The sequence below is a fragment of the Anthonomus grandis genome, chromosome 4, assembly GCF_022605725.1.
Source record: "Anthonomus grandis grandis chromosome 4, icAntGran1.3, whole genome shotgun sequence".
Classification (NCBI taxonomy): domain Eukaryota; kingdom Metazoa; phylum Arthropoda; class Insecta; order Coleoptera; family Curculionidae; genus Anthonomus; species Anthonomus grandis.
Window position 1 is genome coordinate 34,516,181 of NC_065549.1, and position 60,948 is coordinate 34,577,128.

Sequence of the window (60,948 nt, forward strand, 5' to 3'; positions counted from 1 at the left end):
CTTGTCTATAATCTGCATCCTGGTAATGCTGAATCTAGATTGGAGATCTACAATTGGTTTATAAATATGAACTCAGGACAATAATTTTGAAAAAAAAATAATTTGGTCAGACGAGGCACATTACAGTTCAAATTGTTAATAGACACAATACGCGGTTTTAAAGTCAAGAAAATACCCACATGATTTTTCCTAGAGAGCGTCAAGGTATGTTCAGATTTTCTCTCTCCTGCTTTATTTTTAACCAAAAAATAGTTAATAAGATTTATGAATAAACTCTAATGGGTACCTACAGATTCTATAAGAAAAGACTATTAACCACTGGTTTAACTGAACGATATATTCTTCCAGCCGGATAGGGCTGAAGTTCACAATGCTACAAAAGTGGCAAAATGAACATTTTTCTAGGAGATGTATTGGAAAAGATGGATCTGTTCGATGGCCACCACGATCACCGAATCTGCCGGTTTTGTATTTTTTTGCGGAGGTGTTTAAAGAATACGCTTTATTCAAGGTAATATGCCAACAGGTAACAATTAAAAATTGCAACGAAAAATACTTTTGCAAAATTAAAGATACAGTTATTTATTTTAAAAAATGCTATTAAAAAAATATTTAAACTAGAGGACATAATGGTCTGCATTTCAAACAATACTTTTGTTTTATATTACGTTACTATAAAATTATTTAAGTTTTGTCTATATTATATTTTTATAGTTTTTTGTTATCATTTTAATAATTTTACTGAACGAGTGTTAGCTATTGGGCTTTTGTGGTTAAGAGAATTCTGTATTAAATATTTTCCAAAATCAAATACCTAAGTAATGTCAGAATGTTAATCATTTTTTTGCGTTACCTTGGTTATTCACAGCTTTTTACTATTATCAATATAAATTATGCAAAAAAATTATTATTATATTATTAAATATTATTAATAATATTATTATAAAAATTATAAGAAACTTTTATAAAATACTTTTATAAGAAAATTTAGGTACGCCATTGGAGTCTACGGAAAAAAATCTACAAATATTAGTTTTTACATTTTTAAAATGTCTGACAATAACAGAGTTACAGAGGATCACTGAAAACTCACTCTCTTTTCATATCCACCCTGTAGCACAAAAACTAAGAAAGTTATGGCAAATTTGATTAGTGCATCTTTAACCCTCTAATGCGGGCAGGTGGCCTTAAGGCGGACTTCATTCAAATTCCATTTAAAACCAAAATATGTCTTTTATTAACTCTACTGCATATGCTTTCCTTTCGGTAAATTCTACTCAATATTCTAATGTATATTTGATTGCCTGCTTTTTGCATCGACGTAAACAACGCCTGGTTCAAATAATTTTCATTTGAAATCGGGTCAAAAGGCGAGTTCGTACGTGATTGTTATTTTGGTGGAAAGTTTTAAATTGTTTTCAAACGGATTTTGGTGTTAAGAAAATTATCGGTAAGTTATTTGTACCTTATTGCTTTAAGAAATTTATGTTAGTTGTTGCTAAAATTAAATAGGACCACCAAGAGCCCCTCTACAAGCGTACCCGCCTACAGGCGGACATATGCAATGCCTAATATAAATTTTCCTACAAATTGGAAAATAAACGTTATTACTTATAATAGATTTTGCGATATTTTCAATTTTGGTTACTGCCGAAGATGAGTTAAAACTCGATCTTAATGAAACATCTTTTGAAGTTGTAGACAACTTTGAAGAAATAGAGCCAGAGCAACCAGCCCAATCATCTGATAATTCGTCAATAAGTGAACCAAGCACGAAACCAAGTACTAGTTTTGATATACCTAAACCACCCACTGAAGAAGATGAACCTCTTGCTAGTGCTAGTAGTTCAAAGCATAAACAATGCGCAACTTATAAGCGTTCTAATCGTGTCCGACCGCCTGAACCTGCTAAAGAAGAAGATGGGCCAGAAGTTCCTACCACAGGAACGTTTTCGGGAGATATTACTGGCATAACTAACAATTCGCCGGAATTCAAATCTATTATTTGGAGGAAAAAAAATCTTCAATTACACATAAATGAAGTCGTATTTCGGGGAGAAAAATAACTTCCAGCTGCTTTGAAGGATCTAAACACTCCCTTTGATTGCGTTCGGTACTTTTTGAATGACGATTTTTTTCAGCATCTGACCGAACAGACTAATTTATATGCACGCCAAAAAAATATTTCCACGAGGTTCACTACAGATGCAACTGAACTACAGATGCAACTGAACCACAATATATTGGAATACTTATATATATGTCGGTTTATCGTTATCCAAATGTAAGATCATATTGGGGAAGACATTCTTTTGAAGGGATTCGTCAGACGATGCCGGTGTTGCGATTTGAGGAGATTCGACGGTATCTTCATTTCAACGATAACTTAACGATGCCTGGCAAAGGTAGACCAGAATATGACAGTTTGTATAAGGTTCGGCCCTTCATAACACATTTTAACAATGTATTTTTATCCGTACCAATGCTTCCAAGACTTTGCGTGGATGAACAAATGTGCGCAACAAAAATGACTGGAAGCCCTCTTAGGCAATATCTACCTAATAAACCGCATAAGTGGGGTTTTAAATTTTTTCCCCTTTGTGATTCTTCAGGCTTTTCGTATGCTTTTGAAATATATACTGGTGCAGGAGATAATATAATTTCTCCAAACTCTCCAAATCTAGGGACATCCTCTAATGTGGTGGTCCGTTTATCACAGCATATTCCAAATTTTGTAAACCACATCGTTTATTTTAATAATTTTTTACACGTCTCTGGGCCTAGTTGTTTATCTCCGAAGTAGAGATATTTACTCATTAGGCACTGTGCGCCAAAATTGTGTACCCAATCGTAAGTTATCAAGTGATGCTGAAATAGCAAAAAAAAAAGTGGAAAGAGGTTATTCGGAAGAATATGTAGGAAATGCATTTGGTATTGATATAACCTCTGTTTTGTGGCATGAAACTAAGACTGTTCGACTTATATCTTCTTACGCTGGGACAAAAAATTTTGCCTCTACGTACGTAAATGAAGTTCTAAAGTCAGCTCGCTGGGATAGAAAAGAGAAAAGATACTACGAAATTGATTGTCCAAAAATTATCACAGAATACAATAGACACATGAGAGGTGTGGATTTAATGGATGGACTAATAGGGAGATATCACATTCGGATGAAAACTCGCAAATGGTCCAACCGCATCTTGTATCATCTTATAGACGTCGCGATCATAAATTCACTACCAGTACTAGTACCACCGCATTCACTCTGAAAAAGAAAAAATCGAGTTACCAGTTTTTAGGTCGATTGTGGCTGAATCGATTTGCAATTATGGACAAATCGGACGTAAAAGAAGCGTTGGTCGACCATCCTCTTCGTCCCCCAGATAAAACCAAAAACAAAACCCATACCTGTGCCAAAAAAGCGAGCATACCTTCCAACAGAAGACGTTCGATTCGATCAAGTAGGACATTGGTGCATATTCCGTGATCGATCAGGTAAAAAATAGTGTAAATTTCCAAAATGTACGTCAAAAACTCAAGCATTTTGTCTAAAATGTAATTTAAGTTTATGTAACTCTCCAACCAAATCCTGTTTCTTTGATTTATAATAAATAAAAGCATTTTTCTATATTATTTCATAACACAATATAGCGGTAATGCACCGGTCCGCCTTAAGGCGTCCCGTTTTTATCGGACAGCTAGAGGATGAAAGAGACGTCTAAGTAAGTTTATAATATTAGATTTATGTTTTAACTAACAACATTATATAAAAAATAATTTCTTTAACGCAGAAATAAATTTATGCATTAGAAGGTTAATCTCGCTAAAAAATAGCACAGTGTCGCGAAAACCGCAACTTTCTATCCCTTTCCATAAGCGACAAACCCCATAAAACCTACGAAAATGGGACACCCTGTACATTAATTTGATTGTACTCAGAGACCTACAAAATCAGTTGGCATTCTCATAGATACCATGTGGATTATTTTATTTTAATATTTAAAATTAATATTTTAACCCTCGATTCTTCTGTGGTCAGATACTTTTAATTCTTAAGCATATTAATGGACTAATTGGCTGACCCTATTTACTAAGCCGTATTTGCATTTGACATTCCGTACCTTTTGGCGTTTTAACTTTTATTATATTATTATAAATGCTTGTTAGTATTGTTTATAAATACCTATTTTTTTATTCTGTACTATTTTTTAAAAAATAAACTTGTACAATTGGTGTTATTCCAAAAATAAATAAATACTGCGAAATCAAAGAAAACGCACTAAATATAATATTTAACAACTGATACAACATTTATAAAAACTTTTTTTCAGCAGAAAGGTATAGTCTTTTTCTAGGCATATTATGCCTTTTATTGCTAATTTATTAAGCATCTTATTACAGTAATAATAACTTAGCTAACCAAATCTTACCTAGGTAATTATCAATTTAAAATAAAACTGACATTACTAATTAACTATCCAAGCATAGCATAACTTATCACGGCGACATATGCAATGCATGCCTATGTATTTTATTATCACATTAGCAATAAATCATTTAAAAATTATACGATTTCTCGACATCCATCTGGTAAAATAGCCCCTAATAGAGCTACCCTATTATAGGTGGTAAGCCTCCCTATTTAATTACCGTGATAGCATGTGCATAAATGATCGTCTTCCATGCATAACTGAAAGGGGGATAAAATATCTGTATCTATAAGATTATTATTCCCACCAATATGCATTAGTTTTCAATACGTAGTGTACAAGTAGAAATTAAAAACTACAGTGTGGATTAATCAAAAATTATAATGGCTCGGATAGTCGGTAATCAGACTTTATATAACCACCACAATAAATATTTTAAGAAATTACTCGAAAGTGGTTTCTGTTTTGGTTTAGATTTGATCAAGTTAAAAATTTTTTTCCTGTGTAAAAAATATTTAAAACATAATTTTTTCTTTTTTGGCGTTAAATTCTTAAGTTTTCTAAGAAAGTGTTTTTCTAATTTTTATTGCGAATAATATATTTTCCGCTTTTTACTGTTTCCATTTCCTTCCATCTAGTAGAACTAAAATTCACCAACCCCACAAGTCCCCGTCGATGGCTGTCCGTCCTTCCTCACCCTGACTAGCGATCTTAATCTCCCCCATCTTAATCTCATGCCTTCACAATCTAATTTTATAGGTATCCACGTGAAAATTATTTTTAGCCTAGCTTATAATTCTTCAGTGACCTATAAGAACTCCAGTTAGGTCCCCTATCGTTCTACTATGTCAAGTCAGCAGCCAACATACTTTAGTGTTTGGTGCAGTTCCTTTGACTGTCGGCACTCGCTGTTCCTTATTTAATTTTCTATTATCTTTTCTAGTCATAGTTTTGCCACTTAAATGACAAATATATCTTTTACTCAGTCTGAGCTAAATTTCCTGCGGTTAGGAACGTATGGTCTGATTTAGGTGAGAACGCTCAGACTTTACGGGTTGTTTGACAGTTCTTTAGTTTTGTGAATGATATCCATAAAATCTAGGCGATTATAATATTAAAAAAATTATTTGATGCAAATTATATTTGCATTTACGTCTGTCAGAATTTAGATAGTAAATGCCACTTTTATAACAGTTGTTGAATAAAAAAAGACATATTGTTTTTATTTAAAGAACTCTGAAGTAGGTGGCTTTTTCTTTTTTATTTTATTAGAAGTTCAACGGATAGACAAATCAAGAAAGATCTTCGTCTAAAAGCTCTAAGTGTGAAAGAGATGCTGGGATGCATTTTCAGTTTATTCGCCCCTTCAGAGCAGCAATCCACTTATAGTTTTAATAAATTTCATGCCATTCCTAATGAGAGTTTAATTATTTCTAATTACAGCTTTGTTAGAAGAGACATAGATGTCGTATAGTCGTAAAGTCGGGGTGGTATTGTATACACGACTTAAATATAAAATGTAAAAAACTAACTTTTAAAAAAGCGAACTTGGGTTAATATTAAAGTTTAGGGAAAAACAACAAATTTTAGTTCATTGTATCGCTCACCTAATATTGACATAAATAAATGGTTAGACGATCTAAAAAACACAATAATAAACGGGTTAGGGAGGACAGGAATCCTTTTTTCCACGAATCAAAATGCCAATCTTTTAGTCAAGAGTAATGTTACATTTATACATAAGCTTTATACCAACTTGCAATCATATTTTTTTGATGCTTTAATATAGATATTTGTAGATCAGGTAGTCCACCCTGTAAGTACCTTTTTTGTTATTTATAATATTAATAATAATAATAATAATTATTATTATTATATATTATTATTATTATTATTATTATTTATTATTATTATATATAATAATTAATATAATATATAATAATATATTATTATATATATTATTAATATAATATATAATAATATATTATTATATATTATATTAATTATTATTATTATTATTATTATTATAAAATTTGCTTAATTTTCTTAAAACCTTATCTTTATATTATTTCAATAGATTGATTTTTTTTCCTTAAAAAACAATATATAAATTAAAAAAAAATTATTTTAAAGTCTATCTAATCTACTTAATTCCACTTTCGTTTTCAACTTAAATGTTAAAATTCTATATTTGTACTATACATATATATAATATATATGAAAATCTGGAGTCAATAATTTAAGGCACGACATCAGTGACATTTTCCATCGCATAACTTATTATTTAATAGTAACAGGGACTGAAACTGGACACAAAGAACACCTGCAACTATCAAATTATTTATAGCTAGGTTTTTTAGGATGTAACTATGCATATTCTCCCCTACCCCCTCCACTTATTTGTGAAACATTAAAAAGAATTAAAAAAAAAAACAGAATTTTGGATGGGCATTATTTAAAACAAAGTTAAAGCAATAAAAGTTGCAATTATTTAAAGCAATAAAAGTTGATAACCTCAATAATCCACCTCGGTCGTCGTATATATCTGGGAAGTTCATAATTTTACTGCAGGGAAAGTTTAGGGTACATAAATTTACTGAATACTACTTAGACCGAAAAGTGATTTCTTCGAAACCATGAGAAAAAGGACTGAAATATATCCTACATACCTACCTCCACCATATTTGTTTTAGTGATCAATACGTATTATTTCTAAATAGTAAAGTACCAAGATAAAGTTGGTAATACCACTACTAGAGTTATACCAATCCTCATAACTCGTGGGGACTCGGTTTGAACAATATTTAACAGCAAAGTTTTACCTAGGTAAGTTGGGATACTAAAATTGTTGAGTTTATACACATCTTTTATGTGACGAAGATTTTTAAATATTTAGGCAATAATTTTGCTAGTCATTGGATTGATCTTCGGGCTCTACGTGGACAGCGCTATTTCCAAACCTTATTTTTTATATAAAATATTCAAAACAAAAGATGTATAAGACCGATTTTGTATTTATTTTAGGATCCTTAATGACCTTATTATTATTTATAAATAATATCTATTATCTTAGTGTTTATGCAAGGCTGATTCAATTTGTCTTCCCTAAACACCAAAGAAATAAAGTTCTTAATTAAAAAATTAAAAAAGCCCTTTCTTCAATAGCTTATCCGATAATAAGAATCAATCGATTTTTTAATGCGTTTTTTTATAAATAAATTATACTACTATACTTTAAAATTGGAATTCAAAGTTCGAATTCGGGCCAAAACGCAGCCTGCAAAGCGATACGGAGCGTGACGTCACTTGTTAGTTAACCGATATTACTGCTGGGGACATCATGATGATCAAGCATGAATGCTTGATAATGACACTAATATCACAATTAACGTATTTTATTTAAAACAACTTTAAATTATTTGTTGTTTAAGTTTTGCAATGGATATGCAATCAAATAAGATATATCTAAGCATTATTGATGCATAATACTACAACGTACTAGTTTCTAAAGATCCGAAAAAAAAGAGAGTTTGAAATAATTCGGCGAAAGCCAAAGTAATATTTTTATCTGCGAGGATCACTTCGATTGAGTGATTAAAAATCTGTTAGAAAAGATTAGATAGAGTTAGATATTTAGTAAGCAAATATTTAAATATTTATAAGGACGCTTTGAAAAGACTACGTATGTAGATAATTTAACATATTTTCCTAAACTTTAATTTCATAAAACGTAAAGGCTAAATAAATAAATAAATAGTAGAGAAGTAAAAAATTAATAATAAAATACATTAACGCTTTAATATTATTAAAAATATAAATAAAATTAATAAATACAACATGAAATATGTATCAAAATTAGTTTATAAAAGTTTAAAACAATATTACAAGTTAAATAACGAAATAATAGAATAGATTTGAGATAAGAAATGCTTGAAGTTTTTTTCCCAACTATATAAAGGATGGTTCTTTGGGACCTGCATGGGTAAATATAAATAAAAAATTTATATAAAAAAACGGAACGTCTTAAATTAACTTTTGACGTCATCCAATCAGAGGATGTTCTTGGTCGCATTATTAGCCGTCCGGTTAGAATATATAGAATATTATACCTTTTTTATATTTCATAAAGAACAAATACATATTATAATATTTGTATAATTATTTGACGCATTTCATGCCACTTTTTATTTCAATCAGGATATTCTTGACCCCGCCTATAAAATTGAATTTTAAAAGTGACTTACATGCTTTCTATGTATGTATATTCTCTATGAATTTAAAAGAATGAATGATAAATTTAGGATTATTTGTTTCTTATTGTATTTATTTATCCTAGGCTGATTCCATCTCAAACCCTCATTCACGTGGTAAAGGCATTTTTCCGTTTACCAGTAAATTCCAAAAAGCACCTTTCATCTCATCCAACTATAACGACGATTCGTCTAAAAACATAACCCCATTTAATTATTTGTTAGCTTAGGTAATAGAATTCCTCTAGTATTTTTTGCCAGGTCAATTACATGCCAGTGAATTTGTGCCACTAATTTATAACCAATCGCACTACTGCAAATCATTTACGATAATGACATCTAGACCGATCTGTCGCTACTACCACTCTGAAAGGTTCGCATAATATAAATATTAATTTTAAAGTGAAGTTAACTGTAGGCTAACCTAATTTGACATAGTATTTCCCGCCATCTAAGAAACGACAATAAAATGTAAACAAAACACAAAGGAGACCAATGTTCTCTCCTTTTTAAATACTGTTCGTCCTGTTTAGTGTTCTGTATAGTCTTAAGTGTGTCTAAATGTTATGTATAATTCTAATAATATCAAATGTGTTCCCACTATAGTAAACTTCTGGGCTAAACTGACAAGTGAGTACATTCCATTCGATCACCTTTAACTATAATGTTTTTTACGCATATAACACCCAACTCATTTCAGTTAGCCACTGATGATGGCTCATACGCCGAAAGCGCTCTGCTAAGCTTTCACTCTGCTCTGAATACATCTGGTTTGATTAATTTGTAGTGAATGTTAAGGCCAATTAAATATTAGAATATTAAGGTTTAAATAATATAGGATTCCAATAAGATAACGCCCTATTGCATACTACAGCGGTTACATTACCGTTCCTTCAATTCGCCAAAATTAACTTAACCAAACCGCAATTCATATGTATTTGTTTAAATGAGGCAGCAACAAGTTATTGAATTCGGCTTAGAACAAATTGCTGATTTTTTTCTTGGAGAGAAAACCCAAGACTTCTTCTGAAAAGTTTCTTACATTAAGACTTGGCACCTACTGGAAATGTTTCTGGTATAAAAGTCATTTAAACTAGAAATAAATATGTGAAATACTTAAGGCAGATTTAATTGTGGTTCAATAAGGGGCACCATAATTGGAAAAAAAAACTCTCTTACCGTCATTCTATATTATTAGGCATATAAATGAGCAAAGAGATTATGTTTAAACTGCCGTATCTCATCGCACTGTTGCATAAATGTAACATGAATAAAAGCTTTACATACTTCTTGCTAAAATCTTCTCTTAATAGACTTAATTTTTATGAAATTAATTCCTTTAAAAAAAAACACGTTTTTCTTGTTTTTTTTAATATCAATCAAAAAAATTATTTTTTCGGATTTTCGTGAATTCTTCATTTTATGGATTTAAGTAGGTATTTTTATGATTATGTTTTTTATTCCCTCGAAGGGTTTTTACCCTTAAGTGTATAAAACCCGGCAAGATGCCTCGGCCCTATATAACCTTTGTTTCATAAATTATTTCAAATCATAAAAGTCATCATAAAAGAAAAAATTGGGATGCCTCCTAAGAATATTATCGGCAATTAAGAAATTATGCAACAACTGCTATTACAAATAAAAAAAGGTCTGTCTCCAGAATAGTTTTGTTACCAAAGACTTTAAGAAAACTAACAAAGATATTTCTAAACAGCTTCCTAACGTAAAAGTTATTAATGACTATTTTGTTAAGTCAGTAATTCATCTTACACCCAACTTTAATACTTCTTAAGTACCATAAAAAGCCTGGTGTTACTGATTTTGAGTTTCAGCTGGCAACTATTGATAACATACGCGCTGCACTTCTGTCAATTAAATCCGAGGCTATTGGAACAGATGAGATAGGCTTGTCGATGTTATTAAGATGTTGCCCAACTATTTTGCCATATATAACACATATTATTAATTAAGGTGGCTTGTAAGGAAAACTTAAGTGATCTACGGCCTATCAGCATCCTGCCGACCCTATCGAAGGTTTTTGAGAGGGTCTTGGAGGGACAAATAAATATGCATGTACAGAAAAACAATCTACTCCCTGCCTTTTAGTCTAGGTTTAGAAAGGATCAAAGTTGCGAAACTGCCCTGTTAAAGGTAACCGATGATATTCTTGAAGCATCCAACCGCGGAAAACGTACTGCTTTGGTCCTCCTGGACTATTCGAAGGCCTTCGACAGGATAAACCACGAGTTGCTGCTGGCGATCTTGTCATATCTTGGTTTCAGTAGCAGTGCCTGTGGGCTTATTGGTAATTATCTGACTGGTAGATGGCAGTCGGTCAAGGTAAATGGTACCCAGTTCGAATACTTAAATATTGAACATGGTGTACCACAGGCATCTATTTTGGGTCCCCTATTCTTTTATCTGTATACATCCCAACTTCAAAGCTTAAGTTTGTACATCAGTATACAGACGATACAAAAATTTATATTTTATTCAAACCTGAAGACATAGCTGAAGCAAATAATAAAATAAATACTGATGTCCAATTACGATTTAACACTTCTCTAAACCATTGTCCGGAATTAAATTCAAAAAAATTTCGAGCCTTACTGTTCGGTCCGGAAACTATTAGAAAGAGATTCTCGTATCTCCTTAACATGCAGATAAATACCGAAATTTTATTATGCCGTGATATCTACAAAAATTTGGGTTTATTGATTGATACCGATCTTAGATTCCCTGAGCCTCAAACTTATTTACAGCCAAAGACATCTTCTAAATAACAAAATAAAAAGGATCCTTTGCGATTTGCTGGTCGTTTCGCATTTTGATTTTTGTTGTTAAGTTTACGAGGCCAGGTTTGGTAAAGATGGAAAAAAGGCGGATACAATTAATACAAAATTGTTGTGTTCATTTAATTGGTGGAATAAGAAAATATGATAGAGGAGTAAATGCAAAACGGAGAGAGATCTGCTGGATGAATATATGTGAAAGAAGGTTACTTCATAGTTTGGTTCTGTATCACAAAATAATATTCAAGAAACTTCCTTTATATTTGTATCAAAAAGTCCTATTTAGATATGACACACATAACTTAGATCTAAGGCACAAAAATATTATTTTCCCACCTATACACCGGACTACTCTATTCGAACGCTCATTTTCTTATCAGATTTCTAAATATTATAACGAAGCCGAACTTAAATTAAGAGAATAATTCAATCAATAATATAATAAACTTACTTGCGTTTTTGTTGTGTTTCCATTTGATTTATCACCAAATCCATAGTTCGACAGCCGATTTTTGAATGTATGTACTATTGATTACGGTTTAAGTACTATTGATCACGGTATTACGGTTTGTAAAAATTTGGATTACATTTATTTGTAATAATTTTTTACAATAAAGTCTTTATTATTATTACTATTATTATTATTATTTTCTACCCTCTCCCCAATTTAAACAATTGTGGGATCGGTGTTATGGAATTAAGACTTAACATTTTTAATTTTACAAGCCCTCAAAACCTAATTTAAAGCTATTTATTTACGATTTAGATGCAAAACTATATTTTCATAAAATAAATGACTACCTACTCTGTCCTTTATATTTTCGGTATTTTAAAATTGATATTTAAATAAACTTCAGCACCAGTTTTTCCATTAAAATTTAGAAGACTATAGTTACTTCCTATGGTTTAATATGGTTAAGCATTTTTTGTTGGAAATAGATAAAAAAAAACTATTTCAGACGATCGATTTATACTTTTTGCTCGACGATCTCTATGAGATATTCTTCAGGACTCCAAAGATACACGAAAACACAAATAAAATTATGCATCAGCTTAGTTACAAAGGTTAAATTTTCGTACATAGTAAAAGTAAAAAATATTGCTCAATTAAAAGTGGATTTTCTTTAGTTGAGTATTTTGCATGAATATAATTCATTTGAAGAATTTGATCATTAAGGTGTAAATGACAACTAAAAACAAAAAAATAAATCCCTAAAATAAAGGTGCAGGACTAGTGAATAGGAAATGTAGAGAAAAATTGCTATTTTTTGAAGAAGCTACATCCTGGGCAATGTTTTTTAAAACAGTATGATAGTCACATCGCTCAGTGTGCATCAGTGCAGCTTATGATCGAGAGTGAACTTCAAAGATTTTACTTCATGAGTTATATCACTCTGATGATATCTCACATCCTGGAGTATTCCTCAAATTTATGTCCCTGTTTGTTTACATTATAAGAAATTGTCATATCATTAACGAATAGAGTAAGCCGAGCAGTTACTTCATATTTAAAATTAAGAAGGCTAGTCAATACAGTATAAAGTTTTGATGCGGTCTAAAACTAAGACAGAGCCATATTGTTCATTATGGAAAGCATCAACGATATCACCAATAAAATGATATTTAAATCTCTATTTAAGAGAATATTCAAGTGGAGCTATTCGAATGCCCAAAATCATACAAGCACGTTTTCACAAGAATTATTTGTACATGGCTGCGCTACGAATATTTACTCTATTTACGTAACCTTCAATTAATATCTCTTAATTATTAAATTTAATAAAAACTATTCCTAATTTAAGAGATAATTTAAAGTCTTTTGATTATAACCAGTAAATCAGACAATAGTGCTCAGAAGGGAAATAACACCGAATATTTTCTTTAGCATTTTTCTTTATGTCCATAACACTATATGCCAAACTCGATTATTAAAAATTAAAAAAAAATATTGCTCCACGCTGGTACTTCTGTATTAAATATGGCTAAAAACAAGGGGCAGTGTGCGGTTAATATTAATAATAATAAAAATAATAATAATACTCTAAACATAGAAGAAGAAGGCGGAGTTCGCTTTTGTAATTCTTAATTGTCACTAAAGTGTACTGTGAGTCACTAAAGTGTCTCAACATGTACTGTGAATTAACATAAGAAACTACTACGTATTACTAGACCGGACAAAAGGATATGTTCTGTTAATAGAGAAAAAAAAGATATTAAAAAAACAAAATTGAAGAAATGACAGCAACGAAAGATCCAGTTATTATCAGAATAAAATTCATATAAGAGTCTATTCTATAATTGTGAATATTATTATTGTAATAAAGAAAAAATAAATATGCAAAAGAGGTTTGGCGCTGTGTAATTTATATTATTGAAAAAAAATATTTTAAATTCGTTACCAAACCGAGATTTTGGTCGTCGACAAAGGTTCATGAGTATTCTGTTATATAAGGATATCATCTGATAAGAAAATGACCACCCTAAAAGTGCATTTCCATGTGTTGGTGCGATCAGACTTCCTTTTAACCTAATAACAAGAATATGCAAATTAGCTTTAAATGTAATTTTTCAAAATAAATAAGTATGGTTTTTATTAACTATAATTAACTATAGCTAATACATAGCTGATGCTTTCTTATCCCATAAATAAACCTAAGACAACAATTTTGTATTCTCTGGATATGTTGAGCTAGATTTCTTGTAAGTCAAGGACTATAAACAACATCGGCATAGTCACAGGTTGAAAGGACTAGAGAGCTAGATAGTACCTACCTTTTTAAGATTTAAGTTTATTAAAAATTTTGAATTATATATTTATTTTAGTTAAATAATTAGAATGTTTTTTTTTGTGTATTCGTTAACATGCTTGTCGAACTTTAGTCCACTATCTAGCCGAACAACAACGTTTTTTCCTGTATCCCGGAAAGAAACAGATTTACCTACAATGAAGCGCTCTCCTACAATCTCAATCCTTAAGCAAAATAGCAATGCCTTTACCCGGATTTAGCTTAAAACCATGATCTCTAGACACTTCGGAAATCAGCTTTAGATCGTTGGTAATCAGCGTGGATTCGACTTTTGTATTTTTTATTATGAGCTTATAATTTGAGCTTACATTTAAACTCTATAATTTACAAAGGAAGTTAGATGCGAATAAACAAAACCGGCTCTAAAACTGATCTAAGAGAGACACCTTTACTTAGATTTACATATTGTGATATTGTTTTGTTAAGTTTTAAAGCTTTTTTAATAAGTTACTGTTCAAGAACATATACACATTCGGACCTAACCCGCGAAAATTCAATTTTTTTTCCAGAATGTTGTGATTGTGATCGAACGTGTCGAAAGCTTTTGAGAAATCGAGCACAACCAAGCTAAAACTAGATTGTACCTGATGAAGAATACTATAGTATCTAAGTGATCTAAAAGCTGCCTCCTTACCGCATATTCTAAAATTTTATATAAAGTAGGCAAATTACTAATAGACTTCATCAGTTGTACAGTGTCATTGACTGTGAGTAAATCATAAGAATTTCTTACGCTGAATACGTGTTTTTTTGCTTGAGTTTCCTGATAAAATACGAATAGGTCTTACATCTCTATACTGACATAGCTTAGTAAGTTTGGGTAAAGGAATGGCAGATTAAGCTTCAGGAAAAAGTGGCTTTTTAAGTAAAACAACGCTCTAAATTATTGATGATTCACAACTTATGTCATTTTCTTTGCCTAATATAGAGCTATTTTAACAAATACTTATGATTATGCGACAACTCATAATCTTAAAAGTTAATTAGTGAAATTGCTCACTTATATTATTTGTAACAAAAAAAAAATCAAATAAATCAGCAGTTTCTTAATATAGTACCAGGGGCAAAAAATAATGGTATTATTTTTTGATTCTCAGCTTTCTGGTGAATTGCACATAAAAAAATTTGGATAGGGCTATTTGCGAGTAAATTACATTTATTCTCTAAAAAAACGCCGATTATCTAAAAGTAGATATTTTAACACATTAATTGTATCTTTATTTGATTATGGAGATATTGCTTATAACAGCTCTGTTACGGCGGCAAATTCTAAGTCGATACAAAAAATTTAGTTCTTGTTTACGCCTTTCATTTAGATGGTACGGTAACTCTTGTATAGAATAGTGAATAGAGAATTTGTAAATGTGTTAAGTAACCCACCTGATGATGGCAAGAACACTTGCCGAAATGCATCACTCCTGAAATTAGAGGATTAGCATTTTATTTGTGGAGAAAAGACTTCCCCTACTAACTTTTCAATATTATATTGACTCCACTTCAGAATGGACTTCTTCCTTAATGTAAATATCAAATATTTGTATCGTCTTATAGAATTTTAAGCACTAAAAATCCACTTTATCTAAAAACACTCATTGCTCCTGGTTAACATTCTTACTTTACTAAAAATAAAGACCCATTTGTTATTCAACAGCATACTATGACATCTATGACATTTATGTGAAAATCGATTTGCGCATGACTAAATCTCTAACCTCATGATTGATTTTAAATTGTTTGTGTATATTTTAGGTTAAGGGAAAATTTTTAATTTTTTCTAAAAACTTTATTTGAAAATACCTACTGACTTGTTTATTGTTTTTTTAATAAAATATGCTGTTAGAGAAAGATGTGACGCTTTTTGCATCATTATTGGCATCATCAACCCTATTGTTAGATTGGGTGGGGACTTTTTTAAAAGGAAAACCCAAAGAAGGTTTGCTGTAAGGCCTATGAATAGAGACCTTAATAGGTGCAGTATATACAAACGTATCGTAAAGTTTTCCCTAAGGTACGACAGAGAGCAATTTTTTAAATACAGCCGAATGATGCCACCAAGTTAAACTCCACTTGTAACAGACTCAAGAAACCCCATTTTACCAGGTCAGCATACAACCAATCGTTTTATTGGTTTGGATTTTATTGGTAAAATAAAATAATAATGTGGTCCCAATAATTATTTTATTTTATTTTACTGCATGAACCCGTAAAAAGAAAATAGAAGTTATTTTATTTCTTAATTTATGTTATTTTATTTTATTTCTTTGCATAAGCCCATCATGAAAAAGTTTTTATATTTGTTCTTACTCAAATATAGAACCAGTTGCCCGATGCTGTTTTTCAGTTATTTAGTTATTTTTCTGCTCATCTATCTAAATAGCATCATATCAAATTTAATTTTGCATTTGTATGAAACTTGCGTCTCTGTCAATCTACAGTATTATATTTTAATGAGCACAAGTCAAAACCATCTTGTTCCTAATTGGAATATACTAAAACATCATCTTTTTTACTTCTCTTTGAGATTTTTAGACTTTAAGGTTATCAGGTCATTTCTCACCGATTTATCCATATTGGTTTTTTATAATCGTAAAATGTTCCCTATTTGTCTAAGTATCATTTTGTATTCTCTTTTTTTACTCTATAATGTATGTTTCTTCTTGTTTAAACAAAAAACTTTTGATTTTATTTATTATTTGATTTTTAGTTGAAGTCATGTGAAGAAAGAATTTCTTTTTTTTAATAGAAAAGAAAATATCAAACCTGTCAAGTATAATTGAAATTTGTTATCAAGGGATAACGAAATTCTTACTTTATTTTAATTTGAAGCATGACTATTTTTCATGATTGCTTTCTTATCTAGTCCAATAGTTACAAATTACAAGTGCATACTAATATGATATATTATTAAAAGACAAAATTGTATTTTTTTGCGATAACGGCACACGTGTGACATTTCTAGTTCGCTCTATACATCTATATTAAGATAGAACTAAAATTAATAAAAAAAATTAATTAAACTTAAAATTGCATGTTTTATAATTAACAATATAAAGCATCATTTGTAAAACTCGTTAATGACTTTTATAGTACGAGGGAGTTATTATGAAATTCCAGTTAGCTGAAGCGTCCATAAATTGACGTAATAAACGGAAGTATTTATTAATTGACAAAGCATATCTGCCCACGATCGAGGTGAAAATGTTTGACAAAATATCCTCTGTTTAATAGACTAAGAGAGCATAGATTTACTCATTCTTTTGAAAATGGCAACATGCAAGTCGTTAATAATTTAAATCACGCTAATGTATCAAGCATTTAAAGAAATCAAAGTTCAGTTCGAACAAAATTTTATTAGATTCCTTGCTGGAATAAATAAACATAGTTAATAGCAGAAATTATTCACAATCAAGCTTTAAAAGCAATTTTTTCAAACTAAAACATAATTTTGTGCTGTTATGCAATTAACCTGTGGGTGGCTATTAATTTTATAATATTTCACCAGATATAGAGTGGCTGAATATAAATCTAATATAAAACTTAATTGAAAATATCCTGGGCTGTTTTGACATTGTTTCAACCTATTGTAACTAGATATAAGCAAACTTTTTACCATTTGTTAAAGATGAAGCCTGCCGCAATTTAAATTTCCAATGAGACCTAACCTATATTAGCATTTTATTTAATAGCGAGGATGAGATTCCAAGAGGCCAATCATTCTCACTTTTAGCATTATGAATAACAGGTGTTTGTTGAGGGAAAAGACCTTAGCTTAAGCAACAGAAATGTGTCATTTATAAGTAGGGTTCATTTTCTATAATTTTTATTAAAAGAAAAAATATTTACATAAATTAAAAATATTATTGTCTTAAAAACATATGAGAGAGGGGGGCACGCAGCCATGGGAGACACAATTAAAGCTTAAGGTGGACAAAAAAACAGCAATAAATTGATAAATTGAAGATTGTTGAGAGTCATGTATATCAGAGATTGTATTTACTTAGACTTCTATTTCTTCTTCTCCTAAAACTAAAAGGACTTCTACAAAACACTTGTTATCTTCTAAACATTAACCAACATCATTGACATAGTGCAGTCGACTATTCTAATATAACAAGTAATAAAGAAATAGGTCTATTATTAGATGCGTTAAAACAAATAGATAACTTTATACGTATATGCCTATTTTATATACAAAATATAATATCAACTTAAGCGTGACTATAATCTCATCCTTCTACTCCAAATATATATAGCTTGATGTTATAAAGTGATTAACAAATACTGATTTAATTTTTGATTCCAATGCAGGAAGATAAAAGAGAAATTAGTTTATTATATATGGTTTTGGCTAAATATTAGGGAATCCTATTTTTATCTTAAAAGCTAAAGAACTATTATTTATTAACTACAGGAGAGGATAAGCTGCGCAACTGTTCCAATACTGAGTGAAGAAAATTTTTGTGAGTTGTAAGTGAAGGACGGAAGGGTTTTTTTTAAATCTCTCCTGTGTATTTTGGCATTTTCGAATTCTCCGGAAAATTGTATATTGTTTAATTGTAACATATTTTATGTATAATGTCCTATACTGATCTTCAACTGTTTTTAACCGAGATTCAGAAAATCGAAATAATAATTATGCTTGGCTGTGGTCTAAAACACGAATAATATTCAAAAATAAATACCCAAACAGAGAACCTGTAAGTTACTCTACAATTAGTAAAATTAAGGCTAAGTGGATAGAGACTGAAACTGTTAAAGATCTTGGTAGACCAGGAGGGACTGACGTTCCTAATAATAAAAAACTGGATATCATGATTTTATTATACGAAAATCCGAACCTCCTAAGTACTCAGGTTGCATTTATTAATTCGCTTGATTGAGCAACTGTAATAAAATTAATAAAAAAGGAAAAGTGGCACCCTTATAAAATTCAAGTATTCAACTGATAAAATTCAACTAATATTAACCCTAGACTAGTGAAACAAACAATATCAAACGAAGCAATTTTTTGTTTGAATGGACACAATATAGGGATAATTTTAGGGACTAGTTATTTGAAAATCCACACTGATATAAAAAAATTAATTGTCAGAATTATAAAAAAGTGGACTTATTCGAAGGAACTTGAGTGTTATCACGACTTTTTAGTAGTTAGACTTGAATCTAGTCAAGCTTGATAGCGTTGATTGAATAATAGGATTCTATTCCTATTATTGATTCCTATTATTCAATCAACGGTTATAGTTTTAATAGAATGGGGCGCCTACCCACTTTACTGCGATTGTTAGAAGATTCCTAGATAATGTTTTCCCAAACCGGTGGATGGACACCCGTGGATAAATAAAGTGGCCACCTAGGCTACCTGATGTTAATCCATTGGACTAGTTTCTTTGGGATTATCTCCATAATGAAGTATAATAATATAAGTAATATGCGCTTGATATTATATTCGTAATATAAACAGGGAACATATCTTCAGGCACAGATGAAAATACACAGCAAGAATTTATCGATCATGTGAGGTTTTCGATTAAATAAATTTTAAAAATGTGGAATGCAATTTATCAAATTATGTTGCAATAAAGTGTTATAATTTTTATTTAAACCTAAATATTTTGTAAGCAATTAAAGATGGGCATAGGGCATTATACAGACAATATGTCCAGAATTATCCGAATGATCCAAAAATGCAGTTCTGTCACACCTTTTAGCGAAATCTCGTATATTTACATTTGATATTAAAACATGTCCAATCCAAAAATAAAATCGACGTGATCAAGAATTTAGATTTTTTTTTCTTTTTATTGAATTTATCGATTACTAAATCACAACCCTGTATATTGAATTACATTATTTGTAACTGAAGGTTTTAGGAATTCATAAGCACCCCGGAGTATAATGTGCTAGAAAAATTTGTCTAATGAGCCTAAAAATTGTAATATCATTACTAAGGGCCGGTATTTTACAAAATATAAATATTATTCGAAAATGAACTTTCACTTTAAACATCAAGTTACCCTTAGCAATAACATGTCAGTTTTATAAACGTTTCATTTGTTCTTCTTCGTCTTTGAGACGTTATTAAAGCCATATACTACTGTCAGAAGATGAATTTTTCGTGTTTTTATTTTTGCTTAGCTTGGCCGTAGATATACTTCTAGAAAGAAAGCCTCTACAAGCTAAAGTACTATGAAAAATGGCGATATTTTATATGACATAATTATCAGATGCTTGACAGTTCGGTACTCTCGAGAAGATAATTTCGTTTTTTATGCCGTCTATATGTCGAGGAAGGAGGTTTAAGCTCAGTTTTTAGTTATATTAAAAATTATTGACAGAATATATGTTATAAACCAGGATTTTTTTTATAAAGTTAACTTTAACTGATACCTCATCCACCCGATGAAGTTAACTGTGACACATGACATTATTCCATAAGTTAACTTTAAGTTGTCTGTCAAAATAACTTAAAGTTAACTTAATATTAAAGCTAATCACTTTATAAAATTACTTACGATTTGGTCATGTTCATTGGTTAGTAATGCTACTTTAAAAATAATTTATTTTCCGAAAAGAAGGGTGGAAGTGGAAGGAACAAGGTAGCACCTTCTAACGTGTAGCTTTGGCTTCTTCAAGGGACGGCAACCAAAAAAACAAAGGGAAATAAGAGGGAAAAAAGGTATCACGAACAGGAGTGAGCAACCAATGCAACTATGCAACTAACAAATAAACTATGCAACCACACGAGTTAAAATATATCATAAAAAAGAAAAAGTTATTTACTTACAATATCAGAGTCAGAAATTATAGTTTAATTTTAAGAACATTCTTTTTCGACTAAAATAACTTCGTTCATCTGAAGTGAGCTATAGTTTGTTAATGGCTACTTTTAATAATGTAAATAAACCCTTAGCAAGTCAAGTCCGCTATAACAAAATATTAAGAAAAGTAATAATTACTAACATTGGTACGTTTATATTAACAATAAAAACATAAAGCAAAAAAATTTGCAAGGATGGTTTAAAGGGAACGAAAATTTTAACAAATTTGATAAATAAGCAAATGAAACAAAAATCTCTTTGCCTAAAAAGGCTTATTATGAGGGCATTGAGGATGAGGGAAAAAATTAATTAAACCAAAGACTTGTTATTGTTATGTATATGTTTTTTATTGCTTTTTCTACGTCATAACAGTTAGCACTTTAAGGAATGCAAAGAGGCCAGTATCCAATGGGTACACCATCATGAACCGTTATTATTATCTACTCTCAATTAAAGTATTAAAATGAATTTATTTAGTATAAGATTTTCTTATTACAATTGAATGTTATTGTTTTTTGAGTCTCTAGGTCAGCCCAGTCAGTACCATAAGGGATGACAAAGAGGCCACTACATATTCTACTAAATTATTTATTTGAAAAAATAAAATTTCATGTATACAAGAAAAAAATTCACTCTACACATCCGTCGAGTCATCAAGATATCTTATAGGTGCACCATGCATTAATTTTTATTATTGCTTATTTTTTTGCTTATTTATTAAATTGGAAAAGACAAATTGCACGCATAATTTAAATGGACATGGTGCACGATAACTTTTTTATTAGAAAACTTTATCACAACCATAAGAATATGTGATTTTATTGGTTAAAAAAGGTTTTAATAATATACACAAAATTAATTATGTACACTTTAATGATATAAAAATCATGATGATATGAAAGTCATATGAGGCGTTCAAAATCAAATCCCCAAGTAATTTGTTACAAAATTAGGAAAAACGATATATGTTTATATCACTGGCTACATGCTCACTCTCCTTTATTAGAATTTAATTAAAGCACTCGTATTATAAGATTTTTAATTCACTTTCAGTTAATAATCAAATAGTTTCACTTTAAATCTGGATAAAATCATTTTTTAAATGTCTGTTAAAAAAGCGATTTTTCCAGCAAACAAAATTTAATTGCTGTCAGTCTGTGTTTTAAGTTATTAGCAGAAAATTATGATTGATGTTTTAACCTTTATATTAGTTTTACGTTTTTTTATTGCAAAATAGAACTATAACATTTTACTATATATTTCAACTAAACTCTAGGTTCTTTACTTTCATCAAAGTTTTCTTCTCAAAAGTCACTTGAATCTTTACTACTATGATTTTAAACTACTTTTTCACTAACTGTGTTAGTAACAATTTTCTATAGAAGGATAGTCTCTTACTTTTTAATCTATTTCTCATCAAAATGTTTTGTTAAAATATTATTTTGGTTAAATGCATTTAATACGATTTTTCCAAAAAGTAAATACGGTTAGTTTTGATATGAAGAATCCACTTTTACCTGAGAGCACTTTATGATTAAGTAGAATACTCAATTCATGAAAGATTAAGAATTAAGTTGGTACCCTCGACTGTGACTAAGTGGTTTGTTTTAGTTAACACTTGACTATATTTTCCCTATTAAGTCCGCCCTTCCGAGAAGTTCTATCAGTGGATTGGAAATTGATTTTTTTATATAACTTCTAAGGTTAAGCTGGTTTCTTTAAAATTTCTATGGTCTTTTTTAGTAGCAGACTTTACTAATCTATCTGCCTTTTAATTCCCTTTAAGATGGTGTGTGCCGGTTACCTTGCACACTTTTTAATAGTGTGATTTTCTTCTTGAAATGTGTGTGTTTGCCAAGTGGATTGCTACTTCTACTCTTGGTTTACGCCAATAAATGTCAGTCCCTTGTCTCAGTTACTCTTGAAGGCGTTAGTATACAGACGAGTATGTTCTTATATTTTCCATTCAGGTAAGATTTGTTTTTAAATAATTTACTATTTACTTTGAGAAAAATTGAGAAGGAAACTGATAGTAAGCAGTCCAATTATTATCCAGTATGTCAAAGTACAAAAAAAGTATATCCAATAGACCCTGTAGGGGTCTTTTGGCATAATATAAAAAGGTATTTCAAAAAAGGTTTATTAGGGGTTGTTTTAAGACAAATCGCTTCCCATTTTTAATAAAACAATTTACTATAGTTTAAGATTTGCATAAAGGACATTTCAAGAAAACCCTTTTTATTTGAAAACTCTTAAGCTTTAATTTGTTACTCGAACCTGTTAGGGTTAAACAAGAATTAACAAACCATTTATCTTAAATAACCTCATCAAGTCTTCCTTAATAACTTAATAGAAATTGTCTACACTCCTATTAAAGTTTCGTGCTGTATATCAATTCAATTGCGACTTCAATGACGGTGATTAGCCGGCGAAGAGAAGAGGTTAATTACTAAGAAATTTGAATTATAACAGTATTTAGTGATTTGTAACTAAATTAATTCGAGCTGCCGTGCTTTATCAGAAGGTTCTTGCATGGCCCTGATTTAGGCCTTTATATCCGTGGTAATTTAATAATAGTCACTTGAATAACATTAGAAAAGGAACGAATTTTAAAGAGAATAATATTGAAATATTTAAAGTTATATAGCTTACTATAGTATTATATTAAACATGTCGTAGACTGTCTTGTGGTATTTTCAAATAGTAAATAGGGAATTTTGTCGTTTTACAAAATTGCGTACCTATTACAGATATCTTACCTGTATATTCATGGGGTTAAAATAAGGTGTTTTTTTACTATGAGCAAGAAAGGGCATAGTCCTAAAAGCCATTATGAATTGGATACAAAATTATTAGTTTTTTGGCTTTGATGATACGTCAATATTTAAAAACTATTTCTGTTGCATTTTCACTAATTTGTCCTATTCTATTTCTGCCTATGTTCTGCCCTAATTTAAACTCGGATTTTTTTTGGTTTCCTTTTTACCCCAGTGGAAAACATGTGATCCGGAAATCTCGCTGACCATTTATTCCAATTTTATAATTTTTATATTTATTTGATAGGAGGATTCATTCATATCCTATTAAATAACTGGGAAACTATATTTAAATGTTATTGGTTTTTAGCGAAATAAGAGCGATCATTATACTATGAAACCAAATAGATTTAACCATCATATTGGACTGACTTAGATTGGAATATAGTTCTGCTCATATAGGAATTAACTTATTCTAAAGAAATTGCAAGATATATGTTGATCTTCTGTCAAATTTTCATCGAAAATAAGCGTTCAATAATAACGTTATTTAGCAAATCTGCTTACTAAGTTAATTTCTGTTAATTTTGTAAAATGCTTTTTCTATTCCAATGGAGTATTTACTTGATACCTAAAGAGCTACACTATTTACAGTTTTAGCCAATCTGTTCAAATACAATATAATTGTATTATTAATAAAGGGAATCTTCCTATGAAAAAATAGCTTCAAGTTAAACATTAACACCGATCAGGATTATATTAGTTTAACTTGTTATCTTATTTTGTATAGGTGATATTTTTTTCTAGTTAACATACGCAAAACTGGTCGTTATGTTACGGCATTAATTTACTGTTTAGAATTTTGATTTAAAAAAGTATTTACCTGCTATACCCACCTATTTTTTAAAAGACATTAATAAAATATAACATATACTACATATCACATCACAAACCAAAGCTTGTACCCAGAGTTCTCAGTCTAACGCGTAAACCTTCTGTAGAGCCTTTTCCTTGTATTAATTTAAAAGGCGTTTATAGATAGGTCCTGTATTAATTTATTTACACATGTTGCGATATTATAAAAAAAAACCTAAGTTTAAAAATTACTTTAGGATACCGTGGGATGTTTAAAGAATTTTGATGTCTTATATTGACTCCTTTAATGATCCTGCACTTGACTCTGTCCACTAAGTATGAAGGACATTTATATTTTTGTAATTCTATTTAATCTAACTCACTTCTTTAAGACGCATTTAGTCACTGCAAGCGTTTAAATTTATGTGACCCACGAACTTCTAAATATACCTGGACTGCTAATGCAAATGGCCACCATGACCAAAAATGACCGCTGCCTGGTGGCCGCCATTTTTATACTGGTTGTATCCTTTTAATGTTGGTCACTCTGAATGTTTTCAAAGTTACCAACAAAAGATAAACTAAATAAAGCTATTGAAGTTGACCACGCTGACGTTGAAACGTGATCTGATCTGTCATGAGCTTATATAAAAAGTATCGACTCGTACAGGGTCGTGAACTTTCCTTAATTATAAATAATGAAATCATATTATATAAAAATCGTAGTATAAAAATTAACGAAGGTACCTTAATTTTAAAATGCCTTAAATTTATATCCTTATAATATAAGTTTGCAGAAGGATATTGTCCATGTTCTGGATAGCTTTCCTCTAAGGAGTATACTAGGTAGCGAAACTAGTTGCCAGTAAATAGAAATTTTGAAACATCTATACCATTTTTTTCTATATCTCTTCCCTGTCTATTCTAGTTGAATTGTTTTAAACATTTATTTGTAGAGCTTCTCTTTCTCTCTCTCTTAAATTACTAACTTTCCTTTTTATAATTTTATTTAAATAAAAAACTTATTTGTTATATGTATTGGTTAACTTATTTGTGTTTTGTTATCTAAATTATAAAGTACATACTTTTAAGTTAGATTATTTTATGTTGTTCATTCACCAATCGATCATTCATCTTTCTGATCATTTTCATTGACATTGTTGTTAAGCCATATTCTAAATTAAAACATATGTGCTAGAGATGAGAATTGTTGAAATGGGTATAATGAAAACCAAATGATAGGGTTTCAATAATCTTTGTTTTTAATTTCAAAAATTGAAATGAAGCACATATTTTAAAGTGCATCATCTATCCCTATAAGTTAATTGAAAGTTCGTAAGTTTTAACGAGATTTTTAAACAAGTACAAGAAAAATATCAAAACGTTGCATAGTTTTGATATTTCGAATTCTTAGCTAAATGTAATTTTCTATTTAGTTTTTGTAAACGTAACTGCCCAAAAACTTGAATTGCTTTGTTTTCCTACGATTGGCACCACTAAAATTTGTCAGAGTGACCAACATCAAAAAAACACAATCACGCAAAATGGCGGCCACCTAGCAGTGCTCATTTATTGTTCAATGGATTGGCAGTTCAGGTATATTCATTAGGTTCATGATGACACCCCATATTACAAGCTTTTTGTCCCTATTATCAATACAAGGGTCAAAAACAATATCATAGAAATTTAAATGTGAAAAAATTAGAGAGTCTGGGGATAAAGGGACGTAAGTAAAAAGGTAATTTATTTTTGTATGTTTTTGCTATAAAAAAATTTCAAGTTTATATCTACATATGTATAAACTCATACTGCTACTTATGGTTTGAAATAAAATTTAAATCTTTTTTGCTGTTCAAATGAATGCAGTTAAAAAGGTTTTGCCATAAGGATTGGTGATACAGCAGTTTTAGGTCTTCATTTGAGTAGTCGTTGGCAGACTCAGGATAGGAGAGATGAAGGAAAAAAATTAACTAGGAGTCGTCACTAAAAATATGATCTTTTACACATGTAATAAGTTGACACGTATAAATGGTATAAAAAAAGGGGAGCCAAAATACTTCCTTGTGGTACCCCGGTTAAAAGGCCCCCAGCCTCTAAATATATTACATCCAAACAAGCCTATAACTCTATCAGTGGCAAAGCTTTTTATGAGATCCACATTTATCAGAAAATCCTACAAAAATATCAAAAATTGATGATAAGAACTCATAATTAAGGTTATTGTAAGCTTTACTTTTCCAATATTACTAGTACTGTCGACATGTTTTCATCCAAAGATCTGAAATTTCATTGGTTGCATCACAAAGTAACGGTCGCACAGCTATAGTTGGAACGAAAACTAGATTGTTTTACAGAAATTATAGAATTACTTCAATGTCATTTTCAATTTTTCAATGTCAAAAATAAATTGATCTAGAGGGAAATAAGTGTACAAAACCTCCAAAAGCCACTTTTCAAGAATCTTATAGAAAACGGACAAAATTAATCCTTAAGATTATTTACTTCAGCTAGCGGCTGAATATTAGCTTGTTTTCAGAGGGTGAAAAATTTACCATTTAGTATATAAGTATTAATGATATAGACAACAAAATACTAGAAGTTCAACATTTAAATTATCGCGACCAGTTGCATTAGGACCGAGCTTACCCAAATGTTAATCTGTGATACCAGAGCAAAATTAAATGAATCTTCTGTTAACCTATTACATCGATAATAATTTAGAAGTTCAGATCAGTGTTAGGAGAAATTCCATTTTGAACAAAGTGAGAGTTTATATTCTTGACATTTTTAAGGTTTCCAAGAATTAAAGAACTTTTTCATTTACAAATTCCGATTTTTCCCATGGTATTCCATTTTTGTTTGATGTTACTACTTCTTAGTTTTAAAGTTTAAATAAGCCCTTTTTCAGCTCCTAAAGCTGTAGTAATGTAGTTTTGAAGATGTTTGTAATATGTCTAGTGATCAGAGTTTTTAGTTTGTCGTATTCTTTTTAGAAAGTTAATTAAAAGACAAACATTATAATCCGTTATTAATAAGAATCCCCGTAAGCTGAAAGTATTAATATAAAGCTTATATTTAAATTCCAAAAATATACAAATTATATTATATTATTTTAGATTTACTTACTTTAGAACAACTATTATACTTTCAGTATAATATATTTAATCAGTATTTTTAATTTGCGTATTATTTATTTTTAACAATATTAGCTAAGCCTAAAAAAATCATTTTACCCAACCTGGCAAAATGATTTCTTGGATAGGGTAAGATGACCCCCGTTTTACCAATTTTTTTAAATTGATATTTTCTGGTGTATATGATACATGTAAGGAATAAAATATATAATGAGTTAACTTTTCAAAAAAATATATTTTATTTGTGAGAAACTAGATTAAATTTAATATTATTTGCCAAAATTGGGTGAGCCGGAACAAAACACAAATGCTCATAAACATAAACTCCAATCTTATCCAACATTTATCTACCTTGGCATTTTGAATGCAATACTCGCAGATGCAGGATCGCAATCATTGTTATCTATTCCCGCACAAGCGTCTCGTGTACCCAATGTTTGCAAATAAATATTACAATGTACCCAGCCTTCTCCTGTGCGAGACCTTAGAAAAGTTTCTAAACAAATAAAACACTTCACAGCGTCCTCATCATCTTTTGATTCTTCTTTTTTCTTTTGCCTTTTCCTTTGCTTAGGCAGGGTTTTTTGTTTTTTTGCTTTACATTACCACAGCATAAAGAAACCAGCAGTCGCACTTCAATAAAAATACATTGGCTTGAATAAGCGAGTTCGGTGCATGTGTACTAACGCAGGCGAGGCATTTTTGCTTATAGTAGGGATGCCGCTGACACTCGCTACGGTCCACGCGGCTTTTGCCTTGGCTAGAGCCGGACTTAAACATTTTTTTAGATGTTATTATCTTGTAAAATAAAAATACCTACATAGTACAAATATTGATTTTTTAATATAAATAAAGTTCATACATTAACAAAATATTTAAACAAAAATAAACATCGCATTTCTACATCTAGCAACGACGATATAGAAGAATACGTGCAGGAAGTTAATTAGGTATGTACCATAAATTTAAGAGACCATTCTTTGAGTAATTTTAAAACAAAAAGTTCATATAAACATATGTCCAGAAATTCTTTGTTATTAACATATTAAAAATGGCACAAAATTCAGGTGCTCCAATTTTTTTGCCACAAATATTTCTTCAGGTACCGTTCGAGATTACACTGAACCTAATAAATTTAATCATGTTAGGGGTAAATTAGCTCCTTAATGTTATAAATAACACCGCCAGAGAACTTGCGGACCTATGTTCATATGAACTTTTTGTCTTAAAATTACTCAAACAATCGCCTGTTAAATAATTTATGGTACATACTTAATTAACACCCTGTATAGTAACGCTTTTAGATTAACATCTGACTACATAGTAGTTTAAGAATAACTAATTATACAAATAAAGTAATATTTCAAAACAAATAGAAACTCTTAGGCCAATAAATAAAGACAAATAGTTGGCAACAATTCAAAACAATTCTAACATCTGCGAATTTTTGTTATATTATTAAGTACCAACTAAAGTAAAAGTATACAATTTTGCAACTCTTTTAAATATGGCAACACTGTTAAAATGGCAGAAATATAAATAATGTCCTTAAAAATCCAAAAAAAAAAAATATTACATTGCTGCAACTTTAATTGATGCTTAATTATGTTATTTAAGCCATACAGCCAAATTTGCAGCTATTAAAAACTTTGGTAAAGTCAATTATTTTGCTTCATTAATAATTTTTGACATACCCCTCTTTTAATACAAAAGTTTTTATAAAAAACGCTACGCTTTGTAAAAATGCTATTAAAATAGTCACTAAGTACGGCGCTGAACTAGGCGATACACCTATGAACACAGTTCGATAAACAGTGAGCTCGGCATCCGGAGAACATGGCTGCGGCATGGCTAAGGATGCTATTAGTTCGCTTACATTTTCGAGCGGAGTGAGACTGCTGGTTTCTTTATGCTGTGACATTACCGTCGGCTTCATTTTTTTTCTGCCAATGTTTTCTTTTTTTGTCGTTCAGCTAGCAGCTGGTCCTTATAAGGAGTGCTTGTAAGAATAACTGTACCAACAGATTTTTGCTTGATAATTCATGATTTTAATGACATGAGAAAAGGGCAAGTCTAAATCTAATTTTTTCAATTTTTAACATTTCAGTTTGACCAGTCTTTTCAGCATAACCTCATCGCTGTTCTTTAGGCATTCTGTCACGAAATCTAATATTTATTTTTAGAAATATCCGTGGGTTCAGATAATTTCTTAAAAAAAACTGTTCTCTTATAAACTGCGGCTGATTTTGTTGCCACTTTACTGTTTCATTATTTTCCTAATCATTTTTAGATTAAAATAGCTTAGGTTGAAGTTACGTCCAATTATATTATTATTTTAATTACTCTTATGCATACGTTACCATTTAAGTTTAAAACCAGCTCAAATAAATACTCCTCAAAAGGAAACAAGATCCCGGTTGCTGCATGCAACAATATAATAACGGGAAAATAATTAAGTGGTTTCCGAATCAAAGAGTTGTCTTTTTGATTAGTTCAGCAGAAAGTCGACATCGGTCGGTGGCGTAATGCCAAACCAATTTCCATTGTGTATATTTCTTTGTTCTGCTAACCGAGGCAGATGTTAAAGGTAAATATGGCGGACGTGTGTGCTATTAAATCTAACGTGGCCGTGGCCGCAGAGCAAACAACAGACAATCTCCGGTTGTCAGCGGGACGCATCCAGAGTTTGGCTTGGCAAGGGCTAAAGATAGGCTAAATCGTAAATAAAGGGAAAGGCATCCATTCTTTGTAGGCCTGACCGCTCAGTATTCCATTGAAATTAAATGTTCTTAAGTAAGTAATCTGAACCTAATGCTAAATATAGAGAGCTGACTCATAAAGCTGCAATCACTCATCATTAGAAATGAATTATGGTTTTTGATCATAACTAGATATTTAAGAGTTGGAAGCAAACGAACAAATTATTATACTGGAAATGCTTATGGTAATATAATAACAGTTAACAGTAATAACCTTGGTAAGGACAGGCGATTACCTCAGTTAGTTAACTAATATGTTTCGTTCTCAATCACCAAGACCGACGTTGATTTTTTTTATTTTAAAATAATTTCAGACAATAGTTATAATCAAAAGAAGGGAACATCGAACATCTTAAAGAAGTAAAACTTTTTGATCAAAGGCTGAATTAATAGGTAAATTTCTAAACTTTTAAAAGTCCAGCTTAGAAAGACTAGGAGCATTGGTTATAAGCAAAATATATCCTCCTCCTCCTCGTCAAACTGAATTTGTTGTAATATTTGGTAGACAAATAGACAATAAAAATTGTCTGTCGAATGAAAATTTGTTTCTAAGTCTTAGTCTAAATTTTCTATTCGTTGCTAGATAAATGTATTAGATACTAAATGTTAGAATCGTGCAATATACAGAAAAAATGACACGCAGAAAGAAATAGAAATTTGTTATTAAATAACTGATTTGTACGTCAAAATGGTAAAAGCGTTTTTTAAAATTTGAAGTTGATTGAGGAGCAGAACTTTTAATACAACTCCTCGAGTATTTCTCCAAGGCCAAGTGATTGGCAAAAAGAAATATTAATAAATTTTTGGAACCGGTTACTATTTCGTACGTTAACGACAACGCTTCACCCTTTAATATATAGCTATACGATTTCTTTAAGAAGGTAATATCAATATTCTTCCAATATTCGAACATGATGTTTGAGACCTAATTGGTAGAATAGTAGGAATATTTCCGAACCCTTCAATATTATTTATAAGAGTTGCGTGATGCTCTTTTGTTTTCATAATTGCCTGTATCAAACCATCAGAATATACCCTTGACCCTTGGGCAAATTGCAAAAGGTAATGATAGTTGTAGTAGTACTATTTTTATTCATAAATATGGGTTAAATTAAAAACTATAAATCTACAGTATAAGTTAATGCCTTTAATTTAGTACTTATCGTAACATGTTTTGCTATAAGGCCATCATCAGCTCGGAGGTTTAACATAACATTCACAATATCTGTTTGTATATATATTAAGACATTAACTGATTAGATTTTGAGTTTTTATTTTAACCTGAATTAAAAATTAGTATCTTAGAGAACCATGGATGAATTTTTTAAATTATATACAATACGTTAGTGAAAAGCTAATAAATATGAAAAAAAAATATTTTAAAATTATATACAGTGTGAGTCTGTTTGTTAGTCTCACACGGTATGTTGCACTAAACGCAAGATATTCTGCATACTCTTTAAGATATTTTACAATAAAAAAAAATTATACGAAAAGTATTTGTCAAATAAAAATATATTACTCTTGAAGAGGTACTCTGTTATTTATTTGTTAAAGTTCAACAATTTTAGAAGTTTTATGTTTGTCAGGAGACAACATTTCAGGAGACAAAATTTGGATACAAGGTATCTGGTTCTATTTCTTGATCTCTCAAGTCAGCCAAAGTATGGCACCAGATTATTATAAATCATAGTTTGGTAATTATGATAATGTTTGTGAGTCCCACAAAAATAAAAATAAGAATACAGGTGCTTAATAACGTACACAGATGGCAGATTTAATATATTTAATTTTCGAAAAAAATCCCTACTCATCCTTTGCTTGCTTTGCATTGCTGCCTATGTCAGTATAGCAGAGGTTGGCTATGAGAGAAAATTACTTTAATGGGCTCTAAGTAAAGTATGCAACAGGTGATTCGTACTAGATTTCTAAACAAAAGTAATATACAGATTTCTAGAAAGCTTGACTATGTATTATTTCTAGATTAAACCAGGATCAAGGTAAAATCCAAGAAACTTAGCTTCATATAAACAATTAGTAAGATAACCCTTTAACGTGAAGAAATATAAAGAATCTTTTCAGAATATTTTGTTCAAATTATCGTAAGTACATAGTTACAATCCGTTATTAACTAATAGAGTGGAAATATTGTAATTTACCATAAGGAGCGCAAAAATATTCGGTAAGGTTAATATTCTGGTGCTTAAATGTAAAAAAAATAGTAGTTGATATTGTTCCTGACTGTTAGATGGTGGTAGATTATCCTCCTGCAATACGATTCCTTAACCAGGAAGACAGAATTGATGTTAAAACGTGTTGAGAAATTTTGTTCACATTCATTTAAAACAGGCGTGTTGATTTTATGAACTACATATAAAACTAAATTTTTTTTCCGATAAACCCTCCAAATACTCTGCAGAGATTATGGAGAACTTAAAGCTGTCAGAAACGTTTTTTTAATCAAACCAGGGCGAATCTACTTTTTAATAAGTTTCTTAGAAAGGATAGAGACGGTAAATAAAAAGTTATAAGCATCTATATAAAAAAAATATTTGAAACTAATAATTTCAACATCATCCCTTTTTTAATTAAATAGTTGAAAATTGGATCCTCTTTGGCATCAAGGATAATTTTTTAAGGATAATTTATTATTATATCGATTCTTTAGTATATTTTGCAAGGACGGCAGCAGAAAACATAAAGGTAGTACTTGTGGAAATATGCTATTGCATTTTGCTTATTGGGTTTTTCAGGGAGCGGCAACTACAAAATTAAAGAAACAGACATAAATGTTTGTAAGATATTAGGATTTATGCTAGCATATGATAAAATAAAACATATTTGGAAGTTGAATAACCAAGATGAAAAAACTTTTACTTTATTGCTTCCCTACTTATACAGGTCTGGCCCACTCATATCTTTGAGCGAAAAGTTAAGTCGCATGAAAGATTGAGATTCCTTAATTGATTGAGTTATGTCGCCATTCACTTCACAAAAATAGATTTTTCCCCTCAGTGGCCAGCGCATAGAAAACAGACCAAGGATCCTCTTTGTATTCTGTGGGCCAGCGTAAGTGGGGAATCAGAAAACCATTGTTGTTTTCTCTCTACCGGCTCATACACAGTGATGCAAAACTGTTACATTTGCGTGCAGTGGGTAAACTTGCATGTATTTTTTGCGTTTGTTGTGCCAATTGCGTTTTTATAAAATTGTGTGTTTTCTATGACACACTAACTCAAAATCCTATCGTTGGTATCAATATTTATGAATATGACCTTGCAATAGAGCTTTTACAATACCTAACAAAATTATGCTAATTTTTCAAATTGGTGTAGAAATATTGCTTTTGCTTTTTAACCCATTTAGTTATTTTTGGCCTTTTTCTTTTCCCCTTACCAGTAGTAGTCATCAAATATATATTTACAAGCTCAAGATACGATTTACCTCGTATTTAGCTTAAAAAAGCATTAATATTCTTGTCTTAAAAACATATTAATTAATATGGAAATTAATAACAAATATTTTAGAAATTTAAAAAAAGTAAGAGGTATTCGAATTTTACATGACGTTTAAGTCTTAAATCCAAGGTTAATGCAAAGTTTTATAGCATACTTTTTATCACGCGATCCAAGTGTTTAAAAAAATATATGCAATCTTCTTCTTGATACTAGAATCAAGACGTGATTTAATTTTTCCAATAATTTCTGAGGCTAATTTATAATATTTTATCTAAATAACACATGTAGGCTTTTATTTGAGAGAAGTACTTAAACAGAAAATAAATCTTCATAAGTAGGTATAAAATAGTCACTTTACAAGACTTCTTTAGAAAATGGCTCCCTGGTAAGTTGCAAAGTAACAAGAATTATAATATAAATAGTCCAAGTCAACCTCTTTAGTTCTTGTCGGTGAGGACAATGTGGACAATTAACGTTAAATCAGTTCGCTAGATTTATTGTACATCATCTCAGCGTATAGAATTTATAATCATTGTTAATTTGTTAGGGCTTTCTACAATTACTTAATTTAGTTTAAAGAAAACTATTTTACTGCCCTAAAATTATAACTCTAAATAAATAGAACCGTTATTGTCTAGGAATTCTTATTTGTAAAAAGCAAAATAAATTGACCAACATATATCAAGCTCAAGCCTATAAAAAAGTAATTTTATCGCATACCCTACTGCTCAATTTGTTAGGAATTCCAATTTCAATTTAGGGACTAATGTTGTCAACTTTTCACGCTGAGAAAATCGCAAGACTTTACGAGTTGCCGGACACTCTATCGCCATAAAGGTCGAACAAAATTGCGGATTTAGTCTTGAATCCTTATTACTCTTATTTTAGGTTTTTTTAATATTGTCCGGCAATTCTTTAACAAATGTAGTAATTGGTTTGCCCCTATATATAATTTTTCTATTTGTACTTCCTTATAAATCCAGCAGTTAACCACGTGGCAGCTAATATTCTATATTAAAGTATGATAAATAATTAACTAATAGGAAGTTGTCAGAGCTTATTCTCATGAATTAGTTGTGTGGTATCAAATCTTATTAAATAAAAAATACTGTTATTTAATGTACTAATAGGCCACTGTTGTTTTATTTACGAAATTAGATTAGTGTCAAATTACAATTTCGTAATATTTACGTATCCTGAAGACGTCTGAGATAAGCCCATTTGCTTCTCATGTCAAAGGTATTTAGTGCCATAGCTATATCGACTAGAGATAAATGCATAAATTATATCAGAAACCCCAAATGCTCGAGAAAAAGTATTCTTGAAGGACTAAAAAGCACAAAGCTTGATGAAAGATCAATACTATTTTCAAAACTGCTGCCTCTCAAAGTCTGGTACTCAAAAGACTGCCCAAAGCTTAATAAAACATCAATACCAAAGAAATAAAATACTTTGAAGCTTTATGTTATGCTCTTTACTACGGAGGGACCACAGATCTAGAAATCAATGCTGAAGATAACATTTGCCTTAAGTAGATCAAGAAGATCATATGGTAGAAACTGGAGATGAGTATAAAAATGAATCTATGACTGTATAAAAAAGGCTAGTTTATTTACTAATATATACACTAGTTTATTTACTAATATATACTTGAATATATTAAGAGGGGCCATATGTTCAATTTGATTATAAGGGTAATTTTTCACCGAACCTTATGTACCTTACCTTACGTATCCTAATTAAGAGGCTCTCGAGTGAGGAGGTTTCTAAGAATTACCAGGTATTTACTCCATATACAGTGTGGTGACTTTAACTGGAATAAATTAAGTTAAAACTAATCAAAATTTATCTCGCAAAAATCCTGAGACCCGTCGATTTTTGTTTTTTTTTTCACATTTCAAGATAGTTTTTGTATTTTTTCATCTACAGGGGGAGTCCAAATTAACCCCAACTTTTTTTTTCAAATAAAAAGCCACTTTTTTTAAACTCTCATTGAAAAGAGCCCTTTTTCTTGATTAAATTGCCCTATTATATATATACTTTTGTGATTATCTAAAGGAAAAACACGAAAAAAAAACATTAAATTATTAAAAGTTGCGTTTAATGTATAAGATGCTCAAAATGAGCACCATTTACTTGTTGGCAAAGCCCAAGACGATAATAACATTCGTTTCTGACATTTTCTAACACTTCTGGAGATACTTGTCGGATTTCTTGCCTAATACGTTCTTTGAGTTCGTCTAGGTTTCCTGGTTTGCTCATATAAATTTGACTTTTCAAATGTCCCCACAGAAAAAAATCAAGTGGGGTGAGATCGGGAGAACGTGCCGGCCACTCGATTGCACCACTTCTACCAATCAATCTGTTTGGAAAATTGTCATCTAAATACTGGCGTACATTACGGGCATAATGTGGGGGAGCACCATCTTGTTGCATCCAGATTCATTCATTATACAAATCTGCATCGAACTGACTCGGATATAAGGCATGTAAGACTGGAACTAGTTCAAGAAATTCTAGATATCTTTCCCCAGTTAAAGTATCATTGAAGAATATGGGCCCTATAACTTCCCTGCCAATTATGCCAGCCCAAACATTAGTTTTCTGGGGATATTGTGTATTAGTTTCCCTTACCCAGTGTGGATTCTCGTCAGACCAGTAGCGACAGTTCTGCTTATTAACATGGCCATTTAGGGTGAATGTAGCCTCATCAGAAAAAAGGATCCACTCCGAAGATATGCGATTTTCGTCAATGGCGTTCATCATTAATTCACAGAACTGAACTCTGCGATCTGGATCGTCTTCCAATAACTTTTGAACGGGTTGCATTTTATAAGGTCGTTTGTTTGCACTTTTTAAAATTTTTAGCACAGATTTATGATGAATAGAGTTTTCGCGAGCTACTCTTCTGGCTGCAGTTACCGGATTTTCTTCCATCGCTAACAATACATTTAATTGGGTGTTTTCATCGATTTTAGAAGACCTTTGTCTTGAAACATCCCTCACGTGCCCAACTTCTCGAAATCTGCTTTCTATTTTACTAACCGTACCTTGGTTAATAGGTGGCGATCTGGATATTTTTGCCTGAATAAGTGGACAACCTCTAGCTGAGTACGACTTCTGTCCCCATAACCAATCATCATTAAGATTTCAATCTTGTGGGATTCGGATAAATAAGGCATTTTTTCAATATAAGTTAACTTATTTAACAACTGGTTGAAATTCACTTTAATAGTGACACTACAACAATGTCAGGAAATGTCTCGATACCAATAAAATAAACAGACACGCCAAAAATTTACCAACACAAAATATTTCGAGACTTTTAATAATTTAATGGTTTTTATTTTTTTTCGTATTTCTCCTTTAGATAATCACAAAAGTAAATACGGCAATTAAATTAGGGCTCTTTTCAATGAAAGTTTAAAAAAGTGGCTTTTTATTTGAAAAAAAAATGTTTGGGTTAATTTGGACCCCCCCTGTAGGTGAAAAAATACAAAAACTATCTTGAAATGTGAAAAAAAATAAACAAAAATCGACGGGTCTCAGGAATTTTGCGAGATAAAATTTGATTAGTTTTAACTGAATTTATTCCAGTTAAAGTCACCACACTTTATAAGTAGATAAGATATACAAGTACTCCATTACATCTCCAATAAATGTAGTATACTCCATATACAAGTAGATAACTACTGTAGTTAAAGTGACGTTTTCCACCTTTTAGCGTATGCTCTTCTTATCGTACTCGGTTTGATTTTTGTACTCTTTCAATTACTTTTGTACCCTCCGAGGATTTCTTTGGATTGAAAATTGATGTAGCATATATCGGAAGAAACTTAGTATTTCGATTTCTACTATCTGTACTTTATTAATCCCGAGCCAAAAAATAAAAATATCATGTTCGCAAATCGCCAGTATGTGAGGTCAGTAATACGATTTGCCAAAAAGAAAGGTAATTACATGGGTTCATGCAACCTAGATTTCTTGTTTATAGTAATGTTTAGGTCATCTTTATATTGTAACAAGTTTTTCATATTTCGTCTTAAATGAATTCAGGTATTTTTTAATGCCATTTGATAACAATATTATTGACTGCATTGGGGATTATTTCAGCTTGTCTAGTTGTTGTGAAAAATGTACAATTTAACTTTTTGAAGAATTGGTTTCATAAAGGATGAAACTATTATTGAGTCTACTGCTAACCCATTAAGTGAAATCTAAGGTACCACTTAAGTTAGTAAATAATCCTTAAGAAAAAATCTTGGTCAAGAAATACTTGTGCTGCTTGTGTTTTCCATTCTGGAGGTGGCCACGCGGGAACAAGTCAAAGAGAACCCGGTAGCTGAAATAGTAATTTATTTCGGCAACCAGGCTGCCTTAAAGGCCATCCAAGCTCTCAGGACTAGTTCCAAACTGGTTCAAAAAGTGTAAAGATGTACTGGATACATTGGGAAGTAGAAAGACAGTCCAAGTGTGTTGAGTTTCAGAACATAGCGGAGTGGAGGGCAATGAGAGGGCGGACGAGTTTGCCAGACTAGAATCATCTATACCACCGATCCCTTGGACTAAGTAAAAGATATATCGTTGTATAGGAGAATGCGAAAGATGAGCTAGTGACAGGAAACCATTGGTTCTCCCTTCTTACTAGCAGAAGAGCTAAAGGATCTTTCGTTCATTAGGAGGACGGGTCGCCTACTTAGTGAGACTAAAGAGGATTGCGAGCGGTACTGATGAGGTTTTAGTTATTAGGACTTTTAGGCCTACCTGTCGGACACTGTCTTGCTAGCATTAGTACTACTAATACTACTACTTGTATCTTTTGACTTAAGTAAGGGGAAAAATCATAAGCCAAGCAAATTTTTTACCTGCGATGTTCTAGAAGCCAGTAGATATGTATAACTGCCCTTATGTTAAATATATGCTAAATGTAAAAAGTAATCCTTTTCGTATGTAGCTGATATTGAAACATTAAATTACATATTGTTAAAAACCAGTATTATAAATCTAACTTCAGTAGTTATCTACTTATATATGGAGTAGATATACAAGTAGATAACTACATTCATTATCTTGGAGATTGGGTAATTTATAAAAACGTAATGGTTAAAATAAAGGAATAATACACCTAAAAGGAAAAATACACCAAAAAGGCTTGTAGTTGTCAAGTTGCCTATGAATGTCCCCTCTACAGCCCAGTACAGTAGAGGCCCTTAGAAACCTTGCCTACAGCACTGGGTAGTAGGCAAGCGCAGTATATCATGTATAAATTAGTTTTAATTTAAAGGACAGTGTGTGAATAAATTCTTATTTATGATAAACAGGAGAAGGACGATGTTTATATACAATTCAGTTACCTGGAGAAAAGAGTTCATATAAACTGAGCATTCTTTTACATTAGCAATTAAAATACTTTCAAAAGCTAGCTTCAAAAAAATTTAACAAATCCTGACAGATAGAGTATATGATATACCTATAGTATACCATATAAAATATCTCCTTAAAATGACTTCAACACATACTTCTCTATAGCAATTCCAGACCAATAAAGCTGGTGCCTCAGGTTTCTGCAGTACAATAACAAATCAAGAAATAAATTGACATAAGATTAAGAAAATATGCCATAGTATTTCAAGAAGAAGTTGCAGCTATTCAAAAAAAAAAGAATCCAATCTAAGAAAAAAATACCGACTCAGAATCATATTTATCCACACAGTCAAGCGGCAATAAAGGCAATCTCTTTTCACGAAGTCTATTCCACATTAGTCGAAGCATAGATGCCTTAGAAACTATAGCTCTGCCAAACTCTAGTCTGGCTACCAGGCTATGAAGTATGAAGGCTACTAAATGGATTAGCCAGAAAAGACTCAAGCCACAAAGCTAACGGCAGTACTAAGCAAATACCTAATAGTAATAGAAATTTCAGGAAACAGTCGGTAGACTATGGAGGAGGAAGAAACCTCTAAGCATGTATGGTGTAACTATGAAACATTATGAGGGCTTAGTTCGAGAAGTTAGAGAACTCCAGCCAGAACCAAGTGTATATAAGAATATGGAGAAAAAGATATAATGCCTAATTAGAAACAGATGCTTAAACAAGCAGGCTTACAATAAATCTTGTTATGCTTTAAGTGGTTGCGATATTCGTACTAGTATCAAATCCTGCATATAATTACGGCAAAATTTCACTTAAATATATTATATTTGTTGATCTTGGCATTTAGAGGTCTGAATGTTTATTGACTGCCTCGCATTTTATACAGAGCTTAGTAAGTATTATGCAGAAGGTAAACTGGAATTAGTTTAGATTTATAATACTGGTTTTCAACAATATGTAATTTAATGTTTCAATATTAGCTACATGCGAAAAGGATTACTTTTTACATTTAGCATAAATTTAACATAAAAGCAGTTATACATATATACTAGCCTCTAGAACATCGCAGGTAAAAAATTTGCTTGGCTTGTGATTTTTCCCCTTACTAAAGTCAAAGGATGCAAGCAACACAAGTAGTAGTATTAGTAGTACTAATGGTGGAAGGACAGTGTTCGGCAGGTAGGCCTAAAAGTCCAAATAACTAAAACCTCATCATTATTGCTCGCTATCCTCTTTAGTCTGACTAAGGAGGCGACCCGTCCTCCTAATGAACGAAAGATCCTTTAGTTCTTTTGCTAGTAGGAAGGGAGTACAAATGGTTTCCTGTCACTAGCTCATCTTTCGCATTCTTCTATAAAACGATATACGCTCTTTGACCTGTCGGCAGCCGCTGTTCCTACTCTATTTCTTTTTAGTCTCTTCTCATGCCCACTCGTTCAGGATATTGTAAATGTGTCTTTTACTTAGTCCAAGGGGTCGGTGGGATAGATGATTCGAGTCTGGCAAACTCGTCCGCCCTCTCATTGCCCCCCACTGCGCTATGTCCTGCAACTTAACATACTTGGACTGCCTTTCTACTTCCCAATGTGTCCAGTACATCTCTACACTTTTGAACCAGTTTGGAACTGGTCCTGAGAGCTTGGATGCCCTCTAAGGTAACCTGGCTGCCAAAATAAATTACTATTTCAGCTACTGGGTTCTTTTTGACTTGTTCCCTCGTGGCCATCTTTAGAATGGAAAACACAAGCAGCACAAATATTTCTTGACCAAGATTTTTCCTTAAGGATTATTTACTAACTTAAGTGGTACCTTAGATTTCACTTAATGGGTTAGCAATAGACTCATTAATAGTTTAATCCTTTATGAAACCAATTCTTCGAAAAGTTAAATTGTACATTTTTCACAACAACTACACGAGCTGAAATAATTCACATGGAACTCTTGAAGTTTAGTTATAAATAATAATAACTAAATGCAGCGAATAATATTGTTATCAGATGACATCAAAAATACCTGGATTCATTTAAGACGAAATATGAAAAGTTTGTTACAATATAAAGATGATCTAAACATTACTTTCCACTAGAAATCTACGTTGCATGAACACCTTTTTTTTGGCAAATCGTATTACTGACTTCACATACTGGCGATTTGCGAACATAATATTTTTATTTTTTGGCTTTCGCTTTTATTTTTTGGCTTAGAAATCAGAATACTTAGTTTCTTTCGATATATGCTACATTAATTTTGAATCTAAAGAAATCCCTGGAGGGTACAAAAGTAATTTAAGAGCACAAAAATCAAACCGAGTACGATAAGAAGAGCTACACTGCAACAATACGCTAATAGGTGGAAAACGTTACTTCAACCAACTACTGTAAACTGCTTGCCTTACTATAATTTGTATTTGAGTCGTTTGTAACAGTAGAAACTAACTCATTAAATAATTTTGATGGGATAGTAATGATCTTGTACTTACCCCTTAGAAAATTAAACGGCTTGGCAAAGTACTGGCACCAGATGCTTGTAAAGCATTAAGAAATTAAGGCTAGCAGGTGAGATATAGACATTCTTTACTGGGCCTAGTCACTAGGGCAGCATTTTGGCATTTCATGTTATTACTTTCACGTTGCCCATCTGCGTTGGGCCTATTCCTATCTGGCTTAAAATGGAGTCCCAATAATCACCAGTCTTTACATTCCCATATTTCTTATTTGGCTTCCAAAATTATTAGAATTAAACGTAAACCTATGTACATTTGATATTTTTATGAATACGACAATACATACAAAAAATATTCCTGTAATATTAAAAGGAAAAAGCTTAAAAGTAAATCCATTGAGCAGAAAGATAGAGACAATAATAAAGGCAAAATCTGCTTATTTTTCCTATACAGCTGATTTTAATTCATTTCTCTTATTTTTTTTTTCTGTCTAGACGATTTTTATCTCCAAAGCTGTTTCCCAAAAGAAAGAACCACTTTTTCAATATATCATATCCCACCATATCTTCTTATTATTATTATATTTAAAAAATAGGTTTTCCCTGTTGCTAAAAAAATGTATATTAACATCAACATAATAAACAATTTATTGTTCTTAAATTGTGAAAAATTGAAGCCAATAAAATTTGACGACAATATTTCAGGAAGATGGATATCTATAGGAAAAAGGACTGACCTTTCTACATGGTTTTTTATCCCATTGGGTAAAAAACACATCAAAATGTCTCTAAATTAGGACTTTATTATAATTCATAAAATAAATAAATATAGTGTGAGTGTTATTTTGGAAATGAGTATTATTTACCACGCCGATTACACAGGCGATTTGGCATAAGTCATAGTAATCAGGTAAAAGCCATCTATTAAATACCAGCATCAACTAGTATTTTTTTAATATTTCCTAAAATACTTCATCAGGAACTACCATATTTCTATGTGAATTATACTATAAATATACTAATATAATGTCAAAAAGTTTCTACCTGTTATATAATATTTCTAAATTCCTTAATTGAGTTTCTTTGTCAAAGGTATTTTTCTACAAAAACACCTAGGATAGTCTACAGTTTATTAGTAAAATTAAAACTAAAATATTTGTTTGTGGTGTGGTCTCTATATTTTCAAGCTTTTACTGAGTGCGTTGACAAAATTCAACACGTTCCTACTTTCTAGTATTGCTCAATAAAACTACTATTTAAATATCATTTCATCATACCACATGTGCTATATAATAATAATATATATAATCTCGTGCATAGATTGAAAGATCTATTGATTTGAAATCTGTGGACTCACTTTACAACCCTTATTAACCTTTATAAATTTTAAATTTATGTAAGTTTACTTCCTTTAAAACAAATTGACTTACCTCAAACTTAGGTGTATTCTAGAGGGCTTGCAGTTTTTCAAAAATAGCACTATTTCTCTTCCAAGAGCTTTTATTGCACTCTCGTTGAGGTATAGGATTTTTTTGCATAGAATATATTATTTTAATAATACGCCAAAAAATATTTCGAAGGCTTTTATTCATTTGATATAACAAGTTAAGAAGGTCGAATTATGTAATATTTTCAATTATTTCTTTACAAAAAATATTGTAAATAGTTTTATTCCAAAACGAATCTTTATTACATATATATATCTGAAAAGCTCTATACGTTCTAAGCTTAATCCGCTCGGAAAAATCACAAGATCCTAAACATAAAAGGACCCTAACCATTACTTATATTATAAAAATGTCTATATCCAACTACAAAGACGAGCCTTTAATGTCGTACAAACCTCTATAACCTAATTCCAAATCCGTTCAGAGATATAGAGGACGAATGAGTAAAAATGAGGGGATAAAGTATCTCTTACGGGATAAAATTGAGGAACTTGTTGAATAGGGGTCGTGCATTGAAATGTTCTGCTTGAATTTACTTTGCACGCCGGTTTATATTAGGGACGCTACTTTAGTATCCCATTTGTGTTGCCGACATTTTTATTTGATAGTTTTATAGAGGCAATTAGAAACTCTGTGTGGTATTTTTACGATTATTTTTACCAAGTCAAATAATTTTATTTAAATAAATATTCCAAATCTAATAAAATTTAATTGTCTAAGGAAATTATAATAATGCATTTATTTATCATAATGCATGAAGATCTTAAATATTTTATTATGACATAATATGGTATAGGTATGCGAAAATTATAATTAGAATAATGTATCCTTGACTATTAAATATACACAATATAATTAAATAGTTAAATCGTTCTGCTCCACTTCTTGCGATATATCAACATTCGATGGTGGTGCTGATGTTGCTTCTCATGGTCGGCTCGTGTTGATGTTTCGAGCATGTTTTCAAGGTTGTCTTTATTGGCTCAGGCTAAACAGGGCACCCTGATTATTTTTCTGGAGACATTTTGGATCGTCCCGGTATTCCATGGACAATCGCAGCCTCCGGTTTTCCAGAAGTACCTCATTAAGGAGTCAAGTCACAAACCCACTGTAGAGCACGTCGTATAATAAAAGATACTATAAAATAGAATTATTAAAAGACTAAAACATAGAAAAAACCAACATAACATAAAAAAACCATAAAAAATTACGTAAGAACTAATTATTCATACAAAATGATAATAGCAAATTAGAGTCCTTTAAAACCATTAAAACAGTTTCAGGCAAAACAAGAGATAAATTCAACAAAATAATTATTTTTATAAATCATTTATGATACAATTTCAGACAATACAAAATTTTTAATTATCTTTTAAATGCATTAAAATTTTTACATTCTATTTTTGGCAGTCGATTAAACTCTAACAAACCTTTATTCAGAATACTGTTCAACATTTGTGTAGTGTTGCATCGATTGACTAGTATGAAATCATTCTAGGTTTCTGGTATAATAGTCATGAAACTTCATAAAACAATTAACTCTATTAGAAAAGTAGGTAGGTAATATTCTATTTTTAATCCTAAATATAAATATAAAAGTATTAAGCATTATTTTTTGCTTTACGGAGAATAATTGCAAGACATTTAACATGGTTATCGCAGGTGTATACTTTAACGTCATTTATATTAATATTAAAATGTTCCACATCACCAAACTTGTTTTTTTGCTATACACACAGAATTTAGTTTTTAAGACATTAATGCTAAGACTATTCTTACACAGCCATAAAAACACTCTACTTAAGTCTTTATTGATATCTTGCTGCATTTGTTCGATATTATTACCAATGACACATATCATTGTATGGTCAGCAAATAATGTAATTTTACTATTTTTTACAACATTGACTATAATTTATATACAGAATAAACAACAATGGCTCTAGAACAGTCCCCTGTGGTACCCCATATTTCACCAAGGTAGATTCAGATACAGCTGACTTATACTTTACTTTTTGTGGCCTGCCTGATAAGTAGGATTTTAACCAATCCAAGGCTAAGTGCTTTTTACCCATATTTCCTAGTTTATCAATCTCATTATCCCTATCGACAGTCTTAAAAGCTCTTTTAAAATCAAAAAATACAGCCAAAACTAGATTATTGTTCTCAATTGTACTAGCAAACTCATCACAGATGTCAACCATCACAGTCTCGCAAGAATGACCTGCTCGAAATCCCGATTGACCAGAAACAATTATATTATTTTCCTCACAATGTCTCTGTAGCTGCTCCTTGACAATGAGTTGTAATACTTTCTCGTATACTGGCACAGTATTGATTGGTCTAAAACTCGAGTGCTGCTTGGTACCTGGAACCTTCGGTACCGGAACTACGAAAGATGACTTCCATTCCTTTGGAAAATGCCCCTTAGAAAATGATGTATTTATAACATCTAATATTCGGTTTCCAACCACTGCATAAGCATCTTTAAAAACCCGTGCTGAAATACCAGATTTACAGCCACCAACATTTTTCATTCCACTCCCTATTCTTCTTAGGACAACCATTGAAACGTTTTCAAATCTAGTGAACTCCGTAAAGCTGTAATTCTCTATGATTTCATTTAGGTTGAAGTACGTTAAATTAGCAGATGGTCGATTTATTGCCGATATGATATTCTCAATGCTCTCCATAAAATACTTATTGAATTTATTGGCTACATCCTTATCGGTGCTCAGTGGTCTCTGTTCAAAGATAATTTCCTTCGGTCTAGATATACTTTTTTTCAGGAGTAATGTCTTTAAGTGTTTCCATAGTTCTCTTGAATTTTGCTTATTTTCATCTATTGCCTCTCTGAAATATTGGTCCTTTTCATGCTTTATTTTAATTACAATGTCATTTCGCAACCTTTTATATGTATTCCAGTCCTTAGCATTTCTGTGATGAACAGCCCTAACATATATTTTATCTCTTTCTTTCATCATTGTCGATTTTATTATAGGGCACATTGTACTTATTATTGCCGTTATATCTTCTACAAATGCAATCATGTCGACATCTGAGACCTCGCCATTTCATTTAACTTCCAAGCTTGAAACTGATCAGCATCATACTTTTTCCAACACCTTCTAAAGTAATTTATTGTAGAATTTTCAGACATTTGTTCTATATCAATAGTTAAAATGCAATGATCGCTGATTTTTGGTGTTAAATGTACTTTATGTGATTTCGGTTTGATTCCGTATATACGATATAGTCAATAAGTATTTGACTACTATCAGTTATACGTGTAGGATTACTAACAATCTGAAGCTCAAAACTGACAAGTTTTGAACACACTCTGTATCACAGATCTTATATTTGATATAGTTTCGTACAAGCGCCATCACTCTACCAGTTAGTTCTCTTGTTTGTTGTGGTACACTGCTCCAACTGATAACCATCAATGTTTATTCCAGTACGATCTACCTCGATAGAGACATGTGTTTTAGACAATAACAATATTTTTGGCCTCCAATCATTAAATTTTCTTTATTATTTAGAAAACAATTAAAATAAACGGCTGATGACATCAACTCTGTATTACTGTCTAGTTGCTATTTTAGAAATCTGTTACGCTGCATTTGCTCTATTTTTTCATACGTTTCACAATTATTTGCGTCTCATGCAGTATGATCAATATTTAGTTTCAATCCATATTATCTATTAGACAATACACAGCTGTTACATTTACTCACGTTACTATGACAATTTTTAACATTATGCTTGCCACCAAATTTAGTACAAAAAATTTTTTCTTTACACTCTTTTTGTTGATGCTTATATTTGCAACACTTGTAACACCTAATTATTCCATAATCAGTATAAACAATGCAACGGCTCCAACCTCATTCTTAATGCTAATTCATTCTTTGATTTCGCATTAGTGTATTATGTTTCTGAGTTCACTTCAAAGATTATGTTAAATTTTCTATTTAGCAGTTTTGTTTTTCTCAAAATTTTCAATTTAAAATCTTTATCATTTGGCTTTACCTCATTTTGTTTAATTATTTTTTCAATAATTTTATTGTCTTCGGTGTTGTAATCATTTTCATGAACTCCCACCACTTTTTTTCTATGTTCACGCAATTTTGGTCTTTTTACTTATTCTATATTCTTCACCAAGTTTGTTCTGTTTTTCTGACTGGATATTTGAAATTACTTTTTTATCTCCACACTCCAATATTAATCCACTGTTTTTCGTCTGACTTTTGACTGTCATATATTAAGCCTATACGTATAGTAAGCATAAAATATTTTTGTTTAGTATAGGTAGTAATAAAGGATTTTTACAATTACATTATTTTTTAATTTCCTGCTTGGTTCTCTACTTAGGTATTTAGTAAAGTTTGAAATACTCGTTTACGAATGCTATCGGACTAGTCATAGTGTAGTTCACTATAGAATTTTTTTAAACTTAAGAGCTAGATGGCACCATCTAAACGTCATGCTTCAAAACTAAATTAAGCTTACTGGATCTAAAAAGGTAGTCTAGTCACACGAAAAATGTTCCACATTTTTACTTTTATACCGTGGAGTCATCTACCAATCATGAACATAACATGAACATAACTGTCGCCTAATCGTCAAAACTATCCAAATAAATATGAGTTAAGAAAAAAATGAAACAAAAGTAGATTGATAGTCGTTCAAAAAGTGTGTATAGTCTATAACAGGCGTAGAATTGAACATTTGTTTTGTGCATTGCTTATTACATACTTATTGTACAATAAACTATTTTAATATTTGTTATCAGAATTATATTTCAAACCTTGATCCCCATACAATCCAAGAACTTATGGTATAACTTAAACTGCAAAAAATCTAGTATATGTTGAAAGGTAAGGTAGGGCAAGTGCAGATTCTGACCGTAAAAATCCATCTAATTCGATATTTTTAATACCTGTGATTATCTTAAACAGCCGCGAGTAAAATTATTATGTTTTACTAATACCTGTGCTATTGTCACATGTATTTTACAACTTCTCGAGCAAGGTCATCCATTTATCCATAGTCACTGTTTTAAGAGCTAAGTATTAGAGTATCCTGTTCCTAGGACACTATTATCATTCTTAGATTTAAGTTGTAGAGTCCGTATGTCGACCTTCTGTAGTCTTAATTTTAAATTTAGGACGACGTTTTATGAACTGTAGATTAACAACAACTATTTACAGGCCTTTATTCTAGAATTGTAAGACGTCCGGTAATGTCTGAAGCATTTTGGAAAGTATATCACACATGCACCTGTAGTTGTTATTGTTATTTTACACTTACGCTGGTTTGCATAATGTTCGGAACTTGCAGGATCAAAGGTTATACATCAAGTTTAAAATTGCTCACCTCCGTTCCAGAAAAATAGGTTTTGATGAAAATTATGCTTATGAATATAATTTTTATATTTTGGTAGTTTTGAAAAGATGGTTGACAGCAGATGACGACGTTAAAGTTATGATATTTTCAATTAGAATTTCATCAAGATGGCGATCGAGATTTGGTTACCGTTAAGTTATTTGGTCTGATGTCAAGCCACACAGTGCTTGGGTATGCTATATGTGTTATAATTGAAGTACAGCCCGCATTATCTATATTATAGGCATCTCTATAATGTTGATATTTTTCAAATTTATATGTATTTAATGTTTTTTCGGGGCAACAAAATATTTTTGAATTTGAATCTAACCCTTAGTAGTCCTTTTATTTTTTCCCTTTTAGTAACTTTTTAAGGGCAAGTTCTCAAAACTATTACGAGAATGGTGACTTATCCCGCCTTAGTCAGCGGCGCCTTAAATCTTAAACCTTTCTACATAAATTTGTCACTTCAAATTAAATTTCTTTTTGCATGTCTGTTTCTCCTTAAAATTCATTAAAACCTTTTTTTTATTGATTGATTTTTTATTTCGTCAGTTGTATGCTCTAATCGAGTATCAGAAAAGTCAAATAGAACAACACATATTCAACATAACAAATACATTAATATATGCTTTCGACCGAAGGCTTTAAAAACTGGCTTTAAAAATTATTAAAATTGGAACTCTAGCTTATTTCTTTACAGAATACATAAGGTTCCACAAGTGTTAAAATGACAAAACTAAACAGAATTAAAAAAATTTAACTAAATTTAACTTTTAAAAATTACTTATAATGAATAACTTCGACTGATAATCTGCCACAATTATTAGAAGGTGTTCCTCTAAATGTGAGACAGAAACATGTGGTTTCTACATGGTGGGGCTTCACTACATTCTAGATGAGAAGTTCATAAACATCTAAATGATTCGAGAAGTTTATGACATTCCAAATAGATGGATTCCAAATAGGGAGCAACAGACTTATTTCTTGGCCTCCTCGCTCGCCAGATTTAATGCCTTGCGATTTTTTTCTGTGGGGCTATTAGAAAGAGTGGGTGTATCATTATAAAGCGGTAAATACTCCGAAGGAACTTCAAGAGCACATTAAAAATTCTGATAATTTAATGCCAGGATTTTATATTGTAGAGAGTCGGGGGTTCGCCGAGCAAGATTGTGTGTTAATCGAACAAATGGTGACAATTCTGAATGTGAAGTAACACTTTTATTATGCAACTTTTGTATAGGTCGTTTTTTGGAATATTAAGATCTTTTAACGAGTTCTACAAGGAATTAAAATAAATTGCTCAATTTAAAACACCATATAAAATGACAAAATAAAAAGGAAATTTTTCCTTTCTTACCCAGAAAAGGTAAATTTACTGAATCAATTATTATTTATAACTATAATTATTAGTGTCTAATTTACATTGCGGTCAATATACATGGTGATCCACCGAAAAGGTTGCATTCCTATTTATGACATTCTTGCTATGTTTCGTGAAAAAAGCTGACACATTAATTTTAATTTCTAAGGGAAACGTCTCTTCACTTGGAGTCGTACAATACACAGTTTAAACAGAGATCTTAATTTTTTTTTAATTCTTAGATTTTCCGGAAAAGTTTGTTTTTTTGTATAATAATGTATGTATAATAATACCTATCTTCAACTATTGTAGAGCTATTTGATTTTATAATGAAATACTAGAAATGTAAAAATAAGTAATTATATCCTAAAAATTATAATCAATATAGTTTTCATAGCAACACGGCCTAAATTAAACAATTTCCTCCAAATTCAAAAAAGTGATCCATGGTTCTCTAGCATACTGATTTTTAATCCATATTAAAATAAAAAATCTAAATCTACACTATATCGCTTAATGTCTTTAACGTACTTATGGTAACATGTTTTGCCTTAAGGGCGTCATCACACCGGACATTAAACACAACATTTACACAAAATCACACATTATGTGAATGTTGTGTTGAACGTCCAGTCTAATAATAATAACTATAGCAGAATAGCTCTAGATCAAGATTTTATACTTTACTTCAGTCATTTAATTTAAATCAGTACATTACAGACTCCACTCGGATAAATATTAATGCTCAAACTAACACTTTTCTAAATGTAATTACATCAAATAGTAGCTTTTTTCCCAGAACCACTAAAGCATAGCATACCATAAGATATGTTAATATGAAATTAGAATGATTAAATCCAACATTTTAAATTTAATTAAAAAACATGTTTGTATTATGCGTAAAAAAACTACTGAAAGAGAATATAGACCGTGGATTACTTCGAATATTAAGCTTTTAATGAAATTGCGGGACAAAGCTGGTAATAATTATCTTAAAGGTAAAAGAAAAAATAGATAATAGATAGAAATTAAAGATAAAAAAGTAATACCAAAAAGTAAAACGCCATTGTGCAAAAAAAATTGCATATTTCAATTCAGTCAGTTTAAAACAAGGGAAGGATTTCTGGGTAACCGCAAAAAAACTTAAGATTACTCAAGACACAAAACCTGCTGATCCTCCTCACTTGGCTAAGGTTACTAAAATTAATAACTATTTTTCAAGTTGTAACAATGGAGCCGATATTCCTTCTCACTATAAAATAGAATTTTATAGGCAAAATATATATTACACAGTGACAAATAATTTTTTTAATCACTATTAGACAAAACAAGCCTGTTAAAAATTTGTAAATTCGATAAAAATAATTGCAGCCGGCGATGATGGAATTTCTGTGCTATTAAAATATGTTTTTAATTTCGCAAACAACCCCTTTTTAACTCATTAGTCCCCACAGTTAGTTTTTGTTTTATTTTTAAATTATAATTAGAAAAAATACCTTATTATGGGTCTAATAAACATAAAAAAATGTTTTTTACGTTTTAATTCACTAGAGCCTTTGTTTTAGGGTGTCCCTTTAGAGGGACGCTGGACAAAAGGAAAAAAGTAATTAAAGTAAGATAATATGTTTATTATGTTTTGTATATAATTACATTATATTTTAGTTATCATGGGAAAGTTTGAAACAAATCTTAGGATGCAATGCAATGTTACACTTTTCGCAGATGAATTGACTTTTTTTTCCACATAGGGCACATCGGCGGTCGGTTTCATTGTATACTATCAGATGCTCAATATTATTGAATCTTACGTCATGTAATGGTCGAGGCACTCGCATGGGGTTTTTCCTTACAGGGGTTTAGTACCAAAACTTTGCAAAAAACTTAGCGATATGTATCGTCGAAACGCCAATAAACTAACAGAGTCAGAATGATTTGTTTTCAATTTTCGCATAAGTAACCAAGCATTCACAACAGATACATCTAATAAATATAAGACTAGTGGCCAATATCATTTCCTTTGTTGAAATCTTGATCTATAAGCCGCAACAAGATCATCTAATTTGTCCACACCACCCATATATTTATTATAGTTGGCTACTATTTTCGACTAAGGAATGGTCTTCTTAGATCGGGTGACCCTGTCCCAACGAAGTGTGTTAGTTACTTCAGTGGTTTCAAAATTGGATGCAACAGGAACAACTTCATTATCTTTCCATTGTACGAGCATGCTGGTGTCATTTCGATAATACTTATAGCTTCACCTTTGCTAATTATTCCATTCCTTCTTAGTTTGTACCGGACATTTCTTTAAACGATTATCTCTTGTTGTCAATAGTCAAAGAGAGGAACGCCTGTAAAGTAATTATCCATAAAAATTTTATAACCGTTACCTGAAGGTAATTCGACTTGCTCCAGTAAAGATACTATTACATCTCCACCCAAACCAAATTTCTTTTCTTTTTTTTTTGTTTTGATTTTTTCCGGTATAAATCTTAAAACCATACATGTATCCGCTACTCGAACAAATAGCCCAATTTTTGTAGCCAAATCTTATGGGCTTACCCCGAAAGTATTGCTCGGCATAATGTTTTCCATAATATGGCACCATGCTCTCGTCAATGGATAAATGCTCATCAAAGCTATTGTGTGTTCTAAAATTCACGTTTAGATGATCTATCAAGGGTCTCAATTTATAAAGCCTGTCGTCTTGGGGTAATTTTGAATTGTCATTAAAGTGAATATACTTTAGTAGAGTCTCAAACCGATTTTGACGCATGCTGTTTTGTAATATTTTTGGGATATCTTCTTTACCCGACCACATTTGAGTCTTTTTAGAGTGGATATTTTCCATATCCCGATAAAAGGAACGCTCCTAGTACCACATGCAGTTCGTCCAGAGTAAAATTTAGTTCTACATTTTTCTGCCGTGCATACCTATTACTTTCCGTAATAATCAACGTCAAAAGTTCTTCATTGAAAAACAATTTGAAAAAATCAACCGGGGTAGTTGCATTTTTTGCATCCTGTGAGTGTTCACTAGGGCTACAGACAATCACAAGGTCACTATTATTTACCGGCAAGTATCAGGATCAGGCTTCCGCCATCTTGATTTTTGGTACGCGTACTCTGTTTGTTGCTTTGTATTGTTATTGCCTCTTAGGTTTTTCTGAAGGACAGATAAGGGCAGTAAATCTTCAGGGTCAGCATCGTCAGACTCATTTACGTAAGCTATATTACATTCCTGAGATAGGATTCCGCGAGGTAGGTGATTTATATTCGCTGCATGCTCGTCGTCAGATTCGTCGCTATCAACTTCGGTCTCAATCCCATCATCTGGAGGTAAAATATAGATGTTAGATTCCGGCAAGTCGTCATCCTCCTCTAAACAGTTTATTAGTTGAGCTAAGGTCAATCTGCAATAAAGGAGACATAGCGCTTAGCGTCCCTTATAAGGGACACAACATATGTAGTAACGTATTTTACACGCGGTTACAAAATCAGGGGTTCGATGATATTTACTATTTTCTTTGAACATTATTTATAAAGATTCAATTAGTAATCAATGCGGAAAATGTTTATTTACACATACATAAAATAAAACTTACCCTTGACCCCTAGTAGAGTACAAGGAGGGATCCATTTTCAATAACACATAAATAATTTCGCGAGAAATAAAAAACAAAAACACCTGACACGTCGAATCAAGTCTGCTAAATACGCTTTGCAACTCTAAGTGCTCGATGTATCCCCACTTTTTTTTATCGCAAGGAATTTGCTGGTCCCTTATAAGGGACGCTAGGTATTAATGGGTTAAAATAATTAATACTTGGATCTTAGAAAACGTATATCCAGATATATGGAGACAAGCAAATATTATAACATTACCTATTCCTGTAAACATTAAGGATCTGAGACCAATTAGTATTTTACCTGCAAATTCAAAAATATTAGAAAAACACACATATCTAATCAACTAACCACTTTTTTTAAAATCAATGAGCGTAATTACTGATTGTCAGTCTGGTTTTTTAAAATTGAAAATATACCAGGAGAGTGAAAAACCCATTACTATCATTTACATTTTACCTTGTACCTTTTACCTAGAATGCATTTTGTTTTACCATTCTTTACAAATTAATAATAGTACTGAAAATCAAAAACTTTGTATGTTTTCAACCTTTTATTGGTAAATTACTTATTATTACTACTGAAAAAATATAATTTATATCTCTTTAATAGTTTTCCCAGAAACAATAAATTAAATGGCTTGTATAATAAATTTTTCATTAAAAAGCACTAATTTACATATATAACGAAAACAAACATTATATTTTATTTGCTTTATGTTAAATATCTTGGGATTTTTAATGATTAGTTTTAAAATTAATTTGTGTATTTTACAGACATACACAGGTCCGAATGAGTACTTTAAATGATACTTTTCAACATATTACATCAATGTTTACGCGAGCGAGAAATGTTTGTTTTAATTTGTTTAAATCCAATCCTGTCTAAAATATTAAAATTATCATTATTATATAAAAGGTTAACAGGTCGATAAATTTATTTAGTATTTTATCGGTTGTTTAGAATTTTAGATCACAATGAAAGCTACACTCTTTATTTTGGTGTTTTTAACTGTACTTTCGGTAGTTTTTTCGGCGGTATTTCGATACCCCAAGATAGAAGGTAAGAACTCTTATTAAACTGTAAATTTAATTAAAAAGACCTTAAAAATATTCTTTCTTGACTTTAAAAATATTCAGTTTACTCATTCCCGTATTCAAAAGATTCATTATGGCATCAGGAAGGTTAATTTTGTAGCACTTATTTACTCAACTGGCCAGCTTCATTTCACTAAGTAAAATACTATATAAATATTTTATTAAAGTTACTTATTGTAAATACAATGATCATCATTATAATTATTCGTCATCGTAATGCATTAAAATCATATATTTTTATTGGGATATAAATACATATAGATTCAAAAGTTTTGCATCACCCTAAATTTTCGAAAGATTTTTTTCGGCAAATGACTAAACGGACTTTAGCAAACTTGGTCTCGTTGGAAAAAACATTTATTGCTCCATCAAATCTGTCTTATCTGCGATATATATAGTTCTCAGTAATGCCGCTAGAGCGCGTTTTTTAAAATCTATTAACAGAAAATTACAAAATTCTCTAAAAAATTAAATGCAATAATATGACTTTTTTTTCATAAAAATGTAGTGAAATGGTGAGCTAAATAGGCCAGTGAAAACCGTATCTCCATATCTTATTCGTAGCCAGAAATATCGAAGAAAGAATATTTAGTTATCATATAATTTTAATAAGACGCTATTACACCGATATTTATTGTCATTTATTTGCCTTTTTTCAGGGTTCAATGATAAAATGTCTTCATTTAATAATTTTTAAATAATTAAAATATTCTTTGCTCAAAAAATTTAAAAAAAACGCATAGGGGTATAATAATCAATGCATATAAAATGCAAGTGTAAGGTAGGTAGTATATTGAAGAGAGGCCATGGAGGAAAAAACAAATGCCTAAAATCAACTTGTCAACAAATATTAAAACTAGGCAGTCCATTTTGTGTTCATTGCACACATAAGTAAAGCGTTAAAACTAATGCCTTTAACAAATGATGAAGCTGTCTATATGATTGCGGTATATTTTGAATGTTTTCAAAATGCGGCATTGGCTCAAAGGATATACAGAGCTCGATATCCCAATCGGCGTTTACGCCATGCGAGAATTTGTCCGCGTTTAGAGTGAAATTTGCGTAATACTGGCAGCTTTCGACCTCAGTTGAAACAAGGGAAGACAATATTATTAATGTCTTAGCATACGTGGAATTCAATCCCCACGTTAGTACGAGAGCAATGTCTCGCGCATTAGGTATATCACGTACTACTATTCTAAACATTTTAAAGGATCACAAGTAAATTTTTATGTCACAAAAAATACTACTTTACATATTTCGCAATGTGTTTTTTTCAAATTTTTAGACTGCGCCCATATCATATGGTTTTACATTAAGCCTTGAATCACGGAGACTTTGACTGATGGTTAGATTATTGTCATTGGATGTTGGGCAACATTAGGGGAAATAGAGAATTTTTATCCGAAATTCTTTGGACAGATGAGGCCACTTATGGAAACATTAATTTGCATAATATGCATTATTGGTGTGACAACAATCCTCACTGATTGCGGAAGGTCCAACATAAAGGCCATTGGAGTCTCAATGTGTGGTGTGGCATTCTGGGCGAAACTATTATAGGTCTCTATTTCTTTGATCAACCACTAAATGGTCTGGTATTTCTTGATTTTCTGGTGAACCAATCGCTTCTTTTATTAAAAGATATACCCCTGCAATTACGACAAAATATGTTTTTGCAACTAAACGGTTGCCCAGCATTTCTCAAGAAATGTGCGAGAACATGTAGATTTAACATTTCAACAGATGTGGATTGGGCAAGGAAGTATATTTCCTTGGCCACCCCGATCCCCAGATCTCACCTGTTTGGACTTCTACCTATGGGGTCGGTTAAAAGATATTGTTTACCAAATTCAACCAACAACTAGAGACGACATGTAAATATGAATACAAGAAGCCATTAACACCCTGCCAAGAGCAGAAATTGAAGCAGCTGAAATGTCAAAAGCACGCATAAGCGGCTCCAACAATGCATTAAGTTTGATGGAAGACAATTCGAGCATTTAAGGAGGCATTAATTTAATTTCAAAATTGGTAATTTTTGTTATTATGCTCATACGCGTTTTTTTTTTTAACTTTTTGAACAAAGAATGTTTAAAAAATATTAAATTAAGACATTTTATCATTGAACCCTGAAAAAGATAAATGTCGGTGTAACAGCGTCTTATTAAAATTATATGATAACTAAATATTCTTTCTTCGATATTTCAGGTTAAAAATATTCCGGTTTTCACTGGCCTATTTAGCTATCGTTTTACTACATTTTTATGAAAAAAAAAGTCATATTATTGCGTTTAATTTTTTAGAGAATTTTGCAATTTTCTGTTATTAGATCAAAAAACACGCTCTAGCGGCTACTAAGAACTAGACATATCACAGATAAGCCTGATTTGATGGAGCAATAAATGTTTTTTCCAACGAGTTTGTTAAAATCCGTTCAGTCGTTTAGGAGTTACAGCTTTTTAGTTAAAAAAACATTGAATTACCCCCACCACTTTATTTAAATAGATACGTCACAAAGTGGTAAACAAAAATTACTCGAGTAAAGCTGAGCTTTAAAAAGCATATATTTCTTCGTAACATTTACTGGGTCGATTTCAGTGAAAAATCACTTAAAAAGTTTAAGATGGCGGTTACGCCCCCTGGTGACCATCTTGGAAATCTCAAAAAAAAAGTTTTCTACGGTATTCTTTTAGCCACTTTAGTCATAAATTTTTAACCGTAAGTCTCTACGACGAATAGTTTCCAAAATACAGCACTTTGGATTCTTATCTGGCCACCCTGTACAATGTACATTAATATTCTTTTTACAACGGTCAATAGGGAATATATATCTTGCATTGACATAAGATTAATGAATATAGAATGTTGCGCCCTAAGAGGTTCTTAGCCTAAGAAATGCATACAAAGAATAATTTCCTGTCTAGTAAGGTGATCATGGGCCTCCTCAACAGTCCTATATTGACTCTTATTTTTAAAAGCATAGCATAGAATTACTGTGATGAAGTGGTCAGTATCTCAAAACAAGGAAATACAGGCTTTGTATCATCCCTATAGGCAGCTCCAGCAATGACTCGCACTACTCTCTTCTGTAACTCAAAGAGGACCAATCACTTTTATAATGGACCACCGAATAGAATATTTTTAAGTAAAATGCAATAATAGACCTTAACAAGAAATTAAAAGCATTAAATCTGTTCAAATTAATTTATTCCTCACATTTAATAATTAAATAATTATCTCTAAGATTTCGCATTGATGCGCAAATCTTACACAAAGCAAATTATACACTTGCTTAAATATGCTATTGTTATACCAACCCATAATAATTACAGATCCATAAACTTACTCACATTTTTTTTTAAATTTTATGAAAATATAATAAATTTATTTGCAACTTATTTTAACCTAATCAGCATGTATATGTAACTAGTCACTGAACTGATATCGTTATTTCTCATTTAAATGTGATGATTTAGAACTAAACCATTTTTGAAAAATGTTTAAACTTACATACAAATAGTCAAAACTTATACAATTTCTGAGTTTTTAAAACTAAAACAAAATGTTGGTTTGTTTAAATCAAATTTTAAATATATGTAGGTGCCAATTGCATATTTTTAATACTTATTCATTTAATATTATAATATTATTGTGGATTATAATATTAGAGTGGAGGATTGGGAGGCAATATTTTGGTGATCCTTAGGGGTTATCTCAATATTTATTGCTTAGTAAGATAAGTTAGATAAAATGTCTGCTTAAACTTACTTATCGAACCTCACGAGAGTAGCATTTTAATAGACTGAGTATTCTATAAGCTATACTTAGTTCTAGTTGCGACTAGCAGAAGAACTAAATTACCATTCCTATTTATCATTCAGCTTTTTATTAGAGGGCGTCAAAGATGAAAATAATTCTGGGTGAAAATAAATGCCAAGTTCGAACTGACTGGTCTTATTCTTCTGAATATGACAGTTTATTAGTATTCTGGAGAAAGTATTTATTAATCTACATAAGTCAGGTAATTTTTGTGACCAATAAAAATTAATTAATAAAATAGACTTTTCTTGAATATTTTAAAGCTTTCTTCTTAGCTGGTTAGCTATTAATATCGGTTTCGTAATGCTGAACAATCTAATTTCTTGCTTTTAAGAAAAAGTTTTTTTTTTATTACATTCCCACGAATAAACCTTTCTTGACAAGAATATAACTTTACAGCCATCTTTAATATGTTCATATTATCCAAGATAAAGTATTTCCTAAAAAAATGGTCATATATTTAAAATCATTAATATCACTTTATTATATTTTAATTCTAATATTTTTTAAGTGAATATATATATATATATTTATTAGGTAAACCGGGAGATTGTTGGTCTGAGGATACTGGACCCATGATAAGTGGTGAAACTAAACAACTTGATGGTAAATGTTCTCGAGCCAATTGTAGCCAAGATGGTACTATTCAAGTAGCTTCGTAAGTTCAAAAATATAAACACAAATTTTTTTTTATTATATTATATTATTTTAAGATGTGGCGTTGCAAGGGGACCAAATGGTGCGACCGATACCGATTATTCCAAAACGTATCCAGAGTGCTGCCCGAGACCGAAATAAATGTGTATTTGAATCTAGAAATGTGCTTTTTTTAATGCGTTCAAATTCGATAACGAGTTTCATTAGAAAAAGTGAATAAAGATTTTTAGAACAATAAAAACATTTTCTTTAAATTCCTTTTTTATTTACTTCGAGTATAGTATTGAACGAGATTTGAAGAAAACATATGTGCTTCTCTGTTGCAGATAAGAGCTAATTAACATCGGCAATTACATACAGCTTGGTAAATTCGAGAAAAACTAAATGGGAGCGCGTTCAAAAAAACAGTGAAATAAGAAAAAAATGGTACGCCACTGCGATATTTTAAATTAAAAATAATTTTTGAATTCCTCGTTCAATTTGTGACAAAAAACCTTTCCTATCTTTTTTTCGAATGTGGCGCCGTTTTTATGCAAAAAAAATCTTGACGCGTATTTTTCATTTCTTTAATACATTATCTAATAGGCTACTGTCAACATTTATCTAATATTAAATACAAAATGTCAACATTCATCTGCAAAATACGAAACGTCAAATTAGCGTTCTTTCACTATTAAGCTTTTAGTTATTATTAAGAAATAATTAATTTTTCCTTTATCGAAAAAAATGAAAAATTATACAAATGCGGAACTGTCAGATATGCATTTTATCTATGGCCGAAATAATGAAAATGGTTGGCAAGCTCAAATATTGTCTGCTGAGTTAAATCCAGGAAGGGATAGGGTAGTATCTTATCTACCCCATCACACAATATTTGCTCGTCTTCACCAACATTTGCGTGAAAATGGTACGTTTAAGAAACAAACGGCAGACTGCGGGCGCCCTCGACGGTACGAAAGGTGCAACTAAAAGAAACGGTTCTAGAGTTAATTGCGGAGTCACCTGAAACAAGTACTCAAAAAATTGCCAACATATTAAATGTAAGCAACTTCACTGTATTTGAAATTCTTAAAGAAAATCATTCGTATCCATCTCATATTCAATGTGTGCAAGCTCTACTACCTAAAGAGCTTTTACGCGTCTATTTTTTGCCAATGGATTCTTCATCAAATCGTTGAAATTCCTATTTTTTTTAAATAGTAATTTATTTAATGACGATGCTACTTTTTGAAGACATTGCATTCCAAATTTCCATAACAATCACTTAGCATCAGTTTTCAGTAAATGTATGGCTTAGATTAATTGACGATAATTTAAGCTGCCCATATTTCCTCCGACAACGCCTTAGAACAGGAGAATCTTACCTTTATTTCCTACAGAAAGAGTTACCTGTTCTTTTTGAAGAAATTTCTCTACAGCTGAGGCAACACTTATGGTTCATGCATGATGCTGCACCAGCCCATTTTAGTATCAATGTACTTCACTTAGATACAGTATTTCCAAATCGTTGGATAGATAGGGGAGGTACTCATTGGCCTGCTCGATCGCCAGATTTTAATCCTCTAGAATTTTTTTTAGGGTTTTCTTAAGTCAAAGGAATTGTTGCGCGAATACGAGAATCAATGAGGCGAAGAGTTGAATCTTGTGTAACGCCCGAAGGAGGTCTTT

General features: G+C 31.1%; 1 long non-coding RNA gene across 1 annotated transcript; it reads left to right on the plus strand.

The window, feature by feature from the left end:
* Positions 1-54,598: 54,598 nt before the first annotated feature.
* On the plus strand, positions 54,599-59,534 carry LOC126735544 (uncharacterized). The gene is made up of 3 exons (XR_007660432.1): positions 54,599-54,766; positions 59,161-59,281; positions 59,337-59,534. It is a non-coding gene; the product is annotated as an uncharacterized LOC126735544 (long non-coding RNA).
* Positions 59,535-60,948: the final 1,414 nt, after the last annotated feature.